This window comes from Pseudonaja textilis, chromosome 2 (genome assembly GCF_049901715.1).
Source record: "Pseudonaja textilis isolate UNSWEBS1 chromosome 2, rPseTex1.2, whole genome shotgun sequence".
Taxonomy (NCBI): Eukaryota; Metazoa; Chordata; class Lepidosauria; order Squamata; family Elapidae; genus Pseudonaja; species Pseudonaja textilis.
In genome coordinates, this window is record NC_141991.1 from 53,617,198 (window position 1) to 53,675,458 (window position 58,261).

Genomic DNA, 58,261 nt, shown 5'->3' on the forward strand with positions numbered 1-58,261 from the left:
TCTATGATAAAACATATTAAAATAATATATGACTAAAGAGAACCAATAAAAGAGTCATATTAGGAGCATTGTTTCCAAAAAAAGGTGCATATTATGAAAAAGTAGGTATAATATGCATAAAATAAATTAGTACCTGAACACAAATATGTATTTTCATTTTTTAAAAACTCAAATTCATATTAAAATGCTTGATAGAGAATTAGTTTCATGTAGTTATTAAAGGTACCAGGTTAGAAAAAATGAGACCATGCTAGGTGACCTTGGCCCAATTACTCTAGTTTAGCCCTAAAGGCAAAAGTAAAGTAAACCCTTTGGATTTTACTCTGCTAGTCTTTGCTGACTTATAGGGGGCAGTGGTCATATCTGTTTCAAAGCCATTGAGCCAGTGCTGTCTGAAGACATCAACAATCCGTAGTCAGCATGACATCATGGAGAACTGTAGCCTTCGCGTCAAAGTGGTACCTATTTATCTATTCTAATTTGAATGCTTTTGAACTGCTAGGTTGGCAGGAACTGGAGCAAGGATGGGAGCTCACCCTATCGTATGGTGCTCAGGTCTCTAACCTGGGCTGCTTGCTTTCCAGCTGACAAACCCAGAGTCTTAACTGCTGAGATACTGCACCTTCTTGTTTTCTAGGAAGAAATAAAAGCAAACCACTTCTGAAATGTTTTACCAAACATAGTGTGTGTGTGTGTGTGTGTGTGAGAGAGAGAGAGAGAGGGGTGGGTGGGGTGGGGGTGGGGGTGGAGAGAGACATAGAAAATTTATCTATTCCTTGTTTGTGTATGGGGATTGCTTTCATTTCAGGTGGATAAGAAGGATCTTTAGCATAGTGATTTACAAATTTTTATCTTATATGACATAATTATAAAGTACAGACAGGATATTATGGGAAAAACACATTGATGAATAAAACGTTTAAGGCAGGGCAACATTAAATATTGCCAGTTCTCATTTTGCTAAATATATAAAATCCTAGATATTATTTACATAGCCTGTAGTATTGAATTGAAATATTATATTTCAACAAGATCCAACACAGTTTGTTAAGATGTTTCTGAGAAAAGTAGTAATGAAAACTACATTTACTTTTTATCACATTAATTGAGTCTCTGTCAGAATGATTAAAAGCTGAGCCTACTATTATTAGTGAGGCAGAGCCTACTAATTTGCTTATAATTATGAAATATTGTTTGTATTATTAGAAAGTGAAATGAAAAACGTGATTTCAAATAAAATGCAAAATAGTTTACTACTAACTAATATAAGCAGTATTGCCATTATTGTATCATAGTATTGATATACATAGTAAGATGAACTATCTCTTATGCTGAATTATTCTTATTTATTTATACTTAAACCTACTTATTTTAAAGAATATTGCCATTGCATAAATAGTCTTCAGTGGAGATGCTCAATATACTACCATTGATTTCTCTCTTTTTTTTAAACAAATTTTATTGATTTTAACAACAAACAAAACAAAACATCATTAAACATTAAAAACATAAAACCTCTTTCCATTATAAATCTTTACAAAGCAGATAACACATTATTTTATATCACATTTTTCTAATTTATCCCATTTCCATATAGACACATAAATTGCCTTTAACAAATTTCACATTGTTTCTCTTTACTCTTATTCAATTACATTTCTTTTCTAGTTTATCTGCTATTCAATCATCACATTTATATTTTCCTCTGACTTTTTTTAAAAAAACAAAAACAAATTTTATTGACTTTACAAAACATACAAACAAATCAAGGCATATTAACATAAAGAATCTTTCTGGAAGAATCAGTAAAACGTACCAGATGTAATATGTATATTTACATTATCTGCTCATCATATCTTCTCCCGATTTCTCCTTTTCATTCTATTGTCCAGATTATATTTCTTACTAGTCAAAATTTTTGCCCTTTAAAAAACAATACACAAACAAACATAACATAGAACATAAAAAAACATCATTTCTGAAAGCTGCTTAATCCCGGGTTAAAACTCTTCGCACAGACACAAATTCAAAAATCATATTTACTTTATATGTCATTCCATATCTTATTACCATTTTCAATTTTTTGTATAGCTTCTTCCCTCTTTTATCTTTCTTAGTTTTATTTTGTTTATCTTATCTCAATACAATTCATAATACTTATCATTCTTTGTCTGTTCTTTTCCAGTTATCCATTCATCTTTTTTCTTTAGATATACTTCTCCTGTACACTAAATGGAGTAACGCCTTTGACTCTTTTCCCTAACTTAATAATGCTTAATATAACACTTAATTTATATTGAGATTCTGGTTAGTACATTCTAAAATTACACAATAAACTTCATAAAAAAAGCAAGTACACTACAATTACAAAATGAAAGCCTATAACCCACCATAAATACCATAAAAGAGCTAATCATATATGCTAATACACATTTTACTCTAAATACGCATATAAAAACACACTTTTATGTACCTTCCAGGATCCCTTTTTCAAGTAAATTTACACATTGTCTCTAAATAGATTTTGTTTCTTTAAATCTTGCTTCCCACCATTAAGGTTTTCCATCCTCTCCTTTCTCTCTTGTTTATTTTTCTCCTTGCCTTTTTTACCCCATTGTCTCTCCTCCTCCCTTTTCTTCTTCTGCTTACCCCCTTTCTGTTGTTTTCTAACCTTATATCCACCTTTCATCTCATTTTTCTCTTTTTGGATTGCTTTCTCTGCCCTTAAAATCCCCTTTTTCTATACCGCCATTTCTAAAAATTGAAAAAGGGTGCCCAAAGTATCTTTTCCATCTTGCTCTTCTTTCTTATATTTTTGGTATTGAGTTTTTAATTCATCCAAAAGCAATGCCATCATGAAGAGAAAGACTTCTTCAAAAACAACCACCCAAGTATTTTTAATCAAGAGTAATTCCAAAAAAAAATTCCAAAGTCACTAAAAGATCCAGATAAACTATTTCTTTCAATACTTTTTTTTTTTTTTACCTTCTTCAATTTCTCTTTCTGGGGTTACTGATTAAAAGGTTCCCATTAAAATGTATCTTTCTTTAAAGTTCTAGGCAATCTGCTCCTTTTTCAAGCTCTGCTCCAAAAAGTTTTTTTTCCTCTCCCCCCACTTACAACAGCAATTTCCCTTTAAACACTCAGAAATCCATACCTCCAATGCGGGCTTTCCAATTTCTGAAGATGTTAAGTCCAAAGTCCAAAGTCCTTTCTCTCACAATTTTCAAGTTAAAATACCTTCAGTGCCCAGTATTTTCCAGTTCTGCATTTAGTGTTTCTGTGGGGTGGGAGAGTAAATAGAAAAAAAGTTTTCCCTTGGCAGCTGTCTCCGCTGCTTTTCTCTTCTTAGGGATACAATGTATCTTTCAGGCAATAAACAATTCCACTCCAGGTTTTAGACATTGCTATTTTCCCGGCACAGCCAGCACTTTCACTTCTGAATCTTCTTTCTCCTTCTTCCTCCAGCACAATCTTTTCCAGCTGCCGGCTTCTTTGTGGCGCCCATCACTGACCACCGCTCCACCGCTTTGAGAAAAGGAGGTTAAGCTGGGTGAGGAGGGGGTCTGCGACACCTCCAAACCCCTTCCCAGATCCTCCCTATCTTCGGCTGCCTCTACAGGGCAGCCTTATCCTCCAGATCCGTCTGGATCGGAGGCACCAAGACGACGAGCACAGCAGGGATCGCGGAGAGACGCGAATCCCTGCTGTCGCCAAAGCCTGGCAACCCAGAAGGGCCATTGATTTCTCTTATAACCATTTTAAACACCTAGTGCCAATAGAGTCATGGAATGATTATTTTGCACCAATATTTATGTGACACTGACTGTGTTTGGAAACAGTTGTTTGATTTCCTGCTCTGGTGTATCATTCCTGTGAATGCTGATCATGAAATTTTGATCTTGGACTGGCTGACAAGCCAATTTGGATCTCTGGACCTTGTACTGGTTTTAACTACTCTTCTGTATACTCTTCTGTATATCCTGTTAAAAACAAAGCCATCAAGCAAGCTTTTTCTTTTTCTTTTTCTTTTCTTTCTTTCTTTCTTTCTTTCTTTCTTTCTTTCTTTCTTTCTTTCTTTCTTTCTTTCTTTCTTCTTCCTTTCTTTCCTTTCTTTTTTTCTTTCCCATCTATCTCCATATATGAAATTTATATAGCTGTCCATCTCAAAAAAGTTACTCTGGCAATGTACAAAAAAGATGTTAAACTATTTCTTTTCAAGAGAGTTTGTTCATTTACTTTTCTTTTCTGTCCTGTTTGCTGTTATCTTGAGTAAATCCCTTGCCTTACCCTTGAGTAAATCACTTGCCTTACCTAGTAATTCTATGTATGTGAAACAGATCTAATGCTTGCATTTCTCTGCTTGTCTGTGATTATTATTTAATGAAACACAATGATTGCTAGGCTGAATCTCATAGGTTCCAATATTGAATATTTGAGCAGAAGATGAATGATCATAGCATCAAGGCTGATGATTTTATGTTGATCTCAACAAAATATCCTTACTAAATAATGGATGAATAAAATCAAGCTAACCATAGACTTGCATTCTTCCATATCAGAATTATTTGCAAGAATGGTGGCAATTCATAATTTATATTTTTTATATGTGCAGGAATATTATATGAAATTAACCCTCCATCTTTCCAGAGGGTGAATGAAAAAACTAAAAAATTGTTCAGGAATTCTGCCCTCCAAGAAGAGAATGTGTTTTTCTTGGTCTTTCCCTTTCTATATATCTTCAGATAGAATGCTTCTCTACATCAGAGTGGGTGGGCCAAAATTCATTCTCTGTTTGTACTTTGAGTGATTAGGAGCTAACAGACAAAATCAGTACATTAAATCTTGCAGATGCTTAAGGCACTCATCTGATCACTTATTATTCCCAAACTAGACACTCTACCACAAATCATAGCTCTGCCCAGTTATGGAGTGGAGCTCTCAACATGCTATGCAAACCTAATGAAATTACCATTCCCGGAACTTGCTTTTTTATTTCACTTTTGAAGGCCACTTGGAGATGTTGAAAACTTTTGTTTAAGAAGCACTAATTCTTTTTTTCAAATAAATATTATGTTTCACCTTATCTTGATTCTTGACCCTTGAAGTTGTGTTACAACATACTTTGAATCAATCAGTACAGTTTTATGCCAAACATGTATTAATTGACTCTTAGGTTATGATGGTGGTGCTGGTGGTGATAATGATGATGACATTGGTAGGGAAGAAATTGTGTTCTTTGCTATGAAAGGAGAATCATCATCTATAGATTCCCTGGAAAAATGGCTCACATTGTAAATAACTTTCCTTAAATTGGTAATATTTAGAAATTAAGTTTTTAAATCTTTTGATAACTTATCTCTAAATAGACGTAGTATCCAATTTTCTCAATGAGTCTCTAGTCTGCACACAATCCAGCATCCTCCAGATTTGCTCAACTAACAGTCATGGAAGCAAAAAAAAAAAATCCCGTTATAGGATTTAGGGCCTTGGCAATATCATTAAATGTAGTATAGGCTGAAATGCATCACAGCCAACACTGGCACCTCAAAAGCAGATTTATCCAAGATGAGAGATTATACAAATAATTTTATCAGCCAAGTGACTTATATTTTCTCTCTTAATATTTATTTTTTTAGCAAATGTGTATGCTGCCTAGTTCTATTTATCCTGTCTCTTATCTGAGTTTTAAAGGTAAGCAGGGTTAGTCCAGGTTAGAACATGATGGGAGTTTGCCAGGAAACACCATCACAATTGATTAGCATATAAGGCTGACAAATCCCCAAAGAAAATAATGGCAAAGCAGATTTGTAGAAAACCACAGGTCACCAGGAATTGAGCTCAAGTTGAAGAATACTTTACTACTTTACTAGCAAAATATATTTTGCTTTGCTCCCAAACATGAGCTGACAAGTTTATAGTATCCAACTGAGTCATTACATCACTGTTCAACCCTCCAAAGGGCTCAAAAACCAAGGCTTCCTCCAGAAAGATATTGCCTACCCCAGCAGGAAAACAAACCAACTGGAGATGTGGAAAGATACTGGAGATACCTATATGCTACCTAAACTCACATTGTCATGACAGTTGAGCAAAATAGTGCATCACAGGGCAACAACTTTTCTACCAAGATATTTCACACGGGCTAACTTACAGAATGTGTCCAAAAACCAGTACCCATGACTCCGGAAAAATGAAACTCAGGAGGTTGTCATGCTTCTACTGCCTGATTGGACTGCTACTGCAGTTATTTATTTTCATTATTTAGTTTAGTTTGTCAAGTGAGAAAACAGTGATTATATGATCTTCATTTTCAATGTTCCAGAACAGTTTCCTAGCCAATCTGACAATCCCTTGTTCCATCCCTCACCCAGCAGCAGCAGCTATTTACCTGCTTGCTGGGAAGAGAAGGGAAAGGAAGGGAAAGGGAGTTTTCTGATGTTCCCTGCCAGATTCCCACAAGTGTTCCTACTCCCACTGCTTTTTTGCCTGCTGGGCAAAAAAGCCATTCTGCTTCTGTTTAGGTAAGGAAATATCTCTGAAAGGATGACCCAACAGGACATGGGTTGTCCAGAACCAACTAATCTAAAATAAAATACCTCATCTCTTCAATTTTACCCTTTAGGATGAGTACAAGATTGTTTATTTTTCCTCTCAATTATATCATGGGAACTTAATCAGCTTTATGAAAGTTTCTGAATTTTTGCACTGGGAAAATTATAATATTTCACTGAACTGGATTTACATTGTGTTATGACCTGCATTGTGGCAAATAATGAATGAAAGTTCCTTCAACCTTATACTAATTATTCTTGACTCTAATTATTTTCACTGGCTGCAATGTATCTGTATTCTTTCCATGGGAACCACATCTTAAAAAGGGCAGGTATTTCCTCCTTTCTAGGCCTCCTCCCCGTGGTTGTTTGGGCCGACCCTGAATCTTATCGGTTTCATAATGGGAATTCGAAAGGCAACCAAAAGAAAAAGGAAATAGCTAAAGATGAAGCAATTTCTGGGGTGTAAACTTTATTTTAAAATAAAATGATGATGTGATATGTGAACAAAACCATAGTGAAGATCTGTTTTAAGATACTACTTAGGAATAACTCATAACAAATAAGCTGATAATGGTTTCTAATGAATTAAAAATTCCTGCAACCACACACCTACACCTGATCAGCCAACTTTCTCACTTAGGCCAAAAGACTGCCTATTTTAAGTGCAATTATTTTCTTTTGCCTTTTGAAAATAGCATCTCATGTATCATGTTCACGTTTGCTTAAATTCATTTTCATTTTTGTTGAGATTCCTTTAGATTTGCAACTTTTTGCTTATATTTAATAGTTATGAACTCTCTCTACATAATAAGCAAAACACTTGTTTCTGAGACAGTTCAGCTATGAGTTCATAGTTGCTTGTCTGAATTTTCAGTTAAGTTTAATCAAGAGAGAGAATGCCTAGAGGAATATAAATTGATGAGAATACAGAACATTAAAATGGATTTCAATATCTGACCTCAGAATGGACAAATGCAATTTCCGTGTCTCCTCGTGTCTTTGAGACATATTTCCCAGACTTTTCAATGTTGGGAAGGGTCCACTTTGTGCAGGGGTAGGGGAGAGGGGAGCAGGGCAGGAGAGATTCCAAGAAATGGGATGAAGGTCTTTTCAGTGAGCCCAGAAAGTCTCACTGATTTTTTCATAATCCTTTTTTTTTTCCTTTTCAACAACTGCGCTACAGTTTACTCTCCCAGGGATCCAGCAACAGGAAAATGCTAAGGCTGTGCCAGAAACTAGAAATAAGAAATAAATTCAATCAGATGCTACAGTATATTAATTTATATTTAATCTCCCATATGTTAATAGAACAAGTGTTTGTTTTTTACTTATATAATTGGAACATCAAGTTCATTCCCCTGATTTAATGAAGGAATACAGTATCTGACAAAGGACTATTCACTGTGGGTAGTAGTAATAGGATTTTAATGTCCCAATCATCTTTTCTGATTGATGCAGTGAGTCTCAATTTTTTTCCTGCTAAAGGGTGATAAGTTTGTTTGAAATTAAATCTGTCCATTTAGAATTATACTATGGAAAAACAATGTATATTTAATGCAACAAGACTGAGATATCATTTTCTCAGAGAAATTTGAGAAAAATCCATGGACAACATACAGCAGCAGAAACAATCACAAGAAAAGAAATTACTGGAGCTCCAGTAGTTAGTTTCCTTCCTTCCTTCCTTCCTTCCTTCCTTCCTTCCTTCCTTCCTTCCTTCCTTCCTTCCTTCCTTCCTTCCTTCCTTCCTTCCTTCCAAGGAGGGCAATCTAATAACCTAACTGACTTAGCTTACATTCATACTCCTAACTATTTCTAAATATTTCATGACCACATATATCATTTAAGTATGAGCAGTGTATTGTTAAATATCAAAGAACATAGTCAGTGGAACGTACAAATTGAAGACTAATTTATCAATGAAGTTGGACACTTGGTTAAAGTTACACATTTGTAATAGCAAATATGAGCCACAGTTTCGCAAACCTGCACATACTTTTTGTTAGAAAACAATTCATCCTGGAATAATCAACTTCTGGAAATCATTCACAGATGGGTGGAACTGAACACAATGCACTAGCAGTTAGTTGTGCATCACTGCTTTCAAATTGTACCCACTTGATTAAAGAAGGGGTGGACAGCATCACAAGTGTAAGTTGCATGCAGGATGAAATATCACTTACAGGAGAAATGTTTCAAGGATTAACATCTCAGGTTGGAATGAATTAAAAGTCTGCATGTTGCTTTTATGCTGTCAGTGATGTCATATCTAAACTGGATACTTGTTATCAGAGCAGACCTAATGCGGATTTATTTAATATCTGCTAAAACAAATCCACACTTTGTGCTCATCTTTAAAAATAGCTTTATTCTAATATAAACATTATATTATTAAAAGCCACTCCTTTGCTGAAAAATAGCCATGAGAAAATAATGTCTTTGCAATATATCTTATAGTCTATAATACATTTTTTTTTTCTGATTGTACAGTCAGATGCTTGGAAATGTACAAAATTTTATAGCTTTATATAAAACTATATAAAGCATAGAACTATACAAAAAAATCAGATTGAGTATTCCAGTATTGATGTATTTATTTTATTTTTAGCATGTGTGAGTCATCCTATAGATAAAAGCTTTCAGACCATGTACCACAAAACAATGTATAACAAAATCCATACTCAAGCATAACTGTTAAGTTTTCAAAAATGTCTGAAAAGAGAGCATCAAATCCATGTTCAATTTTGCCCTTTGACAATGTTAGAAGCAAATCCCAAGAGTTGTAGCTAATTGTAAATAATCCTATATTATAGGTACGTTAAAAGTGCAAAAAAAAGGGTAGATATATGGGAGTCTCTCTGTGCGGCAATAGGAAATACTACATTATAGGTAGCCCATTCCCAGAGTGCCTAAATGGGACATTTAAAAAAAAGTCCAAGGCTGAAACCATGTAGCAGTAGACAGAGTCATATTCATTCTATCTGGCTTACATCACTGGAGGCATGAAAGTCAATTCCTTCTCATAGATTTCACTAGAAACTGGGTAAGCATTTTGGGAGACCAGGAATCCTGCCTACTATGCTCTGTTATACATGTTATGCATGTCTGCATGGTACAGGTCTTCATGAACACAGAACATAGAATAATAGATTTGGAAGGGACCTTGGTGGTCTTCTAGTCCAACCCTCTGCTCAAGCAAGAGACCTTATATCATTTTAGACAAATGGCTGTCCAATCTCTTCTTAAAAATTTCCAGTGATTAAGTACCCAGAACTTCTGGTGGCCAGATGCTCTACTGATTGATTGTCTGTAGAGATTCCCAGTCATTCAGGTCATGGTTGTGCTTTTTTTTCAGGAGGCAAGTGGACTTTCTTGTTTTTTCTTTGAAACGAAATATCTTCAAAGAAAAAACAAGAAAGTCCAGTTGCCTCCTGAAAAAAGCACCTTTGGGACTAGTGATTAATTGATCTCACTGTCAAAAAAGTTCTCCTCGGTTCTAGATTGGACTTCTCTTTAATGATCTTCCATCAGTTACTTCTTGTCTTGCCCACAGGTGCTTTGGAGAATAGGTTGACTCCTTCTCTGTGACAGTCCTTCAAGTAGTGAAAGACAGCGATCATGTCACTCCATTTTGTTGGATTAGATCTCAGCCAGACCTTGAGTATTGAAGAGTTGTCCTGAAATGAATACAAGCTCCAGCTCCTTTGTAGTGCAATGATGGTTTATTCATTAGATCAGCAAACAACAAATACTCTTATCTGACAAGAAAGGCCAGGCAAGGTTAGCATTGGGTTTTTCTCCCTTTCTTTTTATTACCATTATCGTGAGACACCCCACCCCACCCCAACCTACACCCAGGCTTATACACAGTTCTAGTTCTGGCCATACCTAACCCATTATCCCTAAATGCTATTAACCCTATAACATGTCTACATCCTTAATCTATTCTGACCCTCACTAACTGATCCCTACCTGGTGCCACTTTCACCATGTTTAACCTAAGGCTTAATTACCACCTATATGTGCCCCAACCTCCTCTAACAATACGCACCACATCAGTACATGAAAAGAGCCATTTCCAGCCCCCCAGTTGCCTCAGAATCCATCCTGCAGGGACTCCCAACACCAATGGCCAGCACACAAGTAGAAATACAGATTTGTCAGCAGCAGAGATAAGGTGACATTCTCCATGGCCAGCTGACTTGCTGCGAGGTGTGTTCGGAGCTGACGGGCTCCGTCAAGAACTTGGAGCCCGACACTAGTCATACCCAGTTCCCTCAATTATTCATTGTATGGTTTAGCCTCCAGACCCCTTATCATCTTTGTTTTCCTTCCCTGCACTCTTTCTCTATATCATTTTTGTACTATAATCAGAATTGGATGCAAAATTCTAAGTGCCAAGGATCATTGTCTCATTCTCCGAGAGTCTGATTTTGTCAAAAGCAGCTGGATATTGCAGTCTTGTAGAAAAACATTCACTGCAGATGGCAAGTTTGGGAAAGTAGCCTTGGGCTAGGCCATGCTTCACACACACACACACACACACACACACACACACACTAACGTATACTATGCAGGCCACTGAATCCTTCAGGAGAAAAAAGACCACAACGGAGAGAATAAATTTGACCTAAAGAATTAGTGTACCCAGAGAAAATAAAGTGCTTGATTTAAGTGCTATCAGGGCCTGAGAATCTCCAGAATGAGGAATGAAAGAACAAAAGGTCATTTTACTTAAATTAGAGTATGAAGTATGATAACAATATAAGAATGTACTGCAAGGGAATTTGAGAAATGAGGAAGAGGTGGCAGAGATTTTCATAAGAAATTGCATGGAGGACAATAAGGCAGGCTCTGCCTCTGATTACTGAGGGTGAGGCGTTGGCAAGAATCCCATCAGGAAAACTTGAAGGGGAAAAAAAAAGCAAGTGTATAAATGCAAGGTTATATTATTATTGTGAAACCAAGTCATTGCAGTTCAGTGGTAAAAAACAAACAAACCCCGAGATATCTTGGGGTATGAGATGGCAAGATATTGTAGGTGGTCTTTTAGTTATGAATAAATATGTGCAGTGTAAGGTGCAGAAAAAAAAAACAGAGAAAAGGACTTACTCAAGTGCTAACTTCAATGATGGATTAAAAGAAAAAACCCGCCCATAATAAAACTGTTTATATATTTCTAAGCGAAGGCATACATTAACATAAGTGTCAAGGATCCACTTAATTCAACAAAATATACTATTGAATTGCATTGTACAATGAGATTTAACACACTACAAAGAATGTACACAGTCTCCATGGTTAAATGCTCATGTCAGTCTTTACTGCCAAATCCTTGAACAAATGAGTTTTCATACAAGTCTTGGCTGCAATCCGGAAGGAAAATCTTTATTGATGAACTTTACATGCTCTTTTTTATATGTATTGCAGTGTGGACTTGTTTCAGCCTAAACAATAGTTTCAGATAAATAGTAGAGCTTTTAAGGGTAGAAGGACACCACAGTTGGTCAGTTTTCTATTGACTTGGATGCTACCTGAAACTTAACAGTAAGTAACACACCAAACATTCTGTTCACCTGAGAGTTGTTGGTCTACCAGTTATGCCCAAGAACCTATAACTTGAGTTTTTCAAATAAGTCAGATTAAAAAAAGATGATGATAATGAAATCTTTATGCAAAGTATGAAGTTGCCATATATTTCTTTTAAAACATGTCACTCTGGACTTTGCCTCCACTGATTATTTATGGCAAAACAGCACTGAAAATGCATTGAGCTCTTTCCCCACTATAATTTGGCCATTCTTTTTCAGCTGACATAAGAGCACAGGAAATTGCCGTATCCTGAGTCCAACCCAGTATTGTTGACACTGACCAACAACCATTCCTCAGGATTTCAGACAACAGATTTTACAGAAATAACAAAAGATGCCGAGGTTTGAACCTCTGGCCTTCATCTGGAGAATTTGTTCTTAAGCCTAAGGGTCAACTTGGTAATTCCTGTATAATTTAAGATTCTCTCTTGGTACAGACTTTGAAACTCTTCTGTCTATCCATTATGAATTGTTTAGGCTATGGTAATGCCTAAAGTCTCATTATATGCAACATGCAGAGTAGTTCCTTTTGCAAATAAAATTGGTGGCAAAAGAGTGTATGCTATGCAAATACTCTTTCTTGGCTCTTGCTATCAGAAGAAGTTAAATAAATCACAGAATTAAAAAAAAAAGTTTGAAATTTTTAAGCCCCTGAGCCTGCTTTTTATAGCCCCAAAGACCCCAACTGACCATGATGGCTGGAAACTAACAATTGGTTTTATTGCTATTTTTAGATAGGAAACATATGAAAATTGGACTATAGATCAGAGGTCCCCAATCCACATCTCCGCCCTGGTCCTGGACTATAGCCTGTCGGGAATTGGGCTGCAGAACCGGTAGGCAAGTGTGCGAAGCTTCATTTGTGCATGTGTGGGAGCTAGGTTGCGGCACAAACCCATCCTCTCCCCTACCTGCTGCCACCGTCATCACTGTTGCTGCTGGTTCGTGGAGGTAGAAAGGTTGGGCCCACTGCTATAGACCCTAAAATAGGTTTATCATAGTTATAAACAATGCTCATGTCCCCAAATGGCTTCTCCAGTAAACTGTTCCTCAGATTACCCAAACTGGATTTATGGGGATTAGACAACCACTAAAGGCTCAGTGACACTGAGGCTACTGACTGAATGAAAACCACTTGGTGATATAGTAAGTACAGGTAGTCCTCAACTTACAACAATTCATTTAGTGACTATTTAAAGTTACCACGACACTGAAAAAAAGTGGCTTATGACCGTTTTTCACAGTTATCACTTTTGCAGCCTTCTCATGATCATGTGATCAAAATTCAGATGCTTGGCAACTGGTTCATATTTATGATGGTTGCTGTGGCCCAAGGTCACATGATCCCCTTTTGTGACCTTCTGACAAGCAAAGTCAACGGGGAAGCCCATTCACTTAACAACCAGGTGACTAACTTATCAACTGCAGTGATTCACTTAACAACTATGGCAAGGAAGTTTGTAAAATGGAGCAAAACTCACTTAACAAATGTCTCACTTAACAACTGAAATTTTGGGCTCAATTGTGGTTGTAAGTCGAGCACTACTGTACACACTTTATCTAAGAATTATTGAAAGTGGGAAAAGGAGCAATAGACCTCTTTGGAAGCAAACTATACCTATTCTCACCATTAACCTCTTTCCAGAATCTGAAAAGCATTTAATGGCCATTTTACAAATTTTCTAAGAGTTGGAGATTACAGTGCAATGTGGAATTAGTTCCTGACATTTGTCGTTACTTTGCCTCAATTTGAAAACAAGATAAAATGCCATGACAAAATTCAGTTATTGGTGCACAGAATAAAAGATATTAGATAGATATTATGCAATCTGAAAATTGCCAGTCATTCCCTGCTAACATAAATCCTGATTTGTTATTTGGAGGGACAAGTAATGATCTTAGATCACCAGTCATAGAAAACATGGCAGGAAAGGTTTATTTAGAAAAATCACAGTTCTGGTTTACAATAATTTATGAATATTCACTGGTAATGAATAATAAATGTATATTAAGCAAGTGATGTGAAAAAGCCTGGTATCGTAGAATAAACCCAGTGACTGCAGTTCATTTATAATAAAGATACATTCCATATAATAACCTAGCAGAAATTTATCACATGTAAGAACATTAATCATCAAAATAAGAAACAAAGTTAATTGTTAATCATGTTCAGAAGTCTCTAGAAAATGACACTGATAAAAGCACACCAACCAAACTTCATTGAGCTATAAATATTCAAAAGTTTAAAGATGAACTGACACCTTTAAAGAATACTAATTATTGGAAAGAAAGGGATACTAGTCTTAGCAATTTTCACCAACGTTTACAATTTGACAACTTCAAATTCAAATTACTATGACATTAGCAAGGTGGCTTAGCTCCTCGACTCTTTGCTCCTCACAAAAAAGGAGCACTTGAAAACAACACAATACAATAAACTAGACAGAACAAATTGTATCAATTTCAAAATTAATTAATTTGTAATTTCTAAAGTGGATTAAGCTGAGGCAGTATGTTCAACATCTGTTCTAGTGATTACAATCACATTTCTAAATGAACTGTGCTAAATTTTATAAGTTTAGAGCAGATTAAACGACTTAGAAATATATCCAGTTTTCCAATGAAAGGTCAGTTTGTAATAGATGCCTAAGCATTATTTTGGGTGTTTGGCTATTGGAATTCCAGCCAAGATGGCCAACGGTCTATGCTAATTGGGAAACCCTGAAGATTGTAGCCTGAGCACATTCAGAAACCTCATGTTGGAAGAGGTTTGCATAAAGAATATTACTAAGTTATTTGAATAATTTAATCTAAAATAATTGGCATAGAACCAAACTACATACAAAAACAGCAAATAAAATGGTTTGCTCACTTGGAGAGGATATCTTGAGATTTCGTATCCTTCAAAACATATAAAAACAGGAGAAGGTCAAAGAACATGAAGCAGACCCAGAAAAAGATAGAGAAGCAACATCAAAGACACAATAAAATGGCATCTAATAACAATGGTTGAGGCTCCCAGAAGAACAAGAACCTTGACACCCAAAGGGCAAAGGAGAAAATAAAAATAAGAATACTAAGTTTTATATGACATTTATATATGGCTTATATGATATCTCTGTAATATATAACACCATTGCATTTCTCTTGGCAGCTCCCATCAAACTGACAAAGAAGCCATTCTGATATTTAATTATTACATCAGGATGCATATTCAAATGGAACAAAGAAGCACTGCTCTTTTCTATGAGTCATGAGATTTCTTAAAGATTGTGTACAATCTATTGTTTTGTCCAGGTTTGTTAAGCTAATCCACCTTTCCTCTATTAAGAGAGAGGTATGTGTTTTCCCCAAGATATAGCAGTCTGGAGAGAGACAGAAATAGCTGTGCTGGCACATACATGCCAAGGCAGCAGAGAGCAGTTTTCAAAGCAGCCCTGTGTTATGGGGACAAGTCATGGCTGCTTTAATGATTTGAAAAGTTGTATGTGTGTGGGGGTGTTTTGTATATGCATTCTGAAATAACTTTTTGATAGGATTTACAGAGCCCTAATATCTAACTCTTTCAGGGCTTTAACGTGGACAGCTGGCAATAATTAAAACAGTGCATGGGAATGTCATATTAAAAGCGAGGAAACTAAGTAGCTAAAATAAAACATCAAATAAAATTTGCATTCCCTGTGAAACAAATGTTTTCCTAAGAAGGTCTTCACCAACTGGCGAAAGGCTGTCACAGAGGCAACCAGCCAACTTGGCCTTCAAGTGTAGAAAGACTTACTGTGAATTTTAAGTTCCTTTTTTCTACTGCCTGTTTAAATGGATGATTTTTAATGAAGAGCTTTGGGATGTTAATGGTTGCATTATAACTGTAATTGTATAGTGAAGCCAAGCTTTCATAAATTTTCAAGCTTGGGAACTGCCTTGTAAGAGACTGTAGCTTCCTTAACCCAGTTGTTGAATAAGCCACAGATTTCTGGATTCACACCAACTCTGAGCCAAGCCCCTCCCCTCTTTTATGGCTTAGTGTGCGATGTATGAAACAGGTCATTTATTAGAGATGAATCAACAACCCTACCAAGCAAGCAACAATGAGGCGAAGACTGCTTTTCTTTGTTCCTTATTGCAACTCTTCAAACTGCAAAGAGCTGGGGAGACAAAGGGGAAAGAATTTAAGAGCAGTGCATGGGTAACCAACTTTCTGGAAGGCAAGTTGATGATTTAGATCAGGGGTGTCAAACTTGTACCCTCATGGCGGCATCATGTGACATATTGGGACTTTTCCACCCCTTTGTTAAACTGGGTGGGGGCGGGGTGGGGGCAGCACATGACCCATCCGGCCCGTGGGACATGAGTTTGATACCCCTGATTTAGATATTAGGTTTTATATTCTAAATTGCCCATCTCCTTCAAAGAGGAGCTCTAGGTGGTATACATTATAATATAACTGCTAAATAAAACAAAATATGCAAATTAACATTAAAATTAAATTTGGATTTAAACTTTTAAAATTATAGAATAATGATAACTAAACATCAAAAGAGGCAAATAATTCTGAAGATGGCCATTTTACCAAATTGGCTACTACCTGATAAATTTGGGGCTGGTTTTTCAGATTTATTTGTTTAACATAAAATATATGGCTACCCATTTCAAACATATGACTCTGAGTGGCTAAGAGACAATAATAGCAAAATAATAACATCCTAGTAAAACAATAAATAACAAATACAGAAACTGAGATAAAATAAATAACGCAGTCAATATATTCATGATTTTGGCTCCACACGTACCCCAGCTCAGCCACAAAACCACATTTTATGACCCCATGGAAACGGGTGGGACACGACAGGGTTAAATACTGGTTCGGGATTTACGAGCTTCCCTGCAGGCTGCGAGCCGTGCGACTGTAAATTGTCATCAGCAGCTACGTGCAGAGAAGTAGCCTTTGAAACAGCCCACTTTTCCTTTTTTAACAGCAGCTGTGCCTCATTCAGCAGCTGAAGTTGAAAAATCATGAAATAAGGATCAGGTAAGAGCCCAGGTGGGCAGGTGGACAAAAACATCAGCAGACATAGAACCGGTTCTATGTCTACTGCTCTTCAGAGCTACCGGTTCTACAGAGGTGGACAGAACCAGTAGAAACCCACCCCTGCATGAAAAGCTCTATAGGTTGGAGCAATTCTAATCTCTGGAAGAATGAGATTCCATTTTCTTGTTAAATTAGCATACCACTGCACTAATATCCTCTTGAATCTATATGGATACAAGTTCCTGTGTATGTGGCTTATGTGAGATATTTATCAAGACAAACAAAAGCCTGTGTTTATGTTAGATTGAAGAAGAATGCTATTAACAGAGACAAAAATGAATAGGTTGCTTTGGTCACACCACCAAATATTACCTGGGAAGCTTAGGAAAATGTTAAAGATGATCAAAACTACAAAGAAAGAAGAATTTCCCAAGATATCCCTAAACTTAAAGCAAGATTCCCAATGTGGTTAATATATGTGGGAAGATTTCACAGTAACATCCATATCCTTTATTTTATAATTATATTTTCTTAATTCTTGCTACACTATTTTTATGATTGAGCATATTTAAATAGCTTAATTTGGGTGTTCTTTTTAAATGCATTCACATATTACTAGGTATTTGGGTTGACTTACTTTATGTTCCAGATCCTACAGATAATCTTTAACTTATGACCACAATTGGGCCTGGAAAAGTGTTTTGCCATTAAGCAAAACATGTGATTGTAACTTGCAACTTTTCCTGATGACTTTGATTATTGGAATCTGGTTGGAAAGATTGCAAATGGTGATCATGTGATCATAGGATGTTCTAAATGTGTCCTAGTTGCCAAATGCATGGATTGCAATCATGTGGGTGCTGAGATGGTTGGAAATGTTAGGATCAATTGTAAACCATTTTTTTCAGTGTTGATGAAACTTTGAATGGTTGCTAAATGAATGATCATAAGTCATGGACTAGCTTCATTAATTAATGCATTATTAATCCTCCTACTTTCTTTTATCACCATTTTTTTAAAAAAAATTCCGAGTGTCCAATCCAGCTTACAATAAATACAACGAGAAGTTTGCCCATATAGAAGAAATCCTTTATTCTAATGGAATTATCAACTTGTAACATTTGAACAGTTTTTGCCAAATATTAGTGAGATAAGGACTGCAGAATCTTGAAGCCCTGATCCAAATAGTAGGGTTATAAGGTGACAGCTGCTTCAATTGGCAAATCTTCATACCTGCCTGAAATGGATTGTCCTCTTTATCAATCTGTAGCCTCTCTCTATTACAAGTCATTCTGGTCAATTGACGGCCATTCAAGACAATGATGGCTAGTCATAGAATGGTCTCAGAATAAGGGAGCAGATGCCAGAACAGTCTGGGAATGAGATGAAGAGTAGATGCAGAAAAATGATACTACTGGGACATTTTGAGCTGGGGTTAGATGGCAGTGGGACTGGTTTGGATAAAACTCAACAGCACTTTTTCATGTGATTGTTGATAAAAATAGGATCGCCAACATGTTCACCAACGTCCAATAATGGATATGGCACAAGAAAAAGAAGCAAATGGGAAAAGGCCCTCAGATAAGCATAAATCACACACACTCTTCTCCATTCAAGTATTTGTATTTTTTATGATGCAATGTTTCACACAAATACAATCTGGGATTGTTCCTGTTCTGTTAAACTCCAAGGAACTTTATTTGATCTTGAAAGATAACCAAAATGTTTGCTTCTGATACTCAACTCAGGGATCTTGGCTATAGGGAGAAATAGGGCCTTAGTTTGAATTACATATCCTGGGTAATCTGTAAAAAAGAGTTAGATATATGACTATAAGATAACTCATTTGAGTTAATAAGAAATTGCATATTTTTTAAAGGAAAAAAAAGGTAATACCACTTTCTGGAAAACTTTTTTTAACGGAGCTAGGGTCACAAAAATTTTCATTTATGATACTGTTTACCAGTAAAACACACATACACCAGACTGTGTTCTTGTAACATATACAAGAGGAACTGACTTTTGGAATGGTGTCAAATAGTCTCTCCTAGATTACAATGGAGGTCAGACCACATAGAGTAATCAAAGTCCTGGATTATTAAATTTGTAATTTATGAGCAGGAGAAAATATTTCTTGTCTGTTTAAGACAAATGAGCCCAAACCTAACCACTAACTATTGAAGATTGTTTATACTTTTAATGAAAAAGGAAGCATAAGATTTTGGTCAAATAGCTGATAAACCCAAGACAAGAAACCTCCCACACGAATGTCCTGTTGGCTTAGTTTTTTACTTAATAAATCTTCTGCCAAGTTCTGGAGACTCACAAATGTCTTGACCTTATGGTCATGGTTCCTTGTGTCTTCCTGTGCAAGCCACATAGACAACATTCACTGGCAGTTTGAAAGGAAGGATTGGGAAGTATGCTACTACAAAAACTGTTCCATAAAATGCCCATGAACCTGGATGAACCCTTCTGGAAGCAACAGAGATAGTCCTATCCAGGGACAGAAAACAAATATCTCAGCAATGTCTACAAAAACTCCTGCTTAGGAAAGACATTTCAAGAAGCTTTTCTACTCTAGTAAAATCTTGTCTTTTCTGCTTTTCTTTCACTGGAACACATTAGAAAGGAGGAACTTTATATGATGGGACAAAAGGAACCTGATGATTTAGTTCATCATTGCTGAAATATCTGACACATTTTACTCAGCTTTATGGAAAAGGTAACTGCATAGCTTCCTTGGATAGTTTTGTGTAGGCACAAAAGACAACAAAAAAGTGCTTCTTTACCTGGAAAAGTTGTGGTCTTTTCAATCCATACATCTCCAGTATGGCTGTCATAAAGGAACATTCTAATATGGAATGTGGTTCACACAGCAGAGAATGATCAGTTCCTGAGCTAGCTGAAAACTAAGCCTATTGGTCAAGCCCTAATTTCAACTCTCAATGGTGAATGATGAAGCTGGTGAATGGTGCTGTCCTTTCAGTTTAATGCTGGTCAAGACAAGCGATTTGTAGATTCCCATGGCTTCATTTCCTCTCCTGCAAGTTTCATTGTAGAAAAAACAATCAACATATAACAATCACTCCCTAATGTGGGATGGAGCTGAAGCAGATGGAGGAGAGAGTTTTGATAGATTGTTAGACCTTAGCTTTAATCATTTCTCAAAACTTAGTACCAAGCTAGATGATTCCATAAGTTGGCTGGGCAGCCCTCCCCCTCATGTAGAATGTAGAATACTTTATTGGCCAAGTGTGATTGGACACACAAGGAATTTCTCTTGGTGTAAATACTCTCAGAATACATAAAGAAAAGGTACATTTGTTAAGAATCAAGAATCATAATGTACAACACTTAATGATAGTCATAGGGTACAATAAGCAATCAAATCATACTAGGAAACAGTCAATATAAATTGCAAGGATACAGGCAACAAAGTTACAGTCCTACAATCACAAGTGGGAGGGGATGGGTGATAAGGAGTGATGAGAAGATTAACAGAAATAGTAGTGTACACTTTGTAAATAGTTGAACAGTGTTGAGGGAATTATTTGTTTAGCAGAGTGATGGCTTTTGGGGAAAAAACTGTTCTTGTGTCTAGTTGTTCTGTGTGCAGTGCTCTATAGCATCATTTTGAGGGAAGGAGTTGAAACAGTTTATGTCCAGGATGTGAGGGGTTTGTAAATATTTTCGCAGCCCTCTTTTTGACTCGTGCAGTATACAGGTCCTCAATTGAAGGCAGGTGGGTAGTAATTGTTTTGTGCTGCAGTCCTAATTATCTTCTGAAATCTGTGTCTGTCCTGTTGGGTTGCAGAACCAAACCAGACAGTTATAGAGGTGCAGATGATAGACTCAATAATTCCTCTGTAGAACTGTATGGGCAGTTTGAGCTTTCTGAGTTGGCACAGAAAGAACATTCTTCATTGTGCTTTTTTGATGATGGTTTTTTTTTATGTTAGGTGTCCATTTTAGGTCATGTGATATAGTAGAACCTAGAAATTTGAAGGTCTCTACTGTTGATACTGTGTTGTCTAGTATTGTCTAGTATTATCATCCTGCTAGTAGCTGATTTTCAGAATAGCAGGTAGTTTTAAGCCTGGATTTAGTACTCTTCTATGCTTAAATTTTCTTGAATATAGGTCTGGTATCATTTCAGAAGAGAGGTAAAGCCATGTTTAAAAGTGTCCCTATACAACAGCTCTCAGTAGGAAGGGGCAGTTGCTTGCTGCAGTTGGACAGCCCCTTCCTTTTTCACCCTAAAACTGATACCCTCCACACTGTTAGCTATTTCTTGACTTATTTTTAAATACACTCTTCTGAAGGGGTGCTAAATCTGTCTTGAAAAGCAACCCAAACAACTGACATGCCTAAGAGAGCCATGATAAAGCAGGTTAACTGCCACTTTATCACCCTGATCTCACCATATTTTTCAGCGATTTGACTCACTAGATCCCTAGTCACAGAAATAGGGCCAGAGGGGAGCCAGTTTTTTTAAACTGCCAGGTCTCTTTCAATTGAGGGGCTGATACATGGAATAAAAAGCTATACATTTCTCCTGGGATTGAGCCTATGATAAATAAATATTACTAATGGAAAGTCATGTGTAATATTCAAAATGACATTATGGGAGCTTGAGCTCTGAAAAATAGACAGCTCTCATTTTTCTGCTTCACCATGGAAGCCCCATTCCTATTGACGGTGTTAGTCAACTGCATCTTAGTTCAGTTCTCTAGGCCAGCGATTTGTTCAGAAACCTGAGGGATAAATGGGTAGAACCTACCTTTAGAGCAGAATGGCACCAAAAATTGTCCATGGACTGCAAGAGAAAGGCTACATCTGTAGCAGTTTAAAGTGACCAATTAGTCCCATCCCTGACCTTGTTCACAAGCAAATCATTGATCAAAGTGAAATAGCAAATAAACTCATCATATACACGTGATGAAAAACATGGTTTTTAAAAATTGGATTAACCAAAGATGACTTTATGCTTTTTTAACAGTGGCTAGGTAGGGTTGAGACAGGGCCTATACAAATAGTCTCCAAAGCATATTTGTGCTTTAATTCAGGGAACAGGAGGATGAGCCTTCAGTCAGCTTCCCTATCTGCCTTGTTATTGAGTTTAAAGTGTGGAGTTTATATCTGCCTTCTTTCTGTGTTGTGTTGCTTCATCTTGGCAGTGTCCCTGTTATCATTCTGAGGTACATACTACTATTGAGTTAGGGACTAGGATGACCTAATTTCTTGGCACAGCTGATTGTGATTAGTTCTGGTGACTGTGTAATCAGTTTCCTGGATTTAGGCCAAAGTCTGCCATTACATACATGTGCTACTTGCTCTGACTGTAATGAAGCTGAGCAAGCTGAAATTTGGTCTTATGAATACAGCAGAGCATTTCCCTCCTTTTTCAGTCGCCTGCATCATTCTTATCCCTGATTACAAAACAATAACTATGAGCTCAAGAGGTTGTGCTTAGAATCATAAACATTCCATAAGGTAAGGTTATTGCCATAGAGTTTGCCCTTAAGATTTGTCCTTTTTCCTCTCAGTATTTCTGCATTGGATTGCTGATTATCCCCATCACACACATATATCCTCCTTTGGAGAAGAAAATAAAAGAAACAAAGTAATATGCATTCTTTGTATGGATAGGAGATAAGAAAATAACACACACACACATTATTTGCAGTGATAAGGCTTTTAATAATACTACAGTGTACTTTGATCATTGGAGGTCCAACTCTATTGTTAATGGTAGACAAAATGGCAAAATGGATGAGAAATAGAGACATTCTGCTGGAGCAGAAAGCTTGGAGTGAACATATAACCATGTTCATGATCAACACAGTTATACTGTTCTGTAGAATTGGGAATCCCAATTGTTCAGGATATCGAATTCCACAGAGACAAAATGGTATTCATTTGTATTTGGTTATACAATAACATTAATTGTTTCCAGTCAATGTGAGAAATCAGGAATAGATGTATGGGGCAGGATTTGGCACAGTCCTCCCACCATGTTTTGTTTTTAAAATATCAATGAATGTGTTTGGGTTCCATTTTGATACATGTAATATAGATGTGTGCAATTCTATGTTAATGTAAAATACATTGAAGACACTTGAAGACATTATTGCAGAAAGTGTACTGATGCTGTTCCAACTAATTATATTAGTGCTCTGAGCCATAAAATGACCCTATTTGAAATGCAGAATGGTTAATCTGAACTGGAAGTAAAGCTGTTGGAAGCTCAAAAACACTTCCAGAATAGTGGGAAAACTGTGGAATACTTATAGTAAGATAAGAAAAACTTACTTTAAAATCAAAATAATGTTCTTTATTCATAACAAATAGGAAATGTATCTCTGTAAACACATACATATTCTTCATATAAATGGCATGACATTTTTCTTTTAGATGTGATATATACAGAGCCTATGCCCTATGCACACAGCCTTGGTATGTCTAGAAGACTGTTCCACACATGACACTTAAGCCCCAATAAAATAAAAGTATAATTCTATCATTAGGACAGATTGATTTAGAACAAGATCTTTTCATCCAGGATATATACATAAAATCTACACCAGACTAGCACAATGCTAATCATATCTAGTATGAAATAAATACCACAGTATTCCATGAGCCATTCTCCAAAACAACATTGTGCTTATGATTTTTGCAATATGGTGGGGAAAAAAAGAAAACCGGTTATTATTATTATGGTATCACTTTCTTAACTGGAAGTAGATTTTATTAACTCTTTCCAAATAAGTTTATAAAAAGGGAATGAGAAAAAAGAAATAGGGGCAGAAAAGTATATTCCATAACTCGATTCCTTCACTAATGTTGGAACAGGATCCTTGATCTGGCAATTTGAAAGGAATGGAAGAAGCACATCCCTAGCCTCTGGCCAGGGCTGTCAGGAATTAATGCATTCTTTAATCAAATCTCTTATAAAATTGACACTATGATATTACAGGAGTTGCACAATTAATCAAGGGAAATATTTTTGATTACTAAAAATGAAAGCATCCTCCTCCAAAAGGAATGGTGATCTCAAAACTTTATGCTGTAATGTGGAAAGAGTAGAAATTTTAATATTTCCCCATTCTTTTATAGTTTAAATACTTAGGCTTAAAGTAAGCCTCGCCTTTGGGAGTGTCTGCATTTAATATTTGAGAAGGCTTTTTTTTTTCTTAACAGTTGAGTGAAATCGTTGCTAATCTACTGGAAAAAAAAACAAAGCTAGAAATCAATATTTGTTACCAAACAATATATCCCAGAGTTAGGAAATGTTTTTTTTTTGAAGAAATCAATAAAAATACATTGTAGCATGATAGCAATAGCAATAGTAGTTAGACTTACTGTATATACCACTTCACAGTGCTTTACAGCCCCCTCTAAGCAGTTTACAGAGTCAGCATATTGCCCCCAACAATCTGGGTCCTTATTTTACCCACCTCCAAAAGATGGAAGGCTGAGTCAACTCTGGTGAGACCTGAACTGCCAAACTGCAGGCATCCAGTGATCAGCAGAAGTAGTAGAAGTAGAAGAAGTTTGGCACATGCGCCTGCGGAAGCATCCTCTTTCCCCACTCGTCTGCCAGTCCACAAAGCTGGAAAGCTTGAAGGCCACTGACTTATAGCATCCTTAAAGAAAATGGGGCAAAATATTTGTTGTAGAGCGATGGTAAGGAAGAGGCATGAGACCAGAGCGTACAACTAACAGGCTTTATTGCAAAGAATAAAGGGTTGTCGCGTCTGCTTGCTAACTTGCAGACCAGCGGGCGACAACGGCTGGCTCTGCTCGACAGCTGGTTTATATAGCCGACTGTCAAACGGAGCCAACCAATGGGAGCTGCTGGTGCTCCCGCTCAAACAGCGGACCTGGTTGGGGACCCCAACCAGTTCCACAGACATAACACCCCTTTCCCCCAGCTGGGGACATGCGTAGTCCTGTAGATACGAGGGTTGTCTTCGCTGGCGACCAGAACGTCGCAGTTCGGGTGAACTGTCGGCCGGTGTCCAGTCTTGGTCTTGGGAACTTGCCTCAGCGGTCGTCGGGGCGTGGGTTTGCCCCGGCGTAGTGTCCTGTGGTGCTGATGAAAACCCCTGCTCAGGTTGGCCCGGCTGAGTCCCGAGGTCCGGCTGGTCAACTGGGTCACTCGGTGACTGGAGTGGTGACTCTGGCCGGAAACTTGTGTTCTCCCGCCAGTCCTCTCGCTCGTCAGGGAAGACCAGGTTCCGCAGGGGATCCGCGTCAGGCACTGGTGAGGCGTCATTGGCGCTGGCAGGTTGGCATGGGTTGGTATCTGTCGCGCCCTTCCGCCGCCTTCTGAGTTGATCTACGTGTCTCCGCCACAAACGTCCATCCTCTAGGAGGATCCTGTAGGACCTGGGACCTGTGACTGACACGACTTGTCCTGACACCCACAACGGATCCCCCGCGTAGTTCCTGGCGTATACCAGGTCTTGTGGGGCAAAGTCTCTGACCAGACTGTCGGACCCTAAGGGGGTGTCTGGGCAGTAGTGGGGGTGTAGCCTGTCCAGGGTGGTTCTAAGGCGTCTCCCCATTAGAAGTTCGGCAGGAGATTTGTTGGTGGTGGTGCAGGGCGTTGTGTGCTGGCTGAGTAGGAAACGAGACAATTTAGAGTGCCAATCCTCCTGGCCAAACCTGGCGAGTGCCTCCTTGGCTGACCTAACTGCTCTCTCTGCCATCCCGTTGCTAGCGGGGTGGAATGGCGCTGTAAGGACGTGTCTGATGCCCAAGTGAGCAGTGTACATGCTGAATTCACACGATGTGAACTGTGGGCCATTGTCTGAAACCAGCGTGTCAGGAAGCCCGTGGGTGACAAATAGACGGGTTAGGGCCTTAACTATCGCCTGGGTGGTGGTTGTGGGAAGTAAGGCTACATCAATCCACTTGGAGTATGAATCCACGACCACCAAGAAAGTCCTGCCATGTACAGGCCCAGCCAGGTCGACGTGCAAACGGGACCAAGGGGCGTTTGCACTCTCCCATCTGGTGGGCGAGGCAGCTGGAGGGGCAGCCCTGGTTTGTTGGCAAGGCTGGCAAGAACTTACCCAGTTGGTGATTTGAGCGTCCATGCCGGGCCACCAGACGTAGCTGCGGGCCAGGGCCTTCATTCTTACGATGCCCGGATGACCCTCGTGAAGCACCTTCAGGATGGGCACTCGAAGGGAGGCTGGGATGACCACTCTTGTTCCCCACAGTAGACAACCTTGCAACTTTGACAGTTCCTGCTGGCGGGTTTTAAAGGGGACAAAATCAGTTGTACATTGAGTTTCCGGCCACCCCCTTCCCACCCAGTCCAGAACCTGGGCGATGATTTTGTCCTTCTTTGAGTGCGCCGTGATGTCCTTGGCTGTCACTGGGAGCTTGAGTTCGTTGACCTCAAAAATGGCATGGATAGGCGCTGGGTCTTCGACTGGGACTGGCAGGGGGCAGCGACTGAGGGCATCGGCGTGGCTCAAGTTCTTACCGGGACGATGCACTAACCTGAATGAGTAAGCGGCCAGAAACAGGGTCCATCTGGTCATTCTGGGTGAAAGTACCTGCGGGGTTTGCTTGTCTCCAGACAGAAGTCCTAAAAGAGGTTTGTGGTCAGTCACTAACTCAAAGTGGTGGCCAAACAAGAATTCGTGGAACTTCTTAACTGCAGCCACTGCAGCCAAGGCCTCTTTATCGATTTGGCTGTAGTTCCTCTCAGTTGAAGAAAGGGTCCTAGAAAAGAAAGCAATTGGTGCCTCGGAACCGTTGGGGAGTCTGTGGCTCAGGACAGCCCCAATGCCAAAAGGGGATGTGTCAGCAGCCAGGACCAGGGGAAGACGTTGATCGAATTGAACTAGAACTGCTTCTGATGTGAGTAAGGATTTGACTGACTTGAAAGCATGGGTTTCCTTGGGTCCCCAGTGCCAGGGCGAGTCTTTATCTAGTAGCCTATGTAATGGTTCAGCGACCGATGCCTTGTGCGGGAGGAATGAGACGTAAAAGTTCAGGAGTCCCAGGAAAGCTTGAAGTTCAGTCTTGTTGGTGGGTGTGGGTGCCTCATGGATGGCCTTCACCTTGGACTCAACGGGGTGGATGCCAGAGGCATCTGTTCTATAACCCAGAGAGTCCACCTGCCTAGTGGCGATGGCACACTTCTCCCTCTTAAGTTTAAGGCCATGCTGTCTAAACCACTCCAGCACTGTCCTGACTCTCTGAATGAGCTGGGGTCGGTTCGTGGCTGAGACTAAGTTGTCATCGAAGTAGGGGACCACTCCTGGGAGACCCTGGAGAATCCTCTCCATGAGTGACTGGAAAATGCCTGGGGTCACGCTGACCCCGAATTGGAGGCGCCTACACTTGAATGCCCCCCTGTGCGTGACTATGGTTTGTAATTCCGCTGTCTGCTCATCGACAGGGAACTGTTGGTATGCCTGTGACATGTCTAACTTGGCGAAAATGGTGCCGGGTTCGAAAGTGTGTAATAGATGCTGAATAACGGGGACAGGGTATGCGCTGACCTGCAGATAGCGGTTGAGCGTGGTTTTGTAATCCGCACAGATTCTCAAACTGCCATCTTTCTTAAGTGGGGTGACTATGGGGGTCTCCCATTTGGCGAAATCAGTGGGTTCTAGCACCCCTTGCTTAAGTAGTTTGTCTAGTTCTGCGTCCAATTTGGGACGGATGGCAAAAGGTACCCTCCGTGGTTTTAAACGAAGAGGGGTTGCCTGGGGGTCTACTGAAAATGATATGGGGGTGCCCGAATAACAACCCAGCTCATTGCTAAATACATCAGAAAAATCAGAAAATAGTGTAACTACATCAGAAGTTGAGACAGCATGGATCCCGGTTACACTAAGGCCGAGAGAAGGAAACCAATCAAGTCCCAACAGACTAGGGAGGGTACCATTAACAACCACTAGAGGCAGATGGCCCTTAAAGGCTTGGAATTGAACAAGGAACTTGCCTTTCCCGAGGACAGGAATGTTCTTGCCCTGGTAGTCCCACAGCGTCAAGTGGCATCTTTGTAGCTGTTTCCTTGACAGTCTGGGCTGGATCCTCTTCAGGGTATCCCAGGAGATGATTGAGAGCGCGGATCCCGTGTCCACCTCCATCCTGCAGGGTTTACCTTCTAGGAAAACAGAAATTTTAATTTTATCAGGGGTTTGGGAAGTATGGTTAGCGTGGTAGCAGGTATAGCAGTCCTCCACTTGCCTTTGGGAGTTAGTAGGTGGTGGAGGTCTTTGAGGTAGAGATCGCCCTGCTTGGCAGACTCTAGCGATGTGACCCTTCTTTTGGCAGTTCAGGCCGATGAACCTGCAGGATGCCCTAGGGTGGGAGCCTCCACAGGTTAGGCACATGGGAGGTTGTTTGGGGGTGAAGCTGTTTCTTTGCCCCGCTCCTACCTGTGAAGGCTTCTGATGTTTGAGGCGGTTAATGTCAGATGCGTCTGTGGGGTCATCTTCGCTGATTACTTCTTCAGAATGGACAGTTGGCGTGCTGGGTTTAGATTGAGTGCCCTGAATTTCAGCTGCTGACTGGGCCGAGAGCTCAGCAGCCAGGGCTTCCTCCATGGCTAAGGCTAGAGTCAAGTCCTTTTTTGCCAGTAAACACCTCTGGAGTCTCAGGTCTCTCACCCCACAGACGATCTGGTCCAACAGCATGTCTTCCAAATATTCTTTTAATCCGCACTGTAAAGCGGCTGTTCTCAGGGCGGCCATGTATTCGTTGATCGACTCCCCCTCTGCCTGTTTCCTGACCCTGAAGGCATACCTTCTGGCTATTTGGGACGGCTTGGGCGAATAGTGATTTGAAAGTATTTCTTGTAGCTCGTCCCATGGGACGCTTCTGATGGCGCGGGGTGCGACTAACGCTGTAGCGGTGTCGAAGACAGCGGCTCCGCAGTAACTCAGGAAATAGGACTTCTTCCTATGCTCCGCAGCATCGGCTAAACCGATGGCGTCAAGAAAATGGCTGAATCGATTTTTGTAGGAGTCCCATGTTTCCTCGTTTGGTTTGAATGGAGGAAATGCTGAATTAGTACTCATCGTGGAGAAAAGAACAGGTTCGTCTTCTTCAATCACTATTTGAATTTGCGCTCTGAAAAGAACGCGGCCGCGGTTGTCTCTCTGGGCTGCGTAGCTCTTTTTGAAAATCGCGCTCTTGGTGAGCATGGGCGGCCTCGGCTGCGGCACCTGTGGCTCGTTTCAGCGAATCAGCTCAAACAATATCAGTTTGAATTTCGCGCTCTTTGCGAGCGTGGGGCGGCTGCGGCTACAGCGCCCGTGGCTTCACTCTCCGTGACTTACAGCTCTTTGAATAAATGCGTCTGGTTAGCCTTCGACCATCCCATCCTCGTCGCCAGTGTTGTAGAGCGATGGTAAGGAAGAGGCATGAGACCAGAGCGTACAACTAACAGGCTTTATTGCAAAGAATAAAGGGTTGTCGCGTCTGCTTGCTAACTTGCAGACCAGCGGGCGACAACGGCTGGCTCTGCTCGACAGCCGGTTTATATAGCCGACTGTCAAACAGAGCCAACCAATGGGAGCTGCTGGTGCTCCCGCTCAAACAGCGGACCTGGTTGGGGACCCCAACCAGTTCCACAGACATAACAATATTGCTTTGCTTTTTCAGAGTTTTAAGAATAGGATTTGGAACAGTTTTCCATCTAGAAGCCTCCTTCTTTCAGATCCCCTTCAACATCCCTTTGGGGGGAAAAATTTCAAAGAATAAATTTGGGTCCTCAATTTATTTTATTTATTTTTCTTTTTTCTGTGCTTACTAAAATATAGTCAAATCTGAACATTTTTTCTAGTATGATAGCAATTCTTGGAGCCTTTGGTCTGCAGGTTGCTTTCCAGTGGTGAAAATGTTATAATTGGATGAACTGGTTGAAGTTTTTTTTATTCATTAGAATTATATTCCTTCACTGTAAAACTGATAATAGTGCACATAATAATCCTTTCTATTTTCCTTGAGCTTAAAGAGAGTGACTGGTTCAATGTCTTCAAGTTGGCGTTCATGTCTAAGGAAGGACTAGAACACACAGTCTATGTTTCTCCTCTGGGATCTCAACCATTACACCAAACTGGTTATTTGACGTGAAAACCTTGATACACTATTCAAAGATCAAGAGGGGACCTTGGCTTGGATAATAGTATGTACTCATCAGTGATCTATGTTGTGCATTTCTGAAAAGATGCCATGAAATAAACTACCTTACTACCATGAATGATTCTTCCCTTTGACATGTGATGCACAGTACATTTGCCATACGGATAATGGACATATCATTTAGCATCTCCATAGCAATAGCATATTTTTCTAGCCCAATTTTTATTTATTAGATTTGTAGACTGCCACAATCATGTGACAGTCTAAGACAAAGCACTAAGTAATTTTTCTTTTTATGTACCCAGAAGCTGATGAGCATGATAGGGAAATCTTATTTCAAAACTGTTGCTAAAGTTGCATCATGTCCTAGATCAGGCCATGTCAAATTCAAGGCCCACAAACTGGATGTGGCCCACTATGTGGTCAGATCTGGTTTACAGGTCCCAGTCTATCCATGTCACTTCAGCCCAGTCTACTCAATGTGAAGAGGAAACACCGGGCCAGTATGGCTTTGGCCTGGTCTATCCAATGCAAAGAGGAAACATGCCAGCAGTTTGGAGAGTGGTGTCAAGCTGGCCATACCCACCCAATAGGTCTCACCCACACAGTTGGCCATGACCCACCCAGTCAGCCATGCTCCAGTGAATAGCCATGCCTGCCTGGCCCCCTGAGGTCAGCCACAGCCGTCAATGAAATTGAATTTGACACCCCTGTCCTAGATGTCTACAAAGGAAGTTTTCTATGTACTTTATTCTATTCTCTATTCTAGACTATTGTCAGCTTTGGAATCTCTATTAAAAGCTGCCATACAGTCATGGAGAAAGGAAAGGGGGGTTGTTGTTATTTGAGTAATTTTCAGTAGACATAATAGATACATAAGACTGTCAAGGTCATTCTCTATGGCGCAGCAAGAATTGTAGTTAAAGGGTGATTGGTTCACGTCATTTATGATGTGGGAGAAAAGGGGTGGGTGTTGATTGAGTATTGTGGAAGTCTGGGAGGAAACTTTAGTTTTAGAATCTCACAGACATGCCAAGTTTCTGTTTTTAATAAAGCATATTGAGAATATGTTTGTCTCGGAGTTACTGATTGAAACGGATAATTTCTGGAACCCTGACATTATTCCGAAAGTCATCAGCTAAAGGGGCTGCTGAAAACACCAGGGATTTTTTCCAGCAATGGAGGAAGCCCAAAATTCAGCCAACCCAGAAGGTGAAACGGAGGGAGCTTGGGGAGGGTCCTCTGGAGCATTAGCCGAATCTCTCAGCCCCCCTTTGGAGGAGCTAATGCAGGTATTTAGAGATGCAGAAGAGACACATGATTTAGGAGCCAGACCAAGATGCTCAAACTATGGAGGAATTGTCAAACAATGCTAACCAGACTGCCGAGGGAAAGGTCCTTCATGAGCCATCTGCATACAGCAAAGGAGTCAGACTGGACGGGTGAAGCCCAAATTGGATTGGATCCCTCTCAAGATGACAACCCTCCCAATTTATTCTAGAAGCCAATTGTTGGCAGAATTACCACAACAATTCCAGCAATTAAAAGTTTTGTCTCAAAGCCACAACCTACCTGTTCAAGTTGGAGCCTGGCACAGCCCATCTTTTCTTTCCCTAGTGTTATGAGGGAAGAGGAAATTGTCCAGATGCCGGTTGGAGAGGCCCAGCTTGACAGCCCATGGCAACCAGAGGTGCTGGCTATAAGAGGTATGTTGCAACTCTCCATCACCCAGAAAGAAATTTACCCCTTGCAGAGAGCATTCCTACAGGGTGAGGGTTTTATCCAGGCCCGGGGTGGATTCAGTGCCAATGGACACCAGCGCCAACAAAGCCCTGGTCCAAAGGAAAGTCAGCAATCCTTGACCCACAAGGGGATCTGCACAGACAGCAGACAGCAATCACTCCCCCTCCACCCCATGGCAACCACCCATTCAAACCCCAATTGGAGCAACCCACCCAGGCCTCAGAAGACCTGCCCAATCTACATACATACCTTGTCAGGTTCCTTTCATTCCAGCTCCACCTGCAGGTGCCAGGCCAGTACCACCTCCCCACCCATGACCCAGACCAGACCAGATACAGTTCAAGGCCATTTTCAATGGGTGCCATGAGCATTTTTCTTCCTTCCTCACTCAAATCTGGTCCCACAAAGACCAATTTGGAGACCAATGTGCAACAGAGCGCAATTTTGTTACTGCAATAACAGATGGGATGAACGAAGGGGATGCTTCTGACTGGGTGGCCTAGCTACATGATGAACAAGCCCCAGAATTACATGATGTCAATGGATTTATTTGATTATTGAGACTCAGATTTGAAAATCCAGACAGGGTGGCAGAAAACGAAGAGAAGTTAATGGAAATGAAATAGAGCAAATGACCCTTATCAGACTTTATTTGAGACTTTAGAAGGGTTGTGAGTCATCTCAGGGATTAGCCTGAAAGAATGACATTACACTATTTTAAGAACATCATTAACCCAGAAGTAAAGAAGGCATGTAACATTAGGGGAATACCTGAGACTCTGCCCTCAGACTAGACCGCGATATTAACCCACATAAAAAAACCCTTCTGGAAGGCTTGCCTAAAAGAACTGTGACCAGACGACCGCTGACTATACCTGCTGAAACTACCTGCATCCGATCCAACAGAATGATAAAATATTACCATTGTGGCCAAGATGGCCATAGAGCAGCTGACTGTCTGGATCCTGCACCAGTTCCACAAGCACCACAACCAAAGTCTACCATGACTGTCAGAGGTCGAAAAATTCAAGGGAAACCTCCTGACGCTAGCCGGTTTGCTAAGCACATCCTGGAAGGTCCTCTCTACACAGAAGGAAACAAACCAACTTCCAGATCAACACCACCTACCCAAGAACCCGACCGTCAAAGATGAACCAATGATGAGTGCTCCCATCATACCTTTTACTGTCAAAGTCAAGTTAGTGGTACCTAACACAGGGGAGGCAGGGGAGTTAGAAGCTGTCATTGATACTGGATGCTCTAGATGTCTTATTGGGCTTCCCATCGTTGAACAATTGGGCATAAAGACTAACCCACTAAGACACCCAATCAGATTTGAACAAGTGGATGGGACATTAATTGGGGGAACCCCAGCAACCCAATTGACAGAGTTGGTCAAAATGGAAATGGGTCTTCACCGTGAACTCATATGCTTTATTGTGGCTCCAAGAATGTCAGAATCGAGCATATTGGGACTTGCTTGGCTAGATAAATGGGCCCCTAACATCAAGTGGGAGGATGGATTCAGGAAAATCATTATTGGGGTGGGCCCACTGCCCCCCTTCCTCCCACTAAGAAACCACCACCCAACTCGAATCCAAAACCTGAACCAGCAGCCAAAGCCTCAAACCTTCTCCCAGGTACTCCCCAAATATCGAAAGAATATAGAGACTTGGCTGAAGCAGTCAGTGAAGAGGAATGTAATGTTTTACCTCCACATCGGGCAACTGATTGCACCAGAGAGTTAAAACCCGGGGCAAAACTACCAAAACCAAAGATGTATTCCATGACACTGGCTGAAAAGACAGAATTGAGGAAATACATCAATGACAATTTGGACAGAGGTTTTATTGAATCTACCAAATCTAAATTGGCCACTCCAGTACTGTTTAAGGAGAATAAAGATGGCAGGTTGGGATTATGTGTTGATTTTAGGGGCGTGAACGCCGTATGTGTCAAAAACATGTATCTTCTCCCCCTTATGAAGGACTTATTAAACTACCTGTCAAAAGGCAAGCTAGATCTGAGAGAAGCTTACTACTGAGTCCACATAAAAGAGGGAGATGAATGGAAAACAGCCTTCATCTGCCCTTTGGGTAGTTTCCAATTCAAAGTCATTCCTTTTGGACTTCAGCCCCCCCACCCCCCGCAGTATTTATGCAACTCATCAATGAAGTATTAAATCCGCACTTTTACCAGGGGGTCCTTGTATACCTGATGAACATCCTCATATTCAGTGAAACCATTGAGGAACATGTCAAATTGGTCAGACAAGTCCTGAAAAAACTTCTAGCCACCAAGTTATATGTAAAGCTGTCAAAATGTGAATTCCACAAGGAGTTACTGGATTACTTAGGCTACCGAATATCCAACCCGGGAATTGAGATGGACCCTGGAAAAGTGAAAGCTGTGCTGGACTGGCAACCCCACAAAATACAAAAGCAACTTCAAAGCTTTTTTGAGTTTTGCCAATTTCTATAGACAATTCATTCCTTCTTTTGCCAAGGTTGCCTCCCTTTGACAGAGTTATTAAAAATGGGCCCTTCACCCACCAAACCGAAGCCCAGTCAACCCGTTGCTTGGACCGTGGACTGTCAGAAAGCTTTTGAAACCTTAAAATGCCTCTTTGCAGCTGAGCCTATTCTTCAGCACCCAGACCCGACCAGACCTTTTATAGTCCAAGCTGATGCTAGTGATGTGGTGGTAGTGGCTGTTCTTCTACAAAAGGACTCTCAGAACCGACTGATGCCTTGCACTTATGTGTCCAAAAAGCTAACGGACATAGAGCAAAGATGGGTAGTCTGGCAGAAAGAAGCATTTGCAGTATGATGGGCTTTGTTGACTTGGAGACATTTCCTAGAAGGGGTGAAGGAGCCATGTGAGGTTTGGACTGATCACAAAAACCTCTAAAGACCCCTTGGAGACTATCCCCTAAACAAGTCTGCTGGGCTCAATACTTCAAGCAGTTCAACTTCAACATGAAATGTATTCCCGGGGGGAAAACATCTTGGCGGATGCCCTCTCCAGGAAACCCCAGTTTGACAGTCACCGAGATGAAATAGTACAGGCTTTAATATCAGAAGCTCAATCAGCAGGCCAAGTAACCACTCCAGGCCAAGCCAATCACAATTCCAAATGCCTGGAAGACAAACTTACCACTGAGTTGAAAGCAGCCCTATTTACTGATCCCTGGTTTGTGGAGGATCAAACTGAATTAACAATGGATGAGGGACTGGCTTGGAAAGGAACTAAACTTTATGTACCCCCAAACCTAAGACTAGTGGTATTAAAGTGTAGCCATGACTCGCAGCTGGGAGAACACTTCAGGTTCTTAAATACCCTACATTTAGTCAGGAGATAGTTCTGGTGGCCAAAAATGAAACCTGATGTCGAGGACTATGTAAAAAAATTGCTCAGTCTGTGCCATGGTGAAACACAGAACTGGAAAAACCCTTGGCCTCCTCCAACAAGTAGCTGAACCAACACAGCCATGGGAAGAAATCACAATAGACTTTATTGTAGAATTACCTGAGAGTGGTGGGGGCGGAATACAATCATTTGGACTATGATTGACTAAGCAGGCCCACTTTACAGCCTGTAAAGGACTTCCATCTGCAAAAAAGCTTGCAAAACTGTTCGTGATGCACATTTATAGACTATATGGAGTACCTCATAGAATAATATCAGACAGAGGGTACAATTTACCGCTAAATTTTGGAGGGAGTTCTTAAAGTCTACTGGCTCCTCCCAAGGGTTATCCTCAGCATTCCATCTGGCCTGCAACGGAGCAGCAGAGGGTGAACGCCATGGTGGAACAACACATTAGACATAATGTAAATTATCAACCGGAAAACTGGGCTGAATTATTACCATTTGCAGAGGTTGCTTATAATAATGCAGTACATAGCAGCACAGGGCTGACTCCATTCCAAATCAACATTGGAATGGAATTTGTCCCAATGCCAGAATTACCTAGAGAACCTCCTACATCTATGACTGTAACAGGCTGGATGTACTCATTAAAAAAAGGTTGGGAGGACATAAAAAAAGCTTTGACTGAAGCCTCAAAAGATTACAAAAAGCAAGCAGACAAACTTAGATCCCTCCAACCACCGTTTAAAGTAGGAGACAAAGTATATTTGTCAACCAAATATCTTCGATTAAAACTTCCTAGTAAAAAGTTGGGACCTAAATTCTTAGGTCTATTCCCAATTTTGAAAATAATCAATCCAGTCACCATCCAACTAACTCTTCCCTGACTATTAGGAAAAATTCACCCAGTGTTCCATAGTAGTTGATTAAAACCAGCTAATACATCAATGATAAGACCAATACCAATCGTTTCCCCAAACTCTTTAATCATACAGGGTGAGAGACATTATGAAATCAAAAAAATCTTCTATTCTGGATTACACTGAGGACAATTGCAATATTTGGTTTTATGGAAGGGTTACCCTGTATCAGATGCAACTTGGGTCAAAAGTTGGGATGCACATGCAGATAGATTGGTTAAAGAATTCCATGAGGAATTTCCTAACAAACCAAAAGCGGGGAGGGAGAGGGGGTTAAACTATAACATTAATCCCTGTTTGTATTTTTTTTCTTATATGTTCTTTTTAGGAGGTGAATTTTCCAAGGGGAGATGCCTGTCAGCTTTGGAATCTCTATTAAAAGTTACCACACAGTTATGGAGAAAGGAAAGGGGGGTTGTTGTTATTTGAGTAATTTTCAGTAGACATAATAAATACGTAAGACTGTCAAGGTCATTCTCTATGGTGCAGCAAGAATTGTAGTTGAAGGATGATTGGTTCACGTCATTTATGATGTGGGAGAAAAGAGGTGGGTGTTGATTGAGTATTGTGGAAGTCTGGGAGGAAACTAGTTTTAGAATCTCACAGACGTGCCAAGTTTCTGTTTTTAATAAAGCACTTTGAGAATATGTTTGTCTCGGAGTTACTGATTGAAATGGACAATTTCTGGAATCCTGACAACTATAGTTGCAGCTCATGCAATAATACAGCTCCTGAAGATCACCATAGTTGACCATCTGTCTGCCTAAAGTTAGAACCAGCGCTACTCCTGCTATAGGCTAGATCTGGCTTAATGCTGTCACCTGTGTATTGCATAAAGATTCAAGTAGTGGAGGCAGCAAAAAATGTATGTATTGTGAGGATCTCAAAACAGCTTACCTTGATGTATGCTTAAATTTATTCAGTTAATATTAGATATCAACTAAATCAAAAGCATTTTGTAGGAGATGACCAGGCTGAGCCTGAGAGTGGAGTCAAGAACATCATAATTCTTGAGTTTCTTCAACCTCACAAGAGGTCTAAGTTCATTCATCCTTGAATTTCATTGACTCTTACATATCGTCAACCCACTTTGACCATTAGTAGTTCAGATTCTTGTAGAGAGCATTAACATACAATAAACCTATATTCATTTGAACTGCCCAGACTCCTGATTTTCTGCACTCGACCCATTTAGTGAAATGATTCTCAAACTGGGATATTGCAGTGTCACGTTATAGATATCTAGCTACCCATCTCTCCTAAATTATATAAGATTGAAAAATCTTGTATGATTTTGTCTATTTTACATTTTTCATTTCTTTTAAAGGAAAAATATGTTAGAAAGTACATTACCACATTGTTAAGTTTTGGAGAAGACCAAAGCAGTGGTCCATGGAAGCTTTCAGTGATGATAGAAATATGTGTAAAGGAAAAAGCTGGGTAAATGTTTCACTGTAATTTTACTGGTTTTTGATATATGGTACAAAGGAACGTACATTCATATACTGTAGAATAGGATATATAGAAGACCTTTACTGCATATCCTAAACCAGTTAGGAGAAAACTCTCAGGTAGCTGATACCAGGTTTTGCACTCACAGATTGCAACTTTCACTTCTTGAATGCCCAACTTTGCCTTGCATAGAGTGATTTCCTGAATCCCATCCCTAGGTTTCCCTATAAACCTGAAATTTGAATTTCACAACTTTAACATTTTATGATGAAATAGAAACCCTCCTTCCACTCCCTCCAAAAAGTCCAGCATTGTTATTTATCTGTAGTATGTTCCTGTGGTGATTTTATATGAATTCCCTCCTTTTGTGAGGACATACTTGAGAAACCAATTAATTAAATAGAGCCATATATTCCTAATAGCTTTTAGCCCTCCCTTTCAACTACACAACTACTGTCTGAGGGTGAGCCAGGATTGCTCAAACGTTAAGTTCCAAATCAAAATCATAATCAGTGCCTTGATGGGTTTTGCTAAAATCCTTTGGCACATACTCACTGCTCCTCTGCTGCCTCCATGGCCCAAGAAAACCAGGCTAAATTCACAAATAATAGTGTTAGAAAGTATAAATAACATAATCTGCCTATGAAGGAAGAAGAGAGAGGGAGAGAGAGAGGAGGTGGGGGAGAGAGAAAGAGAACAGAGGAATCCCCCAGAGGAATGAGATACCAATCACTTTACCACCCCAAGGTTAGAAACAGGAAAGGAACTACAGGCTGACACATACAGCCAAAACTCTCTAATCCTTTTTTCCTCTCAGGCAAATTCCACCCTATTCCTATTTTCCACCTGCCTGCTACATAATTGCTGATCAATTATCATGTTGAACTGAAAGTGAACCTTGTGCTTCTGCAGATCCAACTGCCAATTCAAGAGATGGGAGGGAAAATATTTTCAAATCCCAGTTGGATAACCCATACAGGATGGAGGCTGAATTCAGAATTCTGGGGGGAAAGGGGAGAGAAATGCAAATATGGCATGGTTCTCTCTCTCCCACCCTCCCTCCCTCCCTTCGTCTCTTTAACCTCTGTTGAAATGCATATAAATGCACTGCTTTTTTAAAGATTAAAAAATATCCTGAAATCCAAATCATAGATTATAAATTTAAAGATCACATGTGAAAAAAGGATGGAAAATTGATTCTAAGAAACATAAACCATTATTCCATGTGAGTTTGAACACACAATAGAAACAAAACTATATTTGAAACTAAAATTTCAAATTTTCCAATGCTTCATTTCCCGGAAGTTGATCTTATATATCAAAGTTTCTCTTAAACAAATATGCAAAGGATTCCCTCCCTTCTTGGGTATCTGTTTAAATATTGTATAATAGAGCTATTTATCTGCAAGCCTTTTGTTTGCACACAACATAGACTCTAGAGTGAAGCAACAGAATCTTCCTTGCGTGATAAGTACCATCCCTTTTTCTTTGAGGTCTGCATGTTTGCACTTAACACTGTAACTTATCCTCCCAAATCACCTGCTTGACTCATGGAATGTCAGCTTTCTTGCTTTGTGACTAGATCTGCCTACAGTACTTTGTTTGCTAGAAATATGCAATAAATTTTAACTGCTGAAATGCTTAGGTGGAAGTTGTGTTCCAATATAATATGCATGTATTGGCATACACCTGTAAAAAAAATGTAATGTCAAAAAAAATGAGACAAAGTACAAGATGTAGCTATTCTAATTTTTTTAAACAGATGATAACTTACACAAAAGCTAAATAATTCAGCTTTTTCATTTTCAGCCTGTGGGGTGGCCATTTGTGGTCTACAGATATTGAATTTCTAGTCCTATCTACTCAAGTCACTATGACCGATGAATGGGCTGAATCAAAAGAGTTTAACAGGACATAAGTCTCTTTTCATTCTTTAGCTCAAAATGAATAATTAGTAACTTAGCTTTAAGTATAGAGCAGGGGTGAGATTCAAATTTTTTAACAACCAGTTCTGTGGGCCTGGCTTAGTTGGTGGGCATGGCTTGGTGGCCATGTGACTGAGTGGACGTGGCTTGATGATCATGTTATTGACTGGGTATGACAAACTCAATATCACTCACATTGAGGCATGCATCTACTTGCTTGGCCTCTCATGACTGTGGGGATGCTGCAGTTGTAAGTGTGAAAAATGATCATAAGTCACTTTTTTCAGTGCCATTGTAACTTTGAATGTCACACAAGCAAAGCACCAGCAAAGGAGGGGGGAAAAACTCCAGAGAAGTTCCAGAGACAGGAAGTCTAGTCCTGCCAAGAATGTAATAAGGGTTAACGGAGAGGCAGTTTCTGTAAGCAACACCAGAATGTTTCCTTCCTGCCTTCCTTACAGGATTAGGCCAGTAATTTCTTCTAACAACCGGTTCTCCAAACTGCTTAGAATGTTAACAACCGGTTCTAGCAAATAGGTGCGAACTGGTAGAATTCCACCCCTGGTATAAAGGTAATTTCTACTTTTTTTAATCTGAGAATGGATGTAATTTATCATTCAATAAAATTGTGTTACTGTTATACCTTCATTGAACAGACTTGCATAAAATCAAGAAGACACTCCCACATGCGCATTTACAATCTAAATCTAAAAGAAAAAGGAAAGTAAGGGTGGGGGTGGGGAGAAAGGAAGCACAATCAAGCATCAGGTCTAATTATCTAATACTCGGTGCCTATTATTTTTCCTTTTAAGAGAGGGAGAACCTGGGAGGAGACCCACTATTATCTCCCCTGGTGCTGTAAAACAGGAAGAAAGCAATGGATTATATCCCTAATGTTGAAGACAATTGTCACTGGTAAAGACTGAGTGCTGCTGTATCTATTTTGTTGTGGTATCAGGAAGATGTTATTAGCCATAATAATTTTCAACACCTAGTTTGAATTGAAAGAATAGAGTGAGAGGGGAGATCAATGATGCTCAGTGGATGATGATGATGATGACGACAACAATGATGACGATGATGATATCCATTCAGTTGGGTCCAACCCTTGGTGATTCTATGGGCCAGGTCTCTCCACATCTTCTGATCTTGCACTATTTCTTTGAGTTTTTCTATGGTCTGTCTGGTGTCAGCTTTGATAGTGTCCAGCCATTGTTGTTCTTTGGTGTCCTGGTTTCATTTTACCAACTAATTCTTCCAAAAAACAACTGGTTTGTCCAGTGAATTCCCCTGCATGACATGGACAAAGTAAATAAGACACCATTTCGTGATTTTGACATGTCTGGGGCTATGCGCTCCAGTACTTTGGTTTTTTGGCTGTTCAAGGAATGTGCAGGAAACTTTTCCAGCACTATAACTCAAACAAACTTATTTTCTTCCTGTCTTGCTTGTCCAACTTTCACAACCATAGGTGGTGACTTTCCAGGCCCATTTATCCCTTTGCTTAAATATGATGAAATAGCTGCTGAAGGAGAGGGTAATAGAGCCACATGAATGGTCTTATCTTTCACCTCACTGCTGCCGCAAGTGACTGCTTCAAGATAAGTCAGGTATTAATTTTTTCTTGATTTCTAATTAGACTCTGTTATTTGGGGGTGCTGCAGTTTATGGGTGTCTATTTTGGTATGACTGAACTTAAGGTATGATTGACATTCTTCTAGCCCAGCCTATACAGATGATTAGTCTTGTCAAGACCAAGAAGAAGCAGGTGTTTTAACTTCAAAGAGCTTGCAGACAGCAAATAAATAATTGCCACTACATCCCTAATTAGAGAGGCATTATTATTTTATGGTTTTAAAAAGGTGGAAACATGGGAGAGAAAAAGTATATCTTATACCCATAATGGTTTATGGACAAGCACCGAACCTTGTGATTTAACCGCTGTCAAAATATAATAAATTCATTTCATTTTCTCAAGAGTTATACAAATAATACCCAGTGACGTATGTATGGTTCAGTCAAGTTCTTGATAATAAAGGCAAAATGCTTTCTAGAAATAGGTTATAGAATCATCATTTATACTTTAGCAATTAGCAAAGGTCCAAGAAAATGAAGTATTGTTGGGTGTTTATGTTTATGAAAAAAAATTGTGAGTGAATGTGTGTGTGTGTGAGAGAGAGAGAGAAAGATAGAACGAGAGAGAGAAAAGGAGGAGGAGGAGGAGGAGGAGTCTTCCAAAAGAGAGATATGTTTGGAAGACCTAAAATTATATATTTCTGAAATTTCTGGATAGAGGGTGGATTAGATGATCTCTAAGATTTGTTCCAAACCTATGATTCTTTGACATACTCAAACTGGATTATGAGACACGGATACTATTTAACCTAGCTTATTGCTGACTCTTTCTCAGAGAGAGAAAGGTTTGTATGTTCAACTTAGAGGCTACAGGCACTGCCAATTGTCTACCTCTCTTCCTGATTTTGCTATTCACATAGAAAGGAAAAGTGATGGGGAGCAGATTAGATGACTTTACTGGAAGGATCTTTCCTTTATCACTCTTTCAAGCAAGGATCAAAGCAGCTGCACTTACCACCTTTCCTTGTAGGAACAGATGTTCCAGATAACCTGCTAGTTAACACGTGAGATTAAAGAGCCAAGGAAAATGAATTCAGGGACAGTATTTAAAGTTCTCATATAATTGCTCTGAGCTGGACCAATTAGACATACATTCCGCCCTGCCTGCTTTTTTATGTGAGAGATCAATGGCCAAATCAGAAGTTTCTGGCTAGCTATGTGGAAGAGGTAACTAGGATTATGGCCAATTTTTTTTAAAAAAAAACCCTAAAAGCTTAAACACTCTGAAAAGCAATTCCAGGGTGTTGGCTTTAGTGCTAATGGGTGTCACTGGGTAATTTTTTTTTTATCAGTACAGAGGAAACAAACAGGAGAGGACATGGAAAGGGAGTGCAATGGAAAGACCACATGACATGAGGACAAAGTGTGTATTCTGGAGATTGAGATGAGATCCAATGAACCACCCATTTTAAATTTAGTAATTGAGTTGTTTTATGTCTACACTGCTATAATTATCCAGGATTGATGTAGTGGTTGGGGAGGGGGAGGGGGACAGGAAGGAATCAGGTGTATGGCAAATGTTTGAATAATATGAAAGGAAAGAATGTTCAGACATACTGCACCTTAAGTGTTTACATTCCTCTTTTATAATTATCTTAATTAAACAGTAATTATTGCACTTGCAGATGTGCCTATTTCTGACAAGAAACTACCTGTCTACCATATTAAAACTAAACATTAGAATTGTATTGGTAACAAGCTTTGGCGATTGCTCTCCCTCCAAAGACAATTTTAGCTACAAGGGAAAATAACATTATGAATACCTATGGTTTTTATCTGTTCAAAAGAGGGAAGAAAAATGATTTGTTAATTCTGGATTTCCAGCAGCAAAATGTTAAGGAATTAGAAAAACAAAATGCTTAATAAGAAATTTAAACCAAGAAAGGAAATTGAAATAACACCCATTACTTTTACGTGTTGAACTGACCCTAACTGTGAGATTCAGCTGGGCTGATACTTGCTGCTTGATTAATTATGAGATTGAAAGGGTTGGAGGTCCCAAAAAGTCAAAGATAGTGTCTCTGACATGCAGCAACATTTGTAAAAAGGAAGAGGGGCTTTACAGGATCACATATGTATCTTGTTTTTTTTAACTCCCATGCATGCCCCTAGAAATGGCCTAATCCTAAATCAGTCCCCTCACCCAAATGAGAATAGCAATACCAATAGCACTTAGACTTACTGTGTATACCACTTCATAGTGCTTTACAGCTCTCTCTAACAGTAGTGGGATTAAAAAAATTACTACTGGTTCTATGGGCGTGGCTTGGTGGGTGTGGCTCGGTGGGCATGGCAGGGGAAGGATGCTCTAAAATCTCTATTCCCTCCCCACTCCTGGGAGAAGGTTACCACCGGTTCTCCGAACTACTCAAAATTTCCGCTGCTGGTTCTTCAGAACTGGTCAGAACCTGCCGAATACTTCCTCTGCCCTCTAAGCAGTTAAGAGAGTCAGCATATTGCCCCCAACAATCTGGATCCTCATTTTACCTACCTCAGAAGGATGGAAGGCTGAGTCAACCTTGAGTTATCAGGATCGAACTGCTGGCAGTAGGCAAAATCAGCCTGCAACACTGCATTCTAACCATTGCACCACCAGGGCTCTTACCTTCAGAGGAGCCAGCCAGAGATCTCTAGGGAGTCTATAAACAAAGGATAAAGACAAGGCCCCTTTCAATGCCCTGTTTTTTACAGGGTAACTCCATGCTCGCTTATAGACTTTTAAAATCAGATGTAATCTCTTACTGTAAGGAGTTTTACAGTAATTGTAAACTTAATTACTTTAAAATTGTAAATATTAAGTGATATTGCAATTGGTTTATTTTGTTCTTAGCATTATTGAAATTGGGATTCATTGTGTACGTAATTTTTAAATTAGTTTTAGCTTAACAGTCAGATCACTCTGGGTACTAAATTGAATAGTTGATAAAAGTGAACCATAAACTAGCATTAGTGTCTGGCTTATATAGAAATATAGCCTATTGAATGGAATTACTCCTAATTTACTGGTATATGTGTTATTGTAGCTGACTAATCATGAGAAACAAAGCTAAAAGTGTTTTCTATGTAAGCCATATTTAATTTGGGTACATTGGTCCAGAACTTCAGCCTAATTACATGAGCTAATTAGGAGTGGGAGCTGGAGCCTTGGTTATATTTATTGCTAGATACCAGATATATAGTGTGGACTGGTGTGGCGGGGCAATTTGTACTGCCCAGAATTTTTAAATTGAATTGAGCATGAAGCAAACATGATGCAAATGTTCCTAACATTCCTCAAATAATTATTGGTGGAGTGGCATACTAGTTCAAATTCATTTCTAGGCAATATTATGTCTTGGACTCATTTTAAAAAGCAGAATTCAACATTGTGCAGAGAGAAGTCATTTCTCTTTAAAGACCTTCTTCACCATCAACATTTAGTTCAGAGATGGAGCAGCTTTGAAGAGTGCATGGCTAGTGTGCAAGAAAGGAAAAGTCCCTCTTCTGTCCCATCTACAGAAACAGTGGAATCCATAGACTCCATAGAAAAGTCCTTCTTCTTTGAAATGGATATAGACACTCACAGGATTATCTACTCCCTATGGTTCAGTTTTACTGTACATCTAAGTGTACAGTACCAACCTAAGCATAGTACATAAAATTATCTATTGCAATGTCCTACCTGTCACTGAATACTTCAGCTTCAACCACAACAATACAAGAGCACACAATAGATACAAACTCAAGGTAAACCGCACCAAACTCAATTGCAGGAAATACGACTTCAGCAACAGACTGGTCAATGTCTGGAATATTCTACCTGACTCTGTGGTTTCTTCCCCAAACCCCAAAAACTTTAACCGTAGACTGTCTACTGTTGACCTCACCCCTTTCCTAAGAAGTCTGTAGGGGGCATGCATAAGCACGCCGATGTCCTAATGTTCTAATGTTTCTTTTTATTCGTATCCATTTTATGTATTCAGAACCATTTTTATATTGGTACCTTTATCTAATACCTGTTTGACAAATAAAATAAAAGTAAATAAATAAATACATTTATGAGTATAAATAATTATTGTCTTCAAGAGACAAGAAAATTAAAAAGTGGCAGATTTATTCTTTAATGAGGAAATGGATGACCAATGCAAGCAATGCTGTAATGATACTAAACATGATTTGGAAAGGAATTGAATGGCTATAAACATTAAAGAGGAAATGTGTCATAGATAGCATAAAAAGGTTGTTCCTATTTATACAATTTCTTATCTTGACCTTATAATTCCTATGATTCACACTGTTCTCAGTAATGAGCCTATAGAGTAAATGTAAACTAAAAACATAATGAGCCCTCATTTAGAGAATTAATTTGTAATAAGGTAGGACAGCAATTAAACTGTTTTTAGAAGAAAATGTACTTTTTGGGCAGCAAATAAACATTGTTAAACACCTAGGCTTGATTATTCATATATGTTTGTTAACAGTGGGAATGTCCATCATTATTCCAAGCCCTTTCCATGCAGTAAAAGAAAGGAGAATAACTAGTTTTGTATTTTGTATTTTTGTATTTTGTTCCAAATCCATTCCATCATATGATTAATTCATTTTTCATTGCTGTAAGCTAGATCAGCACCATAAAATTGATGGCTTTATAAAAGGCTTTTGATTGGCTCTTTTCAACTAATCAATTCAGCTGGGTCAGTGAAAGAGACCTAGGAGAATCTGCTCTGTATGGGAGCATCAAAGAAATGAAGATGGTGGATGCAATACTGCAGTTGAAGTCTTGGTTCTTTGTGTATATGATGATAATGCACAACAAAAGAGTTGGGGTTTAATCTCATGCCCTTGACTACCATCTTTTATGCTAACTAATGTAAGTTAATGTGTTGTGAGAATGTCTGTAAAAGAACAGCTTACCTGGGCAAATGACCAATCACTTAAGTTTATCCCACAACAAATCCAATTTGCAGTAATAAACTAGATCCAATTCATTTTAAATGACTGACTGACATACTTAGTTCCCCAAGGGGATGCCCTTGGAGAAAGGCCCCACCACTTATAAAAAAATAGTGAGTTACTCCATTGAGAACTCACTGTTAGGAACCTGACAACCCTAAATCTGTTTCCAACAGTATCAAAACCACAATTCCAACTACTTATCTGCTTAATCAAGGGGAGAATTGTTGGAAACCTTAATATTTCTTTTCTAGTTCAAGAGCTACCAGGAGACAGAACAACTAAGAGAATAGGCACCTTTTCAGTTCATCAACTGAACTGAGCAGTTAAGGTTTTCACCCAGTTGGTGTGATTGATTGTCTGCTGTCAGAACACACTTGGTAAGGAGATTGTTTGGATCAGGGCTGACTGGGTTAAGAATTATGTTTTATGTTGTTATGTTATATGTTATAATATTGTCTTGTGCTGTTATATTGTTATGTTTGTTGTCTTGTGATATTTCAGAATTAATTTTTCCTCTTCTGAAACAAAGCATATGTCAAAACTTACCATTCCAATCTAGCTTTCTTCCCTCTTTATCTCAATACTCAATTTGTGTGATATACAGTACATTGGGAATAAGAGGCTAACATAAGGCTGAGTTTATTATTAAAAGTTTTAAGATATTTTTGGAACGTAATTTCATGAACTACCATATGGAATTCCATTTACTGTATTATACATATTGATCTATTTTATTCTTAAAGAAGTAAAAATGGCTTTTCCCATAATCTTTTTATTTTTAAAAACTGAGCAATATATTTTCAATATTTAGATGTGTGTGTATGCGTGTACACACACATATACACACGCGTGCGCGCGCGCACACACACACACACACACACACACACACACACAAACTGGGCTTCTCCATAGCTTCTGGAGACTTAAATGAAATGACATTAGGCACCCGTGATATTGGTAAAGTACTTTGAATATATTTGCAAATCCAGTTTAAATAGTGTTTAATATTATTTTAATGCTAATAGTGGGCCAAAGGGTTTTTCCAGCGTTTCTTTCTTAAATCACAGCTTCTGCCTATCTGTCTGAGTGATACCTTTTAACCACAATTAACAAAACTTTTTAGAAGACAACATCCTACTATGGGAGTCAATTATTAGAGACTGTTACACATGCCATTTAGATAATTATTAAGGTGGAAAATGTTAAAATGCTTTCGAGTAGTTGGAAAGCAACAGAACAGAATCAGAAATGATGGAAGAAATAACATTTAAAAGTAGGGAAGCATGTAGAACGCAAAACATTATCCCTATAAACATTAGATGTCAATGTAACATTGCTGCTAAGAAACAGACAGCAACATTGCATCACATTGCAACCAGCCATCAAGGACAAAGGTTCCACATTCTCATTATTTGATTTCCAAAACTACTGAAAGCATATCTCTGTAAATTTGTCCCCCAATTCTTTATCTTTCTTTTGCAAGTGATAATTTAGAAACTTCATACCTTCTTATTATTTTACATTAACAACTGTATTACTGAATGTATTAATATATTTAATCCCCAAACCCTTTAAAATAAACCTAAAATTCAATAGTAGTTTTTTTTCATAGATATGCTCTATTATAAAGCTCACAGAACAAAAGATAATATGCTGAACAGTCTTGGAAAACAATTTTCCTTCTAGGTTTTACCGCCTTTGAATTTATGCAGACTCCTTACTGAGATTCATGCAGACCATCAAGCCTTTTACATTTGCTTTGTTTTGTTGTGCCAAATAAATTTTTTCCCATGTTCTGACAGCTTTTATTTAAACTTAAATACTGTATAATAATTATAATTAATAATGATAATAATCCTGCAACAAACTTGGAACTGTTTACATCATGTAATGATGACTATAAAACTATCAAACATCCCCATTTGCCTATCTCAGGTCCTTGGGAAGGACTTCATAGGTGGACAAAACTGCCAAATCCAGTCTAAACATCTGGCTGGCTTTATTGCTAACAATTTTGGCCTTTATTCTCTTCAAATAATTTATTTTCATTTTTCTTTGTCCTTCTCGCATAATTCTAAAAAGCTTTAACAAGCCTCATTTGTAAATCTAATATAGAAAAATTATCCAGGTCACTCTTCTTGTTAGTTATTTATGTATTCCCAGTTATTTATTAAGATATCAGTTTCTTTGGTATCCCCAGTGTAACATCTTTTTCTAGTTAATCTTCTACATTCAAATCAATCTCAATCTTGTTACAAGTTGTTTCTCTTCCATAATATCTTTTAAGCACAGTCTATCTACCTACACTCTTAAGCTTAACTCCTGGGACCGTTGTTCAAATATATCCTTCAATACGTCCAATGTTGAACTTTCTATTTGTAAGCTGAATTGGAGTGTTCTTCTCCTTTAATTGTAATATTTCTTTCCTTCTCGTTCTCTTCAATTTTTAAAGTGTTAGCTTTTTTTTAAAAAAAAAATAGAAGCATTTCCCCATTGGAAGCATGTTTTATAATTAATTCCAAAATCTTATTTCACGTTTTTCTGGATCCTTAGTCCATTTCTAACTGTCTAAGATCAAGGTTTTCATCACTCTTTTAATATTTATTACAACCCTCCTCAAAAAATTTACATTTTTAAAATTTGTATTTACAACTTTTTTTCTCTAAGAATTTAAGAAAATTCACCAGTTTTCAGTAAAACCTATCAATCCAAAGGTTTTTAATTGCGGAAAAGTAAGTGACAAGCAATTTCCAAAAGTGATTAGAAAAGGAAGTATGCAAACTCAGTGTCCTTTCAAAGGCACTGCCTATAATGTGAGCAAGATGGCTATTCCTTCATCTCCCAGAGCTCTAACCCCAGTAGAGTCTATTTAATCACTTTTTGCAGAACTGTCTTCAGCCTGCCATTTCTTCCCCATAAGTCCCCCAATTCTTTGAGGACACAGTGGGGAAATGTTTCACTTTTTGTCTGGTGGGATGGCACTTGTGTCCAGTATCACAATCATGTTTTGGTAAATGCACATGAATAGGCCAAATAATTTCCTCCATTTACTCTCAAGAAGCAGCAAGTATAGCAGAAAAAACAGGCCTACTAAAAAGGCTGCCTTGGAAAAGTGCTCCATTTGCTTGCTTTGCTAAAAGTAACATGTTCATGCCCTGTAATTCCAAAGACTGAAGATAGCTTAGATTACAAAAAGGGCAATTCTGAAGGATGGCCATCAGCGATCAATTTCTATGTGGGCAGTTGACACATATACATAGGAAAACATAGGTTGTGTTCTGATTTAATCTAAAGCAGTGTCATAGACCAAGTAGTCCATTTCATATTTATACTTTTAAGTTAAAGTATAAGGAAAGGTTAGATTTTTATTTTCTATTTTTCCTTTTATTTTAGTTAAATAAAAAACTCACAAACAGTTCACAGAATCTTTTTATATCCTTTTTATAATCTACAACTAAAGTGTCCTCGGAATCTTTCACAAGAGGAAAATGGAAGGGAAACTTGGAAACTTTTTCTTTCTGTTTCCCCGACCCTTCTATCCAGACTGCCATTATTGGCCTTGTTTTCCAGCCAAATGCCATAACTTCTCACTTTCATTAAGATACCCCAAATTTATGTTTGAATATTAAAAATAAAGTTTTTAGTTGTTGACAATCTCACATCTTCCCCTTTCCAGACTTCTTCACCATAGGCATGTTGTCTAACAGATACGGTAGTATTCAGGGCTGTCTTAAGGCATGGGCCTGATGGGCACTTGCCCCTGGGCCCCACAAGCATAGGGGGCCCATACTAATCTGTGTATGTTAACTCTTCAATGCACCTTGTATCATATAAATACAGCAACATATTTATTACATTTTACTGCATTTTTATTAATAGAAACATGCAAATATATGTTTAATTTTATCAACCATTTACATTTTTATTCCTGTGAGTAGTTGTCATAGGAGCCCAACACACTGCTTTGCCCGAGGCCCATAATGCTGTTAAGATGGCCCTGGCAGTACCTAAAATATAAAATAAATGGTAAATCAAAAAGCACACACATTTTCATTTGCAGATGATATAGAGATAAAATTTAAATAAATATTTATCATAGCACCTCCATGTAGTAAGTCAGAACTATTCTATAACTTGTTCAGCAATTTTTTGTATCTTTTCCTTCATGAAAATAATAAAAAAGGAGAGCTCTCTATCCCATTTTCTTTTTTAAAGTCTTGAAACTGGATACGAAAGAATAGAAACCCCAAGGCTAAATGTCTCATTCCAGAAGCTGACACTTGACATATTTAAACTTATTATATATTTTTTTCTGGTCATTATGGTTTTTTGCAGTGCACTTTTTAGATTTACTTTTACCAATTAAAGAAATACCTCAGGTTGCCTTAATCAGGCAACTGTATAAGTTTAGAGATATTTTTGGTATGTGCATGACTGAGGAACAGTACAGGTTTATTCACCATAATGGAGTGGGGGGGGGGAATTTGGTGTACTTAATAATGATATGAAAGAATAAACATCAGATATTACCTCAAAGGTCTCCTTAGAACACAGATTTATCTCTGTTCTGCCCTCCAGTGGTTCTGTAGCAGAATGAACAAAGTAAAACAGTCTGCTTTCTACAACTTCATTCAAATGAATAATAATAGATGGTTATTGAATATTCTTTTGCCTGTATTTCTGCTAAAACTTTGCAGAACTTAAATACACCTTTGGGGACAGGAAAGGGTAGTGAGATAGAATTAATTCCCTGTGTGTAAGCACCCAAAGTCTGTTTAAATCTGGGAGTATTTGGAATCAGTCTTTTATCCAAGTCCATAAAGATGTATTGATCAGATTTCGCTTTGGCTTTTCTGCTTATAATAAGAAAAAAAATGCAGCAAATAATTGAAAATGTCCCAAGTTAAAAAGATATGTTAAGAATAAAATCAAGTCACACTATAAACTCAAAATCTTAAGTCCCTAAATAAATATTTATTTATTTAATATTTTCATCTCTGAAATGTATTCATTGCATGTGTGTCATGATATAGTTTTAAGCCCTAATTGCAGAGATAAACCAGGAGATTGTGAGTTCTAGTCCTGTTTTAGGATGAAAGCTGGGTGGGAGTCTTTGGGCCAGTCACTCCTGGCTATGTTTGTTGTTGGGATAATAGAAGGAAGGAGGAGGATTAGGTATGTTTACCACCTTGTTATAAAGTAATAAAGGCAGGATAAAAATCTAGTAAATAAATAAGTAAACAAGGGAAAGATCCCATCTTCTTTCCCAGCATGAGATATTCCTCAAAGCATTTGGCTACTTGCTTTTCCAACCAAATGCTGGATTAGATGGCACTTTTATACAAGGAAAGAAAGAAATGGGTGTTTTTACCTTGTCCCTCCATTTCATGTGTGCTCCAAATATCTTCTCTCTTTACACATTCATTTCCATCTCCAAATGCATTGCTTTTGTGTCCACGACCCATACTATTAAGCTAACTACCAATATTAATTCTACTACATTTTCTGTCCCTACAGTTCCCCTCTAGTTGAAGTCAGTTGTGCCAAGAAAGAAGGTGGGAGGTAAAGCCATATCATTGGCAGTAGCCATCTTAGCTGTGCATGAGATTAAGTAGGGGGGAGGCAAGAGGTATTGCCTCTGTATGGAAACAATTATTTCCCATACACGATTTTTTTAATCCCCAGTCATTCCCATAATGAGTGAAGCCATAGCTCTGAATCCTTTGTATTCTGCGAGTGGGGGCTGCAATATCTAAAACATTGCAAATTGTTAATGCATCTAGTTCACCCATTAGACACTTCCAAAATAGATCCTGCTGGCCCTTGATCGCCTGCTTAATATCTAATATGGCATTCAAGTGAGAAAAATGGGGCATTTAACACCCAAGCCTCTTCATATCATAGTCCTTTAGTGCACTAGAAGTTGAAAGTCCAGCCATAAATGATCTGCATTAGAACTGAAGACAAATAGGAGGAAGTTACACATTGTTATGTACCTAGGAAAAAGTTGCATTTTATATTTTGTCTAGGAAACTGATAATCATATTATTGTTTACTAAGGACAGTCTCGTTAAAAAAATTAAAAATAATTCTGGGCTCCATGTTGAAGTATGATGAATATCTTAAACATCATCAGAAATGATAGTCTTCCTTTGCTGTATTTATTACATTGACTTTTGGTGTTGAGAAACAAAACATAAATATCCCTCATTCAGACAGGATATCACTGCTTCATTTCCTACACTTAGGTATTCCAAAAAATGTACTGGCATTCTGTCAAGCAAGGACATTTTCACTGATAAAGTGAATGGTGGAAATGAATAATTTGTCAAACCTTGCTTTCCCTCAGTAAAAAGACAGCTACAAATTAATAATGAAGAGTTCTTAGTTAGACTTAGTTAGGCTTAGACTGTTGACTATAGAAAGATTAGGTCCATACATATGGTCTCTAAGTTACTTGAATAAGAATGCACTCTTTCATCCTATCTACAGCCAGCTAGAAAGGAAAGACAGAGGATATCATGTTCAGCTACAGTTTGAAGATATAGGAGATAGAGAGAGAAATTATGAATCAATAAACTATTTCAGAGAGGATAGAGAAAAGATTTTTCCCCTTTATTTTGTCCTGATTTAATTATATAAAAATGATTGACCTGGTATTTCATATAGACTGGTGTTTATAACATTAGCATACTTACAAAAAATTATATATAAACACATAGTCAAATTGGATTTTTGTAAAAAAAACATTTCACTGTTCACTGTAAACCGCTAAGTGCTCCAAAAAGAACATTTATAACAATTACAAAAATAAATAAGAAGCACTTAGCATTTTTTAAAAAATTAAAAAAACTTTGAGGGCTACACTCAAGAAGGCAGAAATCCATCTATACATATACCCTTTTCCCTTGGAAATTCAGAGAGCATCACAAGAAAGTGTTAAGCATTTTCAGAGAAAATGTCAACAACTTAAGAGACTATTCAGTAGCTGTTGCTCAAGGCTTTAGAAGATTGATTATAAGCATGTATTACTTCGTTTTCACCTTTTTGAAGCATCTGATTTTCAAGGATATCCTTTTTTATAAACTGTTAAATAAGCAGGCATACCTTTCTCTGTTTTTTCAGATATTTAAACTGCTGAAATATTTAAACTAGTCTCATTCAAAGTATTGGACAAATTAGCCATGACTGCCTTGTTTCATTACCATCACTAAATTTATTATAAGAAAGATATCTTCCATAAATACGACACACATTCTTAAAACGTATAATTCGTGGTCGGCTAGCCAGCATTGTATTAGCCATTGAATGTTTACAATCCAAATGTGAGGTTTTTAATCTAACTCCTGGTTGACTTGATAAACACATAACACTGAATCCCTTTTCTCTGCTGAATTCTGAAATAGCATTTTTGCTCTTTTGTCCTTTCAAGTGGGAAAGATAAACTCAACATGGGAAATATAATATTGGTATTCCTTCCAAAACAAATTATTTCTATTATGTATTTTCTGCATAAAGTTGATAAAATTTCATGAGAATTTTTTCTTTGCTTTGATTCCTGTGTGGAAGGCAGGTGTAGAACGCATCTGAACTAATATATTGATCCCAGCATCACACTTATATGTACCCAAGGGAAGGTCCGAAGAAGATTTTTTTGGGGTAAAAAAATACTATCTGAAGATTATTTTTAAAAAATAATAAAATGTTTCCCTTTTCTCTATCATTTTTGTGTCTTTTCTTGCTCTTGGGCTGCTCTTGGCTCTTTTTCTTTCTTCCATTTTTAAGGATGTTTCAATTAGTGGGTCTTTTGGGTTGGGTCAGGGTATATTATCATCATGGATCTTTGCTAACTGTATACAAATGTCAAATTCTGAAGAAATGCAATGATGGAAATACGAAGCTTGTCACACAATAGATTTGACTTATTTTGTTGACCATTTAATTATAGATAGTCGTATATATTTTCTGTTTTGTGGTTTCCTGCATTAAACATTTCTTGTATGCTGGTTCAAAACAATAAAGATAAAAACCATATTTATTTTGTTTGTATATTCATTATCAATTATCTATTTGTTTCATTATCTATTTAATTGTATTATTGAGATACCATACAAGGCCAAATGAAATGAATTTTTCTCCTTAAGATGCTCCATTCCATGTGTATTTTTTTTTGTTTTATGTTTTTACTCTCAATAATTAATCAGCATTCAGTGGTCAAGGAAGATGTTCAGTGTTTTGCCCCCAACAGACCTATCCCAATCCATTTCCAACTGTTCTTGCAAAACAATGTTTGTACTTTCTGCTTATTTCCTGTTCCTGAGGTTGATACAGTGTAGGTTTTATTGACAATGGCACTCACTTATGAACATCAGAAACAGTGTTATAGACTCTTTTGTCTGTGAATAAAAGCAGAACCCTCAAAATATTCCACACAGAACTATGGCAGAAATTCAAGGCTACATAATGCTGGTGAGAAATATCACTGCAATTGGAATTTACATTCCTACAAATAAGGTAGTGCATGTTGAAATGATGTGTGTAGTATTTCTAATGAACAGTATAAGGAATTGAGCAATCTTTATCAACAGTCCTTTTTTCCCAGTCCGCTTAGCTTTCTGGCTCTCATTTTGTAATTTCTCAATATAAGCACTTGGCTAGTTATGCTAATCCATTCATTTGTATATCAGCTGTTACAGAATTTATGGATATTCAGACAAAGTGGTGGAGCCTAACATTGCTAAAACAATAACATTTTGGGACAGAGGCTGAATGGGAGTTGAAAAACAAGCCTGGAGGAAGCCAAGAACCAAGACATTGATGAGCATGGGAAAAAGCTACAAAGAATATTTTCATCTCAAACATTGTCTGAAATATCCTGGTGTTGCAGAAATGGGGGTGGGGGGAGGAATGCTGCATGGAAAATATAAAGAGAGAGTTGTAAATGAAGGATGGAAATATAAAAACAGAACACTGATGGCAGAAAATCACCTAGTGGTCACTGAGGCTTTCCAGGTTTATTTCCATTGTTTTTGTTTTCTTTTTAATTAGTTAATTTATTATTTATTTATTTATTAAATTTTCATTTTTGTTGGATGATGGACATTTGTTTATCCCAAGCGTGTTTAAAGTCAGTTTAATATCCCAGATAATATTCCCCAGGCTTTGGTAGCATTTCATAGGTCCTTGCCTCAGACAAATAGAATGAGTTAGAAAGCAGTTTCCTCTAAGCATCCTGAAAGTATCTAATTTTACCTAAGGTCCATCCTTGATCTTTGAAAATCAGAGCCTACACTTCCTACTCTAATATGTGGGATAAAGATAAAAAATAAATATGATTTTACTTTATTACATATAACTCTCCAGGCATTTATTTAGTTACTATTTCCCCTGCTCTTGTCAGTATTACAATTTAGGAAGAACTAATCAACGAATCAATACATCAAAATGTATTTAGGGTTCAGGACCAAACACTAGGAAGAACTTCTGGAGATCTTTGGGAATTGTACCCAAGACTTTTGATGGTGCTGAGGCACTTACATTCTAGGAAGGGTGGTTCATTCTAATCTTGTTTTTCTTTTCTCTGTTCACAGAGGGTCCTGTGATGAGGAAGCCTGGCTTTTCAAGTGACTTTCACCTGGAAAACATTTGTAGACAAAGGAAATATTACCTATATGTAGACGGGAACAGAGAGAGCTAAGGTACCCATGTCCCTATCTCCTCTTCCCTAAGGAGCTTGTACCCTTTCAACACAACTGAAGATTTATGAGGGTAATAGCAGAATGATAATTTAAGGGAAGGGAGGCAAGAATAATAACCATTGTTGTATAGTCAGTGGAAAAAGAAATCAGTGCTATTATATTGAGATTACTTTTCAAAAACTGTATTTTTAAAAAGTAATTAAGGTCTATGAATACAATTTAGGAATCCTTTCCAGCATTAATATATTTAGAACAGAACAATTAATGCTGCCCTTTACTGAAGGTTATTTTCAGACCTACCACAGAGATCAGATAATTTCACTTACTATAATCATATCTATTCATAATCATATATATATTGCTTAAAAATCTATCAGTGAAATACCTTCAATCCTTATTTGTAGCTACTTTATTGAGTCATTATAATGTAGCTCTTGGTTTTAATCAATACATTATGGAAGGATACTCCAATCCCTAAATTAAAATGATGAATGACGTAATTTCTTTTATTTAGAGGTTATTCATTTGAGAAAAAAAACTAAAAGATCACATAGTAATGAATAATGAATATGAAATGCAGCTTTTCAACGCTAACAGCAACCAGGCAATAGAATGATAGAATTTTAGAAGTAAGAATAGTAAAAATTATACGATCACAGAGTTAGAGGAGGATATTTAAAATATAATGTCCAATGCAGGAATCTAAGTTAAAGAATACCAAATCTAGTCTTTACTTGAAAGTATCCTATGAAGGGGGTGTCTTCATACCCGCATTGGTTTCATTAACAAATTTCTATTAATATAAGATTTTTTCCCTATAGAATTCAACTGGAATATCCTAACTTGGTAAGATCCCTTATTGAGTAGTGAAAAGAGTTTTGACAATCTTTTTGACAAAAAGATGAAAATTTAAATTCATCTTTTTGTCAAAAGGATTGCCAAAACTCTTTTCACTACTCAATAAGGGATCTTATCAAGTTAGGATACAGTGGAATAATTAATTCTCCTAATATCGAAATGATACTTCCTTTGATGCAAACTAAAACATTTAAAACTATAGCCCTGAAGATGGGCTCCACCTATCTGGTCCGGGTGACCAACCCAAATTCAACCTTACATCATTTTCCTGGAACACACATATATTTGTCTTCATACATTTCCCAGATGCATCACTGAGCTGGCTCATATTTTTTTTATAATACAGTCTTTTGCAGCATTTTAACATAATAATGTTATCAAGCCTGGTATCCCCTATCATACCATATTTGAATAGTCAATTTTTGTTTCCTAAGTCAAAAGCTTTGCCCTCATCTCTGTTAAATTTTATTTTGCTACTTTCAGCTTATTCTATCAAGACAGCATTGAGTTCTATATCTGTCTTCAAGTGTATTATTGGTTTCACTTGAAGTTCTATCATCTGCAAATTTCATAAGTGTTCGCTCTTCCTTGTCATCCTAATCATTAATGAAAATTATTGGACTCACCACATATCTTTTGTGGTGCCTCACTTTATATCTTTTTCCAGTTTGATGAGAAACCACAAATGAACATTCATTGAATATGATTTTCAACTAATGGTGCATAACTCTATAATAATTATGCCTGCTAACCTTTACATAATGAGCTTGCTAATCAGTATGTCATGAGGAACTGTTGAATACTTCACTGGAGTCAAGGTATCTTAATGTTTCCACAATCTAATCAGAATTGGGGATCAACTGCCTAGGAAGATTTATTGTTAACAAAGCCATACTGACTTCTGGTAATTATCATATTGTTTTCGTGGTGCTTAGAGATCATTCTCTAGATGATCTACACCAGTGGTGGGATTCAAATTTTTTTGCTACTGGTTCTGTGGGCATGGCTTGGTGGGTGTGGTGTGGCTTGGTGGGCGTGGCAGGGTAAGGACACTGTAAAATCTCCATTCTCTCCCTACCCCACTAACCTGCTTTCCAGCTCTGTTCTCCTATGCAAGGCAACAAAAGAAGACCCAGCTGATCAGCTGGGACTTGGGAGGCACAGAATAGATGGGGGTGGGGCAGTGAGAGGTGGCATTCCAAACTACTCAAAATTTCTGCAACCGGTTCTCTAAACTACTCAAGATTTCTGCTACCAGTTCTGCAGAACTGGACAGAACCTGCAGAATACCATCTCTGATCTGCACTGATTGAACTGTGTTTTGATGGATGTTTTCCCCACCCTATATCAACCTGCTATTGTCCATAATTCTCTAGCATCTTGCAACATAGCCACCCAAACAGAAACACAGATCTTTTAAC

The 58,261-nt window shown here is 38.3% G+C and overlaps 1 long non-coding RNA gene across 1 annotated transcript; it reads left to right on the plus strand.

Moving 5' to 3' along the window:
- Positions 1 to 408: 408 nt before the first annotated feature.
- On the plus strand, positions 409 to 42,727 carry LOC148126854 (uncharacterized). The gene is made up of 3 exons (XR_015741406.1): positions 409 to 458; positions 41,186 to 41,324; positions 42,642 to 42,727. It is a non-coding gene; the product is annotated as an uncharacterized LOC148126854 (long non-coding RNA).
- The last annotated feature ends 15,534 nt before the right edge of the window (positions 42,728 to 58,261 follow it).